This window comes from Lonchura striata, chromosome 21, assembly GCF_050655825.1.
Source record: "Lonchura striata isolate lonStrDom1 chromosome 21, ASM5065582v1, whole genome shotgun sequence".
Classification (NCBI taxonomy): domain Eukaryota; kingdom Metazoa; phylum Chordata; class Aves; order Passeriformes; family Estrildidae; genus Lonchura; species Lonchura striata.
In genome coordinates, this window is record NC_140723.1 from 9,102,607 (window position 1) to 9,173,429 (window position 70,823).

At 51.9% G+C, this 70,823-nt stretch overlaps 1 protein-coding gene across 1 annotated transcript; it reads right to left on the reverse strand.

Moving 5' to 3' along the window:
• Nucleotides 1-2,461: 2,461 nt before the first annotated feature.
• EPHA8 (EPH receptor A8) lies at nucleotides 2,462-56,260 on the reverse strand. Its single transcript, XM_031506637.3, has 17 exons — nucleotides 55,114-56,260; nucleotides 42,783-42,847; nucleotides 33,018-33,681; nucleotides 20,391-20,546; nucleotides 18,767-19,102; nucleotides 15,871-15,995; nucleotides 15,584-15,746; nucleotides 14,727-14,823; nucleotides 14,009-14,076; nucleotides 13,415-13,540; nucleotides 12,419-12,604; nucleotides 11,755-11,816; nucleotides 11,179-11,388; nucleotides 8,513-8,662; nucleotides 7,143-7,333; nucleotides 6,012-6,167; nucleotides 2,462-4,707 (listed from the first exon to the last, which is right to left on the reverse strand). Exons 1-17 carry the CDS (start codon nucleotides 55,196-55,198, stop codon nucleotides 4,593-4,595), a joined length of 2,955 nt encoding a protein of 984 aa, XP_031362497.3. The 5' UTR covers nucleotides 55,199-56,260; the 3' UTR covers nucleotides 2,462-4,592.
• Nucleotides 56,261-70,823: the final 14,563 nt, after the last annotated feature.

Here is a 70,823-nt window from a genome sequence, read left to right on the forward strand (position 1 = left end):
AAAGCAGCAGCTGGGGCTGATATTTCTATCTTACACCAAATTATCCTGAGTAATTTACTTGGACATGATGCTAAACGACTGCGCTAAAAGCAAGGAGAGAAGGTGGTTAGGGAATACAGCCTTCCTTGGCAGGCTAAGCTGCTGTGTGATCAGACGGGAATCGGATCAGGAAATCCGAAGCCGAGTTCACCATCTGTTCCCACCAGCCCCGGAACGATCTGACCCCTCAAAGCTGCGCAGGGCTGGCACCGCCGGAGCGTGGGGAAGCCGAGGCGGCGGCTCCGCAGGGCTCGGCAGGTCCAGACTGCCACCTCCAGGCACACGGAGCTCACGGAGCCTCCCTGCCCAGGGACACGGCCCCATCGGCGGGCCGCTGCGCAGGAAACGCTTCCGAGCGAGTTACTGCAAGCCCGAGCTAGCGCTGGTGTGAGAAGAAAAGAAAAGCTCTTTTACCAGGGAAAGACCAGCTCCCAGTGGTGCAAGATGGGATAAAATCCTCTTGGGGGACATTTAAATAAGTGTGAAAATCCTGAGGTCTCTTTTGGTACCAGAAGGGGTTTATTTGCTGGTGTTATATGAATGAGGGTGTCCATCACCCCTCCTTGGATGGAAGACTTTGCCTCTTGACCAGCCCCTTCCCCAGCATCCTCTTCCCAAGGGGTTTCCTGCTGAGCCACTCTCTCTCAGCCATCAGGATCCCTGGGTGCCAGCCCTGGCTCCAGCCTGGCCAGATGGGAGTGCAGGAGGTCTGAAAACATGGTTCTGTGTCCTGGAGAAGTGTCTCCAGTGATGAACCTTTGCCAGGACGGCAATATTGTGGCAATTTATTTAAAAATGACACAACTGTGCCTCATCTTCCTGAGGCTGTGAGCAGGGTGATGCCCTGGGCATGATGCTCACAAGTTTTGACAAAGTGATGCTGTAGTGGCCAGGCCCCTCCCCACACAAAGCCAAGCACAGCAGCCTGGCTGAGTGCCCCTGCCCCTGCCCAGGGAAGGAGCCAGGCACCAGCATCATCCACCCTTCCAAATGTTTGATCTAAGAAATGTAAGAAAACCTTGTACATTATGCACAATGTGGACACTGACTTTATTAATAACTGAAATAGAGTAGTGAAATATCTGTCCTCAGTGAACAGGAATAGGTCCCAGCATGCCCAGGCTGTCCCACTGTGCGCAGTGAGAGCACTGGTCCAGGAGCAAAGTATGATGTAGTTGCTGCCCCTGCCTGCATGATGTGATGAGGGTCTGAGCAGAACCTGCACAGGTGTGTGCACTGCGCAGGCACCTGGAGGGACCTTCAGAGATTCCATCTAAGCATATTTATCACAGAATGGTTTGGGTTGGAAGGGACCTTAAAGCCCACCTTTTTCCCCACCATGTGCCACAGGCAGGAACACCTTCCATGATCTCAGGTTGCTCCAAGCCCTGTCCAACCTGGAATGGGGCAGCTGGAGCTTCTCTGGGTAAAGGAGAAGGGTCAGGGTTATAGTGATGGGAAATGTAAATGCAGAAATGGGATAGGTGAAGGGGAATGCAGAGCACAGGACTTGCAAGCTCAACCCTCAGCACAGGGGACCCTGACCAGGAGCAGCTTGTCCAGCCTGAGGGCCTGTGCTTCTGTGAAGGGGCACCGGAGAGAGCAGCGTGAGGGGGACTGTGGGGAAGGAAGCTCTGGGTGGGCTGACAGGAGAACCTGACAGTGTGCAGGCAGGCTGGGGCAGGACAGAGCCCTGGGCAGCCAGGCTAGCCTTTCCTCATATCTGGGATGGGGAGCAGGGCTGGGGCCAGTGAACGCTCACCTCTGTCCTTGAAGTCAAGGCTGGGAGCATGTGAGCAGGCAGTGACAGGTTTAGACCCAACCCCACCCTGTGCTGTGGGGCCCTTTTGGTTTTATAGGGCATTTCCTGAAAATGGTGCTTTCTTTGTCCTGCAACTCATTTGCTGGTAAATCCTTCTCTGAAGGGCAGCTGGAACACAGCTCAACACCTTCAGGAAGAGTTTTGCAAGCAGACCTACAATATACTTCAGCTCAGACTTCAGGAGATGAGGCCTGAGGTTTTACTGGTTTGGTTCTTTGGTGTTATCTTCTTTCTAAAAAAAAAATTCTGCATCTCCAGAAGAAGGTAAGGCTGAGTCTAGGAAAACCTGCGAGATACCCCTGAGGTTCAGAAGAGCCTTTGCACAGAGATATCTTGTTCTTGCATCATGTCCTGCATGAGACGCTCTTACCTAGCAATGGCTTGGTGGTTTTGGGGAATCCTGTCCTCCACAGCACCCCTCCCCTGGGAGCCTACAAACATCCTCTAGGCTCCTCCCTGTCCCTGTGGGCCCATCCCATGGACACTCTTGCTTTGCAGGGAAGCATCCTTCACTTGTGGGATGCTTTCTGGAGCAAGGGAGGTGGTGACTAGCTGAGCATCTCAGTGCAGCTCAGTGACAATAACAGGCAAGGAGATGGATCATGGAAAGAGGGATTTTTATTGTCCAGGGGAAGTGCACACTCTGAACATAAAAGGCAAACCCTGCCCCACCATCCCCACAGCCAGGAGCAGCCCAGTGACCCCACACTGCAGGATCTGACTCATGAACCACCTGGAAAGGGGCCATCTGGCAGCTCCCAGCCTCAGATCCTGCAGCCCATCTGACTGGGGTTGCCCAGCAAACCTGAAGGACACAGGTGTGGCACGGGTCTGACCTCTGCTCTCAGCACTGCGTCCATGGTGGAGTCCCAAATGTTGGGAAGAGAGGACAGGGCCAGGACCAGCCCCCTGTGCTGCAGGGCTTGGATGAGCTTCATCACATCCTGGCTGTGGGGAGGGAGTGTGCCAGGGCTGAGTGCAGGATGCAGGGTGCAATACAAATGAAACAATACATTGCATCTGTCCCCCTTACAAAAAGCTTCCATAGGAAGAAGTAAAGTACCCGCCATAGTCAGAGAATCCATCAGCACACAAGTGCTCTGCATGGAAAGCCAAGCCAGCCCTGGACAGGCTGGTTTAGCTAGGATTATTGCAGCTGAGAAATGGCTTTAACCCACCCCCCACCCCCCTTGTGCCCAAACAGGCCTGGCAGGAACAACCCTCAGGCCACATCCCACCAGCACCTGCATTGAGTGATGCTGGGTTTGCTGTGCTGTGGGAAGGACAGGGTGCTGTGGGTCAGGCTGGGCCCTGCAGGGAGTGTGGCTCCTCTCCAGTCTGTCTCCCCTCCTGTAACCCCCCCCACCCCAGCCATCCTCCCAGCAAGTGTTTTTTTGCAGTGAGTTCAGCCCCTCAACTGAGGCTTCTGTGCTTTGAGACCATTTTGTGTACTTAACATCCTACTTCAGTAAAACAGTTCCCAAACCCATAGAAAATTTTATTTACACTAAAAGGAAACCCAGAGCCCACAGCCTGCCCCACTCTCCAGTTCATCTGCCCCTCTGCACCCAGCTCAACCTCTTGGGTCAGCTCCACACATCTTTGGAGTCCACTGCTCAGCACAAGGCAAGCTCACCCAGAGAGATGCTCCTGTGGAGGACAGACCACTCTCCTTAGACACTGGGGTCACCAGAGCCTCTGTCCCAGCCACAGGATGCTGTGATTGCAGCTGGAAATACTGTCAGGACCCCTTCTCTGCAGGTGATCCAGCAGCCCTGGGCACTGGCAGCCAGGCGATGGCCCAGCTCTTGGGTTTCTCTAGGACAATATAGGAACAAAGAGTTGTTTCTCTGTCCCTCCTTCATGTGACGTGGGAGCACACTCCCATTCCTCTCTGTTCTGGGGGAGGCTAGGATGATTCTGCTGGCAGAGAAACCTGAGCTTGTGGCCCTAGAAAATATGTCTGGGCTGCCTGGAGGGCTGTGCTGGATCTGTGGAGGAGTAGTGCTGGTGGGTTAAAGAGGTGGAGAGTATCCTGCAGCACTCCAGGGCTTCTTGAGTCTCCAGGCTGAAGGCCCTGGACAACTCTCCTCCCAGCTGGGAAGTATGGTCTGAAGGCAGAGCCAGCTGTTCCTAGCACTGCCATGGTGTATTCTATCTCCTGCCCTCCTGCTCTTGGTAGAGGTGGACCACAAAGTCACCTTCAGGCTGGTGCAGTTCAGGAGGTCCAGGCTGGAGTACACTGGGTGGTACAGGAAGCAGGGCTGTCTCTGCTGTGTGCAGTATGTGGAGCCCTGCTCAGTTCAGAGATTCAAGGAACTCCCCAGCTGCCTGATCCAAAGGAGCTGTGTGCCATGGCAAGCCCAGCCCACTGCTCCTGGTTATTGCTGATGTGTCTGATACCCCTCCACCTGCAGGAGCAGCTGGACCATCCCATTAGGTGAAGGGGTTATCTACTGTCCTGCATAGTTGTGGGGAGATCCCCAGTCCCACAGGGAAATAGCAGAGTCATGATGTGTCTGCTTGGAAGGCTGCTCCCCCCTTCACCTGGGGGAAGGAAGCAACAGGACCACCAAGGTATCTGGAACACCATGTTTCCACCAATGCTGAAATCACAGAGATGCTGGCAGGGCTCCAGCTCCTGGTGCCCTTGTTCCTGCTCACCACCCTGCAGCCCCTTTGCCAGGGTAAGTGTTAAGGAAGGCCTGATGCAGCTCTGCAGAGCTTTTGGTCAGAGATGCCTCCTGGGGCCATTTGTATTCAGCAGCTGGGATCTCATGGCCTGGATACTGCTCAAGATCTTCTTCTGGTGGCCCATCATGGTGATGCCCAGACTCCGAACATCCCTGGAGAACAAAGACACTGTCAAAGACACCTGTGCTGGGCCCCAGGGAGACAACTGCACCCATGGACCAGCCCAGGAGCCTGTGCCTGGCTCTTCTCCACTTGCACATCAGCACAAGGCTGGTCCTGCTGTGGGTCCGTGGACGTCCTCCCAGGGACAGAGAGGCTGCCATTCTCTTGGACATGTGCTCCTGACAAGGCCACTGTGACAGCCCTGTGGGGAGTAGGAGGAAGATCACTCCTGACAGGCTCGTAGGTGACAAGATCGATGCTGTGAAATTGGATTCAGTTTTAGTGAGATGCCCTCAGATAACCCAGTCAGAAGTATGGATGATGAGCCTTCCCCATTCAAGAGATTCTCTGATGTGCATGAGAAACACGGATCACTATCAGCTCAATCCCAGAGCAAAGGCCCCATGTACAGACCCAATCAATGCACATTTGTTTGTGTCTCTGCCTTCCCTTTCACTGCCACAGGAACCAGTGTCCAGCAGCTCCATGCCTTTGGACAGGGAACAAGGCTCCTTAGAGGCTGAACAGGCTGTCACTACTCGTAACAGTAAGGGATGAGTGATGTATAAGGGTATAAGGGCAGGAGCTGGCATCGTTGCCTTCGTTTCTGGTACTGCTTGGATGCTCCACCTTAGAAACTCCCTAGAAAGGTGAGAGATCAAGTTCCTTACAGCAGGAGGGTGGTGAGACAGATCTTTTCCAGCTCTCCTTACTTAACCCACCCTTGGTAATGTGTTAATGACCTTCCAGTGATGTCTCCCTCCTGGCTGCACTGAGCAGGGAGCCAGTCCTGTGCACAGGGGTCTGACAAAGCTCCAAGGTACTGCCCAGCTAGGATTGTTTCCCAGTGATCCTAGACAAGCTGTGCAGAATAGCACAGCCAGACTCTAGTCCAGAGGTGCCTTCTGCAGGAAAAACAAAGATGAGAAGCACAAGGAGACAGCAACCTCTTGCCTGACCCTGCTGTGACCTAGAGGTTGGGTTAGCTACTCAACCTGGAGCACCTTGCAACCTGAATTACCTCCTATGGGCCTATGGTGACATTGGAGAGCCACCACAGAGCACTGGAGGTGACTCGGAGTTCACAGGTTCTCAGTACAACTCCCACACCTTCCCTCAAAGTTCAGCGCAGCCTTGCACACTGCCCCAGGCCTCAACACCGTGTGCCTAGAGATACATCCTGAGCACCAAGGACCAACTAGAACAAGCCAGCAGAGGCATGGTGGTCACTGTTTGGGGCTAGCGGGTTGGTGCGGGGACACACAGACAGCGCTGTTTGTTCCCTGCTACTCACTCGATGTTCATGTGCATCACCATGCCCAGGGAGGAGTACCCGGCCATGGCAAAGTTGTCCCGGTAGTGCCCCAGTCGGATGGAGTCCAGCCAGTCCTCCACAGTCAAGCAGCTGGTCAGGTCGAGGAGACCCCTGTCCACGCGTGTCTGGGTGAACCTGGGAGCAGAACAGAAGGGTTAGACCAGAAAAGTTGATCCAAGGTGACCAGGCTGTGAGGACCACCTGAATGCACCTGTATAATCAGGAAAACATTAAGGCTGGAAAAGCCCTTTAACATCATCAACTTCAACTGTTGACTCAGCACTGAAAGGGCTACCACTAAACCATGTCCCCAGGTGCCACATCCACACCTCCAGGGATGGTGACTTCACCACTGCCCTGGACAGCCTGTGCCAGGGCCTGACCACCCTTTTTGTGAAAAAAATTTCCCTAATATCAAACCTAAACCTCCTGTGGCCATTTTCTCTTTTCCTCATTCCCTGGGACCAGAGGCCAACTGCTGCCTGGCTGCACCCTCCTGTTATAGAGTTGTGAAGAGCCAGAAGTTCCCCCTGAAACTCCTTTTCCCCAAGCTAGCCCCTCCTAGCTCCCTCAGTCTGAAACCAGGGTGCTCCAGACCCTTCCCCAGCTCTGGACACACTCTAGCCCCTCCATTTTTGTCTTGTCATGAGGAGTCCAGGACTGACCCCAGGATTCAAGGCGGGGCCTCACCAGTGCCCAGCACAGGGGGGAAATCACTGCCCCGGTTCTGCTGGCCTCATTATTCCTGATCCTGGCCAGATGCCATTGGTCTCCTGCCCACCTGGGCACACAGCTGTTACACAGCTAATCTCCAGATCCTGCAGAGCAGGACAGAGAGAGCCCTAGCATGCAGGTAAAGGCAGGGATGCTGCTGCACAGACACTGCTGCACTTCCTTGGCCTTGGCATGGGGATGCTATGGTGGGAGCAAGGCAGTGAAGTGCAGGAAGTTCCTCATTACCCACCACAACCTATGTCCACGGGCCCTGTGCATGTCCATGCTCCCAAGGGCAGGAATTGGTGCTACAGCCAGTCAGAACTGCAAACCACATGCTCTGAGCAGTATCACATTCATTTGCCCCTGCTGACACAGGCATTAGGGAGCCCTCACCTGTTCAAGGTGCCTGTGCACTTGAGATTGTCAGGGTTGCGGATCAGCTTGTCCAGGACGCCGACAATCTGGGCGAAGCGAGGCCTCTCGCTGCGCTCCTTCTGCCAGCAGTCCAGCATGAGCTGGTGCAGGGTGGTGGGGCAGCCCATGGGGGCAGGCAGGCGGTAGCCTTCCTCCACAGAGTTAATGACCTGGAAGGAAGCCACAAGCTGCAGTGGAGCTGCACCCCCATCCGAGGGGAAGCTCCGTGAGAGCTGCTGGGCCCATGGGATGGGAAGCAGAGGGATGTGCACAAACTCCGTGCTAAACAAGTGAATGGCTGCATGCAGGCTCTGTGCAGAGCTGGCAGCAGGCTGGACATCACACGCATACAGGAAATCAGTGCTATGACAACAGAGTTGTTCAGTGGTCCAGTGGCCTAAAATATTGCAGCTTCCCTCCAGCAGACAAGCCACACGGACTGCACTCACACTCAGTTTTTCTACAGCCAGGATGCGGCACTGGTCAGCAAAGCTTCAGATGAAACGCTGCTTGAAGAAATTTTGTGGAGGAGGTAGTGAAAACCACTGCATTCATGCCCTACTGTTACCAAAGCCACCACAAAATAAAAAAAAAAAAATAGGAAGAGAGTGGGCTCCCAGCACAGGGGGAAATTTATAGTACTCATAGGTAAAAAAAAAGAGTCCTATGGTTCTGCAGAGCCAAAATACTCATTTTACTGTCTCCTTTTCAAAATTTTTCCCTTAGGTTGTGGTCAGGATTATAACATACATTTTCCTTCAGATTTTATGCTACTCTTGAGGTGAGAATGGCTCCACACAACTCGGACAAGCCCAAAGCCTGCAGCTGGGTAGTGCTAGCCTTGAGGCTCTCAGCAGCCTCATTTGGACAGTGGAAGGGATGGACGCCCAGCACTGGAACTGGCAGGCTGGTGCAGTGAGACTGCAATAATCCTAGGGAAGCCCTGACCCCTTCCAGGGACTGGGAAATGTGGCACAACATGAGCTGACTCTCTCCAGCCAACAGAAAGGCAGGATTGTGGACAGCCACAGCCAGTGTGGCAGTGACCTCCCTGCCTGCATTTGTACCGGGAACAAAGCCAGTGTCCCCAGGAACGGGGCAGGATTGGGAAGGGCCAGCAGGCAGGTCAATATATGAGCTCTGGCCACTGCTGGGTGCCACAGGACTGCAAAGGCAAAGGCTGTGCAGTGCAGGGATGGACTGCTGTCGCCAGAGAGGGGCCATGCACCCCGTGCACAGCCCTGTGGGGATGTGAAGAGAGGCAGGAGCTGAGCGCTGGGCCCCTGTTCCCAGGCCCCTGCGGGATGGTCTGGGGAAGGGGCAGGAGGGGCAGGCTCGGCACCACTCACGTCCCGGTTGGTCATGTTCCAGTAGGGCCGCTCGCCGTAGGCCAGCACCTCCCACATGACTATTCCATAGCTCCACACGTCGCTGGCCGAGGAGAACTTGCGGTACGCGATGGCCTCGGGAGCTGTCCATCGGATCGGGATCTTCCCCCCCTGGAAAAGGGAGTGAGAGTGGAGGCTCAGAGCAGGCAGGGCTCAGCATCCCGAGCTCTGCAGCTGGGACAGCTGTTGGACAAGCAATAAGCTGGGGTGACATCTTCTAAAAAGGACTGAGGAGGTAATCTGCCCAAGATAAACCCAGAGGTGTATGTGAAGGATGACTTCAAGGTATTTCCAGCAGAGCAAGGACAACACTGTGCTCTTTTACAAGGTCTTCATGCACAGTTTGGTTCCCCAGTGCTCAAGAGACAAGAATTCAAAGTGATGAAGAGGAGCCTGGCCACCAGAGCACACAGGCACAGAGCTGACTCTCTGTGCAAGCAGAGTCTGACTTGAGCAGGCAGGAAGAGTGACGGGATGTGCTTCCTGTCCTTCCCTGCTTTGACAGACAAGGACTGAAAAGGCAGATGCATTCAATTAAAGGACCATGCTGACAAAAATCGACAATATATGGACTAAGAATGCTTTTAAGCTGGAAATGTGGTTGCCAGCCATCTGAAGAGGAAAGTTGCAGTGTAGGGAACATTGGCTGGGCTTCCCAGAGCATCTGGGGCAGGAATGGTGTGCCACCACCATTCAGGGATACCCGTGTAGGGAGTGTTGCCTCTACCCAGCTGAGTCCTGCCTGCTCTGGCATGTGCCTTGTTAAGGACTGAAGATGGACAATGTGTTTTCTGGGAGAGTTCCTTGGGTGAAGCAATCTCCTGAGCGTGTTGAAGACAACAAAGGAGGAACACAAGTTTCTGAGCACAAAAGAAACCTCATTTGTGGGGTGCCCTGACTGAGACCTCACCAGAGCTCCTGACTCTGCCACTGCATCCTTGTGGTTCAGCTCTGCCCACACTATGCACTATCCAATCTTCCTCCAGACAAGCCAGGTCTGGTGGGTTTCACTGCACCAAGGTACCTCAAAGCACCAGAAAACAAGCAGCAGAAACCTTCCCCAAAGTTAAATTATCTGGAATGACATGCTATTTCTTGAAATACCAGAAGGAGCAGATGAATGCATAAACACACACACACACAGTGAGCCACTTTGGCTCAGCTTCTTCACTTTGCTGAAGCCAAGCAAAGACCATGAAGGGCCACGTTCTTTAGGCTGGGCCTTGGTGTGCTTATCCCTCAGAGCTACAGCTGCTCTGCGACATGCTCAACATAAGCTACCCCAAAGAAGCCTGAAACTCTTTCTGCTTCTGTAGTTTTGGTCTTTCTGAGATACGATGTTTGGACTCCTCCACTACAGCTCCAAAATAGCCTCCATCAGGAACAGTCTGTCCACTAGATGTGTTCCAGGGGAGCACACTAATTCTTTTCATGGCTAGAGAAGAGCAAAGAGAGATAATTTTATTTAGCATATTCTATGTATTTAATGAAAATGTATTTAATTTGGCTCCTGATGACCTCCCATGGAGGAGGACATCAAGAAACAGAGCTGCCAGGTTGGCCAGAAAAGTCTCAATAATGGTTTCACAGACAAAAGTATCCTGCATGAAACAAAACCACAGGTTGCAAAATCAATACCCACTTTTTTTGCATCCATGAATGAGGCACAGTCACATGGAAAAAAGAGTGTGTGGCCACAATGCTGAAGGGTGGACCAGAACACCCTGCTATAGATTGATGTCTCTAGGACAACTGAGGAGTGGATGGAGTTACACAGCCTAGGGAAGGACTCCAGTGGGGACACAGAGGCCATGCACACCCATGGGAGCATTGGCTGGGGATGTCTGATAACTCCCTGTCCTGACATCCTGCTGCTCTTTGTTCACTGCACACTCAGTTCTGGGATGTCCCTGTGTGAAGGACAATGCATTAAGGCTCAGGAGCTCTTTGGGTTTGAACTGTTGGCCCAGATACCAGCAGGAAGGGATATCATAATTCCTGCCCCACCTATTTTGACTTGAGTGCTGTAGCAGTTAGAGGCCCTGCAAGGCCTCCCTGGTGGTCACTCGCCTAAGAAAAAAACACCTAGTCATGATGACTGGACCCAAGATGCCCCTCTTCCACATTCAGACCCTTGTTACCTCTCTGTAAGCCTATAGGTCATATTCTCCTCAAATCTGGCAACTGGACAATTTCCAATACCCCTGCACCCTATATAAACCCCCATTTCTGCCCTGTTCAGCGGAGAAGAGCTGTCCCTGCCACCTTCACTGAAACAAAGGGACACTGCTGTGGAACCGCATACAGCCTCCTCTCTCTTCTCTCTCTCTCTCCCTGTGTGTCTGCCAGAGGCACTTGCAAGCACAGAGCGAAATCACTGAGAGCTGAACTCATGGAGCTGAAATCACTCCAGAGGTGCTCGCTAAGTTTGCTCATGGCTGGGAGCTGAGCCGAGGGACCCAGACAGGCTGAGCCTGACAGCGCAGTGCTATCCGGACACCCACAGCAGCGGCAGCCCGGGGGCCAGGCAGACCCCTGGGACCCCAGGCTGCCTTAGAGAATCTCTGACTTTTCCATGAGTCAGAGGCCTGGGGCAGCAGCAGGGACCAGCTCTGTGAGCCACCCACCGTGGTGGTGTACGCAGCGTCGGGGTCGTCCTCCAGGATGCGGGAGAGGCCGAAGTCGGACACCTTGCACACCAGGTTGCTGTTGACCAGGATGTTGCGGGCAGCCAGGTCCCGGTGCACGTAGCCCAGATCAGACAGGTACCTCATGCCTGCCCCAATGCCCCGCAGCATCCCCACCAGCTGGATGATGGTGAATTGTCCATCGTGTTTCTGGAAAGGAAATAACCCAGAGTACACCTGTGGTGCTCACCACCATCCTGTTGGTGCTGCTGTCATTAAACCAGTCCCCCAGTGCCTCTCGTCTTTGGCTTTGTACCTCCTCTGACCCCAGTGCCTCCTGCTTGTACCCCTGCCCACTTCCTGCCCTCTCAGTGCCTCTGACACGTGCTCAGGCTGTTGTCCCTGCTTTTGCAGTGGCATTCCAGGGAGCCAGACACAATGCCTGGAGCCTGTGTCTGCTGGAAAGGTGAGAGCCCAGCATCCACAGCTCTCTCTAACACAGTGGCTGTGAGGCTGAGGAGCAGGAACCAACCCCAGGGGATGTGCAGTGAATGAAAATACAAACTTGCTCCTTACCCTGAGGAAGGTGTCTAGTGAGCCGTTCTCCATGTATTCAGTAACAATCATTACCAATTTGCCTGCAGAAGACAAGGGAGGTCAAGTTAGCAGAGAAGTCACCTTCCTCCAGGAAGCCCCATGCCAGGTTTTCACTGGGAGAGACATTAATTGAGGTCTGTGGGTCTTCTGCAGCCCCTCAGGCTGCTGTCAGCCCTGCAGGACTGGCCCAATGATGAGGATGTGGCAACAACCCAGACAGGTATCCCTCCCTCCAGGTGCTATTGATATGGCTGGGTCACTTTCATTACCCTGCTGAAATTTGCATGCCATTAGTGTGAGGCATTGCATCAGAATGTGCCTTTTTGGAGAAAGACTTCAAATTATGATTCAATACAGGCAGCCTTTAAAATAAATGCTTTTGAGTAGGACATCTCCCAAACCAACAACGATCTGGAGCACACTGCAGAGCATGGTGTGGAACTGCCATGGGGAAGTTTGTTCTGGAAGAGAAGGCAAGGAGGTGGCTGTCCCATGTAAGTGCACAAATCTGAAAAGCTACTGGGCCAGTGAAGGATGGAGTGTACCCGAAAGTGAGCCCTGACTGCCATCTCCCAAGCTGCCTGCAAGGAGATGGATCCCAGCTCTGCTCCACCATACACTCCCTCCCCTGCCAGCCACATACTCCTGGTGACCACCCCCTCCAGGTGGATGACGTTTGGGTGGTCGAACTGTGCCATGATGCTGGCCTCAGTCAGGAAGTCTCGCCTCTGCTTCTCTGTGTAGCCTGCCTTCAGTGCTTTGATGGCCACAGGAATCTCCCTCTTCCCTGGCAGCTTCAGGCGGCCGTAGCACACCTCTCCAGACTCCCCTGCAAGGCAAGCGAAAGTGGGGGCATGGAGAACTCCTCAGCTTCTTGCATTCACCCACTAACACCATGAATCATCCAGTCTGTCAACATACTCACAGCATGCCTCAGCCCCTCTGGGTTTCAGTCTGGATTTCAATCCCCTCCACCCCCTCCAGGATTCAGTCCTCTGAAAGGATTGATCAGCTCTTGCTTCTAGTTCAGAAAGGGTGGGAACATCAGAAACCACCTCTATGCAGTGCCTATCACTGAAGGCAATGGGCCAAGGGCAGTGATTACAGTGGCACTTGTTTTATTGCTTTTAATGAACAAATTTGAGTATCTCAGTGCAGCCAGGATGACCTTCACCATTCCTCTGGGTTAGGCCCTCAGAGTGCTGCTGGTGAAGTTCCAGCTCCAGCTCTGCGCTGTACTTTCCCAAAAGCCCCTGTTCCTATGCAAAACTCTCCTTTCTTCTGCAAATGTGCCATTTTGCTTGCAATTTCCATTTGCATATTGTCACTCCATTTTTTTTCACAGGTGCATGTTTGGAAAACCAAGGGGACAGGGTGAACCATCTGCTGTGTCAGCCTGAGCTGCCACTCCCACACCCGCTGACCAGCAACCCCCTGCACCAGGCTGCTCCAAAAGGTTTCTTTCACTCCCCCAAACCCCCACTCTATCCAAGGTTTTGATCTCACAAGGATAAGGAGCAGATGAAGCCCTGCTGAGCACAGCTCTGATCCCAGCGGGCCAGGGGCACGGCACAACCTCAGATCATGGATTTCCCTGAGCAGACACCATGCAAAGGGGCAACTGGGCACCAGAACTCACCAGACCCGATGACCTTCTCAATCTTGATCCGGGAGGCCTCTATTTCACGGGTGAGCTCATGCACAGCTTGGCAGGGGTCCTCGTATGTGTGGGGGTCCACATAGAACTTGGACTCAGGGAACTTCACTGGGGTTTCAAAGGGGAGAGAGGGGATCAGCACTCTCAGGCAGCCCTGCTGGGAGGAGGGACACCCAGCCACAGGGCAGAGGATGGGCAGGGGCAGGACAGGCTGAGGAGCCAGGGAGATGCAGCACAAAGAACCCTAAATCACACTTTGGCTCAGCAGTGTCCTCAGAGCAGTTCAGGACCTGGCTGCCCAGGTGTTCTCCATATGATTGTCCCACTCCATCATGCCCCACCCCCGCCCCTGGCCTGCTGCTCTCTGGGGTGATCCTGCTGCACTCTCAGTGCAGAGTGTAACCCCATCATCAGGATGCCTCTGGGATCAGCTTGCCCACTCAAGTCTCCTAAGATATGTTCCCAGAGGAGGCAAGATACAAAACCCTTCCTCCTGGAAACCACATAACTGTCAGGGGGTAACAATCCATCTCTGCCCATCCATAGGACTGGAGTTCTTCTCAGAGGGTGTCCTACCTTGCCCATTCTGATAATGCATCTTCTCCTCATCAGAGTCCTGGAAAGCCTTGCTGTACCCACAGTGCCTGCCACAGGAGGACAAGGGTCAGAATAGAAGCCCCCATGCCTCACTCCCACAAGCATTCCAAAGCCAGGGTAGAAGGCAGTGCATGCTGGGACTGTGGGCAGCCAGAGAAAACGCTTGGTCATCCACCAGCTGCATCCCTACATTGCACTGGACTGACACTTTGGTCTGGATCAAAATGCTCTCCAGGGGCTCTCCAAGGCTTGGTAGTGCTAAAAGCACGTGTTCCACATGCCTGGTTCAGCCATGCTCATACAGATCACATAGTCTCCCTTGGATCTGTCTGCTGTAGAAAAGATCTCTCCACCCTTGACCTACCCACCAGTCCATCTAGTCAGCTCCTGTACCGGTAGTAGTTCTGGTACTGGTATTGCTATTGCTCATGCTACTGATATTCCGTATATTATATATTATAGTATGCACACACATTTATTACTATTCATCCTGCTAGAGTGAAGGGAAGATCTGGAGACTGGCTCTGCCAGGGAAAGTGGTGACCCTTAAATGAAGTCTCCTGGCTGCTTATTAACCCTGGACCTACAAATGCTCTGGACAATCTGAAAGGAGAAAAGTTGTGCCCAAGTTATCCCATCCCTCCTGTCCCAGTTGGAGACCTCCAGAAAACACCACTAGCCTCCACAAAACCCTTACCTCTTCTTGCAGATCAGAACCACCAGCAAGATGACAAGGCCAGTGATGAGTGTCAGGCAGATCCAGACAATTGTCATCGTGTCGTACCGGAGAGACACTGGAAAAAGCAGGGTAGGAAGGGGATGAGCTGGAGTGGGGAATTCACTGCTGAGCTCAGGAATGTACCTACCCCACGATCTTCAAATACAAAGCCTTGGGCTGACAATGCAGTCATGGCCTTTCTTCAAAGATGAAGCACTGTCCCACATTTCCCAGTTGTGAGCCTCTCCCAGTGTACAGGGACCATTTATATGTGGGAAAACCAAGGAGAGATCGGAGAAAGCCATGGTGACACAGCAGACCAGTACAGAGAGGATACTGGAGCCTCAGGACCTCTCCAGGTCTTCCCTGCCCTAACTACTACATCTTTCCTCCCTCTTCTTTCTGATGTATAAGCATAGAATCAGAGAATCATTAAGTTTGGAAAAGACCTCTAAGATCACTGAGTCCAACCATTAACCCAGCATGGCCAAGGCTATCACTTAAAGATGTCTCCAGGTGCTGTATCAACAGATTCATGGAGCACTTCCAGGCATGGTGCCTCTACCACTGTCCTGGGCAGCCTGTTCCAATATCTTCTTTCAGTGGAGAAACATTTCCTATTATCCAGCCTGAACCCTGTTTCAACTTCAGTCTGTTTCCTCTTGTTCCAAACATGTCAGGAATGCAACCTCAAGCAATCCCTGCAGGCTGAAACACTGGGGAGATGTGCCTTCAGGCCCCCTCTCTGTGTGGGAGAGGAACAGTGGAGAAGGGCATCACCAGGCCCCATGTTCCCTGCCCCACACTTCCCACACCCTACACCTGCACACACTCACCCGGCTTCCCCGTTTCCACCTCCACAGTCTGACTGAACCTCCCGCAGCCAGCAGAGGTGCGAGCGCGCACCTGGAAGATGTAGCGGGTTGCAGGCTTGAGCCCAGAGATGGTGGCAGTGGTGCTCTTGGATTTCAGAGTTGAGTAGCTCTGCATTTCCTTGTCCTGGAGAAAATCAACAACAAAACCTTTTCTGCATTAGCACAGCAACCACAGAGTCTTCCAAAGAAGCCCCTTGTGCAAAGCCGGCTGATAGCAGGGGGCTCTCTGAGAAAATGCTCAGTGTTACCTTCTCATAGTACTTGATCTCATACTCCAGGATGATGCCGTTGGGCTGGTCCGGCTCTTGCCACAGCAGGGTGACACTGTTCTGGCCTGTGCTCTCCTGATGCACCACCACCACCTGTGACGGGGCTGAGGACCACACACAGGGGGTTAAGTGCCTGCTGAGTGGGGGCAGCAGGAGACAGCAACAGAGAAGGGTAGAACCAGAGCCCCAGGCAGGACCCCTGGCTTAAACTAGTTTTCTCGTTTAATTAAAGCCATGTGGAGATGAGTGCTGTGATGGGGATTGCAAACAGGCTTTTCCTTGTTTTGGATGCATCAGTTTCTTTCCCATGGAGTAAAGCAGCTCTGAGAAGATGAGAGGAGGGCACTGTCCCAGCACAGGCAGGAGGGGACATGAGTGATTTGCTGTGATCTGGAGCCAGAAAGGAGAAGGACCAGTGTGGTTGCAGGTCGTGGAGATTGTGGAGGCCAGTGGGCCTACACAAAAAGGGTCCATTATGGTTCTCTTTGGATGGACAGACCCTAAGTTGGAAAAATCTCCCCTGTTCAAAGCGACTGAGCAGAGCGTCTTCCAGGATGCTTTGCTGTGTATGCAAATGTACCCAGGTTCAGCCTCCCTGGTTGGTCTGTTGGCCTCTCCGCCCCTTTTTCCGTATATGCATATGCCCTAGAATGTTCTCCCTTCCCTGCTTCCCCATTGGCCCCATTCTGCTGCAGTGTCCCGCCCCCTTCACCCCATTGGCTGCCACCCTTGTCCAGCCTCTGTACCGCCCTGAGCCCGTCAGCCCTGCTGCTCTCCTCTGCCCCCCTTGTCCCCCGTATTTAAACTTGGACCCTCCACTGTTCCTTTGTCTTTGTCCCTGGATCCCCTTCGTGCGTGGCTGGAGTAAACCTCCTCCTTGGAACTCCACACAAAGACCCTTCCCACTTTGCTGTCGGTGGTTCTACAAAAGCTGCCAGAAGTGTGTGTTGAGTGATTGTGTGTGTTTTTGCCTGTGCCACTGAGCATCTTTGTTACTGGAGACACTTCTAGAAGGTCGCAGCACTGCTGCCTCTCGCTCACCGCCAATGGGCTGATGGCTCTGACAGGAGAGCCCTAACAGCACTCCGTCCCCTCTTGTTCTGCCTGGGGTAAAGGGAGAAGGGCATGGGAAGAGGGAAAGGGGAGATGGTAAGTGTGGTCAGGGTCTGAGCACCAGTCTAAATTTGTCCTGGGGGTGCTCTGCTGCCCTGGGATATTTGTCATCTTCCCTGTCCTGAGCTGGGAGGCTGTGAATCAGTTCTTGTACCTGTAGCCATGCCTGAACTGTAGCTGTCAGAGCTGGAGGAACCAACTCACCAGCCTCTTTTCCTACTGGGAAAATACCCACTGGAAGTTACCCAGAGTGTAGTGGGTGCTGTGATGGCCAGGTGCAGCCACAGGGTCTGACTCATGGGAAGGTTTCAGGCCCCACTTGTGCGCTTCATTGTCAGGTGAAATATGGGATGTGGCATCTCTGGGCAAGACAGAGCTGCAGTGGCTATGGCTGCAGTGCAGAGATGGCACCAGAGCACCCCAGAGACCAAAAGAGGCCACAGGGACTGCAGCAGCAATTTTAGCTCTTGGGGGCTGACTTTTCTGAGAGGCAGAAAACGCTGCTGGTACAGAGCACCCTGTACCAGCAGGAGAGATGGGACAGGGTGGGATGGTGGGAATCAGTTAAACTGCATGAGCATGGGCAATGCCTTTACTCCAGACAGCCCAGGAATCTGTGCTGCATCTGCCTCAGCCATTGGGGCTGGGGGGACAAGGGTACCAGCACCCAGGAGATCCCCTCATGCAGTGTCCCCTCAGCTCCCTGGAGGGCAGAGGGCTCTGTCACATGCAGCAGCTGGAGCACAGTAGCTGAACTACTGAATTCCCAACCCTGCTGCTTTCATGGCACCTACTCAGAATTCATTTTGCAGCTGAGTAGTCAAAATAGGAATACTCAGCACTTCCTGAGAGCATCTCCATCTGAGGCATCAGGCTGAGGCAGCTCATCTGCACTCGGAGGAATTGTGAGGGATCAAGCCAGCGGGACTGAGCCATTTCCACATGCTGCAGAAGTGCTACAGGCTGGCATTAGTGACAGAGGGACCTGTTCTCATGCCAGCCATGAGCTATCCAGAAGCTCCCAAGTTTCTCCCACTGGTATCCCTGCCATGAGACCAGAAGAGGCTCAGAATCATGGGAAGTTCTTGTGGGCTCATTTCAAATTAGGAGGACTGACAGGGAGGGTCAGTCCCTGCCTTGATCCCTCTGCTCACAGTGTACTCCATGCAAAAATGCCACGGAACAAAGTCCTATCCTACCTGGACTAGAGCACTGCTCAGAGGAATTTCCTGAGGAAAGATAATTTTGGAGTGAGGAATTTGCAAAGGTGAGACATGCATGAGAGAGACTTTTTCCAGCAAACATTCCTGTCACTTGCTGGGGCCTGGCACTGGTGTGAGGTAAGAGCAGAGTATGAACTGCTGCCTGGCCCTTTGGGAGGGACAAAAAATGAAACATTCATACTCCACTTAGTGTTCCTGTCAATAAACAAGTGTTCTCCGTGTCCCATGTCTCCTGCAGAAAAGGAGCCTCCAGCACTGTCTGCAAGCTGAAGTGAAGGGAAGGGAGAAGGAAAAAGGACACCATGAAGCAGAAGCAGAGAAGGGTAGGAGTTATCTTGGTCAACTTGTCCCCAGCCCATTCCAGTTCCCTGAACCCACCTCCAGCAGCATAGAGGACACTGGTACCATTTCTTGGCTGTCCCACGCCCATCACCAAACCAGCCCTTCGCTGCTATGGCAGGTTCTGGCTCCTGCAGACACTGCCTGGAGCAACATCAGCATCACCTCCACAGGTCAAGGGGTGGGTCTGCTCCTCCTACCTGCCTGGTTTGTCGTGATGTTGGCGACCGCGGCTCTCCTGGACTCCAGGCTGAGGTCGGAGACACCGTTGACGGCCTCCACCCAGAAGGAGTAGTTGGTGTGTGCCAGGAGGTTGGTGACGGTCAGCGCTCCCTGCACCAGGCTCATCTGCTGGGGCACGAAGCGGATGCCGCTGCCGCAGGCCTCGCACGGCCCCGCGTCCCCCGCGCAGCGCCGGCACTGCACGTTGTACACGATGTCCGCGCGGCCGCCCTTGTCCAGGGGCGGGCCCCACTCCAGGGTCACCGAGGTGCCGTTCACACTGGAGATCAGGTTCACGGGAGCAGAGGGGGGCCCTGGAAGCGAAGCGGGCATTCAGGCAGAGCGAGGGCTGCTGGAGTATTGGAAATGGTGGAGTGTGGGACCAATGGAGATGTGCCTTGGGCAGCAGGACCTGAGTTCACAAACACTGCTGCAAGGAACACAGAACTGCCCAGAGCAGCAACTGTGCCGGACATGAGAGAGCAATGACACGGGCAGGCCACAGGGTGAAGTGCCTTGGAGGTAAAGCAGTCAGGATCAGGATGCCAAATGCCAGACAGCAAGAGCTGATGTTAGTTCTGGAGGAAGCAGGGCAATGGTGAAGCATGAAGATTTTCAGAGAGAGCCACAGTTGATGAGCTGGATATGCTCACCTAAAGGGAAAGGTGAACTCACATTTCCTTGGCAGGTTAATAAACTTGGGTTGATACCCTTAGGGAAACACAAGTCAGGTGCTGCATATCCCTCCTTCAGCCCGGCCTCAGCTAGCAATGCCACACCTATCTGTCCTCCTGGACCATCTGCAGAAAGGAGGACTCCCCCTGGGATGTTCTTGTCCCCTTTTAATTGCCCTGGGCCCCTCAAACCAGTCTATTGCAAAGATGAGCTAATATATATAACAAACCCTGGTGTCACTGTCCACCCACAGAGGAGCAACAGTTGCACTGACCCCATGGCTGTCCCGGGCTGTCTGAGCATCCTGTGCACTGCTGGGAAAGGAAAGCTGGGGTGGGGCTCCATCACTTCTCCCAGGTAACAAGTGACAGGACGAGAGGAAATGGCCTCAAGGTGTGCCACAAGAGGGTTAGATTGGGTATTTGAGAAAATTGCCTCAAAGAAAGGACAGTCAGACATTGGAACAGGCTGCCCAGGGAAATAGTGGAGTTACCATCCCTGAAAGTATTCCAAACAATGTGTGGATGTGGCACTTGGGGACATGGTTTAGTGGTGAACGTGATGAAGGTACTGGGCTGATGGGTGGACTTGACAAACACAGAGGCTTTTCCAACCTTAAGGATTCTGTGACTCTCTGACTCTGGTCAGTGGTGTTTGGAGAGCAGCAGGATGGGGGTGACACAGAGGCAGTGAGGGAGTGCAGCTAAGGAGGGCTGCATGCCAGACAGACACCCAGGGTTGTAAGGCTGGTGGAGCATCTTGGGCAGCAGGTACAGGGCCAGGGGAGAGAGCTGGGCTCAGCCAGGAGTAGCAGCCGGGTCCAAGGATGCCACACGTGCCCCAGTGCAGCACAGCTGGGCACAGGCCAGCCAGGGGTATTCAGGAGGTACTCAGGGGATACTCAGGAGATACTCAGGGGGTACTCACGTGTGCAGGCAGCCGAGGGGGGGTCCTGCACGGCGCGGTAGAAGCTGCTGTCACAGTGGCACACACGAGCTGCCCGGCTCTCCGAGTGGCTGTGCAGGGGACATTTGGCACACAGCTGGTCCCCGGGGGCTGATTTGTAAAATCCCAGCTGGCAGGCTGCAGAGAGAAGGGCAGAGGTCAAAGGGATGTGCCTGGATGAGGACCATCCCACAGCTCAGAGGATCCCACCAGCACAAAGTTCAGCTCTGTTCTCATGAAGTGCACAGGAAACCAGCCTTTCTCCCCTGCACCTGGGTGAGCCCCCTCCAGCAGCTCATCTGGAAACTGGGTTCTGTGGAAACTTCTGTTCCCCCAGCTGCACTTACTGCCATCCTGACGTGTTCCCCACTGCTTCACAAGCAAACTTGAGTGCCTCTGCTGTTCAGGAGCTGCCTGCAAAGCTCCAGGTATTCTTGCCCCTATGCCTGCTGTCCAGCTACTCTCTGCCCTTGGGACAGAGAACACTGCAAGGTTCAAACCATGCAGCTCTAGAAATCTATTGGCAACTACTCCAAAATACCATTTACGGAGCAAATTTACAACACAGTCCTCACTTCATGCTGGTTGCCACAAACACTGGCTATGCCCAGGTTCCCAAAAGCATGTCTGTGGGAGGTTTCACAAACTAAATCTCCACATCTGAGACATGGTACATGTCCCTCTGCAGGACCCTGCGGTGCTGCCACACTGAGCAACAATTCCCTTGCACAAAACAATAGGGCAAAAGCCTCTCTTGTTGCATAGTGCAGCAAAAAGGCACTGCATGCCTGCTGCCCTCTCTCTGGAGGCAGAGGGACAGTCAGGCCAAATGACACAGCCTTGGAAAAAAGTTTTTTCTGATGATCCAACCCGCCTGCATTTCCTCTGCCTCCTCCTGATGCAGGAGGTCATCCCACACCCATCACTCTGCTTCATCCTACCCCCTTCTCCCAGCAGCCCCTCAGGTAGATCACTTGTCACACAAACAAACACCTTGTCTCTCATTAAAAAATCGATTTGTTCAAGAGTGACATGTGGCATGTCACGTATCTGTCTGGCGGTGGAAGGATCTGCCCTCTCCTGCAGACTTAGATTCCAAATAAGGGCAAGCAGGTTCTGTCTGGGTCCCTGTACTCATGAGGTACTTTCAGGACTAGTTCTAGTGATTCAAGGATTATTCCTGAGTCTGACTCATCTCTGTTTTTTCCCACTGAGGTAGTAATACCATCATTTTCTCATCTTTACCTCCAGTTGTCAGATCTGCATACAGCCTTAATCTTTGCTTTCAGGTATGTAAAAGATTTTTTTTGTGATCCAGCATCCTCAGTGGGCTGTGTCCCTCCATGCTGCTTGTTCTGTTTCAAGGTGTTGATTTGTTTTCTTATTAATAACACTCCTTTTCTTGCCACAGATCTCCCTTGACTGATTCTATCAGTATATTCCACCTATCACACACTGCACAGTGACACAAGGGCCTTTTTATAACTGAGCTACTCTAGCAATGGCAGAAGGCAGTGGGGAGCACTTGCTGGTCCCTCTTCAGGCTCTGTCACCAGTTTCTGTGGCACTTTTAAACCAAATTCTCTGTTAACAGCAGGGGAGTGATACCACTGGCAGGACAGACACGTGCTGCACATGCCAGAGGTGGTACCACAGGCTGGTGTCACAGGCTGGTGTCACATCTTGGTACAGCAAAGGCCAGCAGTTCCAGACTTTGTTCCTAAATTTCTGCTTCTCCACTCCCCAGAGGGCATCAGGGCAAGGAGCAGAAATGCCTAAACTTGGGGATGCAAGGGAAGGCAGATGTGAAATGGCAGCAGCTAGGGGCTAGTTTTGTTTCCCAGCTCTTCTGGCACCTTTCACCTCCTCAAGGGCATCAGGAGAGGAGAGAACACAGGGGCTGCAGATTTCAGGGGAAGCTTGTTGTCCATTTCCAGCTGAACAGCAAGCCTCCCAAGGACAGCCTCAGACACTTGGCAGGCTCTGGTTCTGACTGATCCTGATGATACCAAGAGATTCAGGCACTCTGCCCTTGCCAAGTGTCACCTGATGCAGCACCCTCCAGTCTGCAGCCCATTGGTTTGGGTGTAAGACTGAGATGGGCACAGATACACCCTGTTCTCATGCAGGGACAAATCTGGGAGGCAGCCAGCTGGTGGGAAAAAAACCCAAGCAAAATCCAAAATAAATCAGAAGTAAGAAAATTTCCGTTTTTCTGTGGGGTGAAGAATGAAGACTGCATGACCACGGATGGGAGCTGGGCAATGGGACAGCCCCAGTTGGTGCTGGGCAGGTGCAGGACAGGGACTGCTGCCTTTAACTTGTGTCAATGTCCCTTGGACCTGCAAACCATCATCTCTATCCAAGCAGCAACCAGCAACTTGTGACTTCAGAGGCACTGGAGTGGTTCCCTCCACCACTATTTAATTAGGGCAGAGAAATCAGTGCTACCTGAGGTACAGAGGAGACAGGCAGCAGGAAGGATGGGAACACGAAGCACAGCAGTTTTGCACAGAGCAATTGTAATCACTTAGCATTTAATGCTGTAAAAAAAACATTAATTACCAGTAGCAATGAGTCACAATTATTTTAGATGCACTCAAGGGGAAAATTATACTAAATGACAAATTACAGGTGAATTTGTGCACCAGGGCAGAGCCATCGGGAGCCAGCTCCCAGCACATGGACAGCATGAGCACACAGGGAGGGCTGGGGAGCACCTGGTGCTGCGACAGGCACTGCTTGGGGTTCATGCACCTCTGAGTGACTCAGTGCCCACTTTAGAGGGAAGCAAGACACATGTGCAAAGCTTTTCACAGGCACAGGAGAGGGCACCAGCTCAAGCCTGCACATAGTATGGGATACCTTCAGTACAGGATGCCAGGCTCTGGATTGAGCTCGCTCATGCCATGCCAGTGAGATGTGTAAGACCAGGAACCTCCCAGGTTAGCTCTGGGAAGAGCAAACAGCAGAGAAGTGACCAGTAGGAAAAATTCAATCAAGTGCAGCAGGTCTGAAACACACTGGGCTCCACAGCCATGGTTGTGGCACACAGAGAAGCCTCTCAAATCTGCAGCCACCCAGCGAGAGGTGCAGAGTGGCTGTTCTGCTGTCTTCACGGCAGCCAACTACAGCCACCTGCCAGAAGTGCCCTCCCTGGAGCCCTGGGGAAGGTGACAGTTTCTTTTATTCCCATGATTTGATGTAATTGACACCCTGGCTCTGAATCTGAGGATCTCAGGTGAGATCTCTTTGTGAGCCACCAGAAGTGCTGCAATGTCCTCAGTGCCAGCCCTGGCTGCCTGTCCCTGCAGTTTGCTCTCACATGCACAGTGTGGTTTTGCAGTGCTCGTGGGACAGGAGCAGCCTTCACCTGCCACTCAGCTCAAGACTTGCACACTTACATTTTCCCTGCAGCCCAGACACCTGGGTGATCCTAGTGTCACCAGCAGAGCCTACAAAACCCAGTGCTGAGCCTGTGCTTGGCAGAGCACATCTCTAGCCCTGTATCACACAAGGGAGTCCCCAGTGATCACTCCAGATCTGCCTGGGTCTATCCCATGGGGCTTCCACTGATTCCCCCCACCCTGCACTGCACACCTTGCCTTTTCCCAGCCCACCAGCCCCACTCTCATGCATCACCTGCCCAAAGGACCCCACAGCACAGGCTTGTCTCAGGAACAGTGAATGTGGAAGGGCCCTGCCAGCCATCTGGAGCTCAGTCCATTTGTTTCACTCCCTCTCCATCATCTGGGGACAGGACAACATCTGCTAATCAGCTGGCAGAGCTCAAGAGATGATGGATGGACCTGTCAAGGATAAACTAGCAGGGAATGAGCTGCTCCTCTCCCTGTCAAGTGGCTGCTGGAAGCAGTGCTCTGCAGGTGGCCCTGCTGGGACCACCAAGGGTGCCCCAGCGGGGCTGCAAATGAGAGCACTGCCCCCATGTCCCTCTCTCTTGGCTCTGTCCTCTGCCCAGGAGGTCTGGGCAGGGTGAGGGCATGGCTGAGGGTGACATGGGGCAGCTCTGTGACACTGGTGCCACCCTCCCTGACCCTTCAACAGATCTGGGCATCTGCAAGCAGCAGAAGAGCAGTCATGTATCTCCCTTTGGCCATGCTGGGAAGAGATAGAGATTGAAATAAAGGTGTCACAGCCACTGTGACAGCCAGAGACAGGCACCAGTCCCAGAGCCCCCAGGCTGCACAAGCCGGCACAGAAAATCCCAGCCTCCTTTCAATCCAGTTTCAGCATGATGCCTCAAATCTCAGCTCCCATATGACACAGACACTGAAACAGAAGCCAGTTATTCTCAGTCATGTCTTAAAATGACACATTTGCCTCATTGCCCAAAATCTTCTGTTTTAGTAGGGCTGTGCTCCCCTTTCCCTGCAATCCCAGGTCAGCCCAGGGTCTGGGCTGTTCAGTGGCCTGGAGGGAGTCTGGGGGCCTGCCTAGGCTGGTGATCTCAGTAATCTCCTGGTCCAGAGGTCATGCCTCATCCTGCAGCCCTGCTGGTGCTCAGGTACCCTCCTTGTGCTGCTTGTCTCCACACTGCCTCAGCCCTGGTCACCTCTGGCCCCTGAGCACCACATTAGCCCGTCCACAGCCCCACTCCCACCTTGCAGCTCCTTTGCACAGTTCACAGATCTTCCCACTCCCAGTACAACCCATCACACCACTACATACCCCTGAACTTGTCTCCTATCACTCCAGACTCCACCTCACATCACTTCCCCACTCCTTGGCCCTTCTTCTCACAATTAACCCACTTCACACCCCATTGTACCTGAGTCTGATTTCAGAGGGGGAAACAGGACGAGTTTTTTACCCATTAAGGCTTTGCAAGGCCAGCAAGACCCTGTGCCTGGGGCTCCCAGCAAATGGCACAGATAGCAAAGGACACCCTGCATCCTTCTTGGTAAAACCCAGATTTCACTGCCACCAGAACAAGTTGTATTTAGGAGGGTCCTGCCCTTCCAAGTGGAGTAATTCCACTGCAGTGCTGGAAAAACTGGAACCACAGTTGTACAGACTGGCTGCATCCCAAACTGGAAATCTGCACACTGCTGCCACAGAAAAATCAGCAGGTGTTAGAATCACAGAATCACTTGGAATCACACCTCTAGCATGGAATTCCATAAATCCCAGAACGGTTTTGTTTGGAAGGGATTTCAAAGGTCATCCAGCTCCCCTGCCCTGCCATGGACAGGGACAGCTTCCACTAGACCAGGTTGCTCACATCCCCATTCAGCTTGATTTCAGTACTGTTGGACACACCCCCACCTCTCCCACATCTTAAAAAAATAAAAAATAAAAAATAAAAGCAGAAAACACCCACGTCCCTGTTTGCTGTGAGTGCTGCCCTGCTGCCTGGTGCAGACATCCTTCTGTGGGAGTGGAGGTGAGGATGTGCAGACCTGTGTAGGTGAGACAGCCTGACATGCTCAGAGCAAAGGCTTTTTTATAAAGCCTATCCAGAGAAAGGCTACAGCTTGTTGGAGAAGAATGGAAACAGGCAGCCTAGTGCCAGAATTAGAAAAAAGCTGTTTCCCAAACTCAGTCTTGTCAAAGAGTTTTAGACAGAAGTGTCCAAAGCTTCTGAAAAAACCCCACAGATTTCACCAAACCAAAACCAAACCCTGAAAACACAGTCTAGAGGAAGGGGTGTCATGCCTGAAGGTGACAGTGCGGGAGGTAAATCTGTGTCCCTGTTGTGAGGCATGAAAGAGGAAAGGAGACACAGAACACCAAGAGCTTCATCCCATCCCTGGCAGGAGCTGGAATGCAGTCTGGGGGCCATGTGAGCCCTCTCAGCACATCCATATGGCTGTGGATGTTAGAGGGGCTGAGCTGCAAAAGGAGGGTGCCCAGCCCAGCCCTTGCCCCTGCGCAGCTGAGCTCCACCAGCCTTGGATCTTTCTCCTTGGAGGAGTGGCAGCAGCAGCACCTTGTTTTCAGAGGGGAAGAAGCCCTGACACAAACAGTGCCGTGAGTGGCATCTGGAGCTCCTGTCAAGGGCAGAACAAGTTTCTAGCAGGGCCCTACTGCTCTGTGGAATGAGGAGAGTCTTCTCCATGCAAGGCAATCTCACCTAGCCTCTGAATGTGCTGGTGAGGAATTTGAGATCTCCACCCCCCACTTTGTTACACTATCCCCGGTGTAAGGACTAGTGCAAAATTCCAGGTCTTTCTTGTGCTCTGTGTCCAAACTCCCCAACAACAGCTTCCCAGGTACCTACTGGAAGTAGGAAAACACTGGAAATCCAGAGGAACAGCCTGTGTTCACTACCCAAAGGCAGCCAAGTTTTATGGAAGAGTTAAAAAAAAAAATCCCCTGAAAAAAACCACATTCCCAAACTGGTGAATGTCCTCATCCATCACAGCCTAGCTGCTTTTTACCACTTCTCAGAGGGCCACAGAGACCTCCTAAACACAAATAAAATTTGATTAATCCCCATAACTACCCTGAACTCCAGCTCACTATCATTCTCACCCTTCATTTCTGTCAGCGCCAAAACACAGAAAACTCAGAGGAAAAGAGGCACACAAAATATTCAGCTGAGGACAAACCCTGTATTGGTGTGCTGGTGAGATACAGTGGTGCTCTTCAGGCACCTCCATCCTTTTTGTTTGTTCCTTAGCAGAGAAATAAATAAATGGGTTTAGGTGCTGGGGTTATGCTTTGTTTTGTTTTCCAAGCAAATGCAATTGGCCACTGCATTTTAGAGGTGGGAGTGATGCTGGAGATCCTGGTATCACCCTGTCCTGCCTCCTGCCTTCTCCAGCGAACTCACTGGGCTGAACTAGCTACTCACACACAGCCCAGCACCCCTGGGCTTCAAGTCTAGAAGCCAGGTCTGTGACAGTGAGTTGGAGGTCCTGATATGAGGCAAGTGTGAATCCAAGGATCCCACCCCAGGGCTGGATAAACCTCTGGAGAAAGAAGTCTTTCCTAATGCAAAAAGAAAGAGAGCAGGTTTAGACGGGATACTGGGAGAAATTCTTCCCTGTGAGGGTGCTGAGGCCCTGGAAGAGGCTGCCCAGAGAAGCTGTGGTTGCTCCATCCCTGGAAGTGTTCCAGGCCAGGTTGGTCAGGGCTTGGAGCTGTCTGGGGTACTGGAAGGTGTCCCTGCCCGTGGCAGGGGGTTGGAAGGAGATGAGCTTTAAAGGTCCCTTCTAACCCAAACCTTTCTATGATTCTGTGTTCCTAGATAGTCACAGCTTAAGCATCTTGGAAGACAAATTTTTTTTTTTTTTTTTGAGGATGCAGAGCTTTGGGATAACCAAGCGGTGACATGATCTCACCAACCAGTATTCCCTGTATTTTACAGAGCAGCTGATGGCCTTGCAAACTACAATGAAAATCTTGTGAGTCACCAACATTTTGATTCCCCTGTCTGGCATCACAGAAAGGACTTTTGCACCACTTTGGAACTGTTTCTGCTCCTGGCCTTGGAAGCTTTGTCTTAGTGCACCCATGGCAAAAGCCCTCAGTGTGGGACACCTGGGGCATTGGTGCCACCAGCTCTGGGTACCACATACAGCCAGGTACCCAGACAGCAGGCAGAGGATGCTGCAGGAAGGTAAGGCTGTGGCTTGGGCCTGCCATGTGTGTGCTGGGACTTGCACAGAAATTCCTCTTGAAATCCACACCAAGAAAACGGAAACATCTTCCAAGATGTGTGCTTGGAGCTGCAATAACAGGGTATTCTCATAGAATCATGGAATCACCAGATGGTTTGGATTGGAAGGGACCTTAAAGCCCATCTCATTCTACCTATGGCAGGGACACCTTCCAGCAGACCAGGCTGCTCCAAGCCCCATCCAGTGTCTTCACCTGGCATGTGTCTGTTTAGGTGTTTCCAGGGCTTTCCCTGCCCCTGTGCCAGGCTTTGCCCCCAGCACAGTACATGGGATGCAGCTGGTTTCCCCTCCTTTCACACAGCTCTGCTCCCCCCTTGCCCCACCAGCTGTGGGACTTCCTTCGTAATGTCCATGGATACAAAACTGTATTCACAAGCACATAATTACCAAGCTGGGTATTTTCTCCTCTTAATTAGCAATGCTGTAGTGCTTTAATTGCTCGATTAAAGTTGCCCACAAGGAAGTTTTAAGGTACATTAAATCTGCTGATTGGTTCATCAGCATGAATCTCACCAACTGGAAAAAATTAACTGGCTTCCAGATTGCTAACCAGACTCTCCAGACCCATTTCAACCAGCTGTGTACCACAGGAGGCACGAGAGAGCTCAGCAGTCCTTCGTCTGTTCCCACCTCTCCTTCAGTTTGAAGGCTGGAGGGGAAAGGGTCCCAAGCAGTGGCAGTGTCCCTCTCTCGTCCAGAGGAAAAAGGCCATTTTCTTGCTGAAGCAGAGCTGGGTAAAATCTAACCCAGGGCTGATCCTCGTTCAGCCACACACAGCAGACCTGTGTTTGGTGGCTGTTCTCACTCAGACTACAAACACCCATCCTCATGTACAAATGGGCTGCTGGAGCAAGAATTAGGAATTGCTCAGTTCCTGCTCTCTCATCCCCATTTTCCATCTAAAGGGAACAGCCAAACTGAAGGTCCCAAGAATGGAGGGAAAGCAGCCAGTGCAACCAGAAGACCCAGAGGAGAAGAGGCCTGTTTCCAAACTTCAGACAGAAATGTCTGAACAGCTCCTGAAAGCCATGGATATTCAACAAAAAGAAGCTCTTTGGGAGTGGCATTTCTGCTAAAGGCTCATCCACCCACTCTGACAACAGGAAAGATGGTCTGCCCTCTTTTCCACCTGATTATTAACAAAAACCCTTCCTGGGGGATTCTGTGCTTCTGGGGGTCTCCCATGTCTGGATGCTGGATGCTGGATGCTGGTTTGTGTCAACTCCCAGAGAGCAGCACCATGATCTATAGCCATGGCACTGCTGCCGATGCTGCAAACAAACTCTGCACAACCTGTGAGCAGCTGAACTGATTTTAGCCCAACTTGAAGTTTTGCTCACTGATAGCTGGTGAGAGATGCAGCCCAAGAAATAATTCAGACTTTACTCAAAAGGCGGACCCTGATGCAAGGACCATGGATTTACTTGGTGTAAGGACCAAGGTCTATCCACCAAGGACCACCACCAAAACCCAAGGTCTTGGTGGCTCAGGAGCCTGACAGCCCTCCCCAAAGAGGGACTGACCATGGCTGGTAGGAGGGTTGTGGTTGAAGAGCCACTGCCCCCACCTGCCTGACACTCCATGTCCACCTCTCCATCCATCCACACACAGGACAGGGTACTCACGCCCCAGTTCTCAGTCTTTGGGGTGGTGGATTATGTGCCCTTCCCTGCCCAAAGAAGCACAACCAGTCTCCCCTTTCCCATCCCTCTAATTGCACTGACCTTATTGAAATGGGTATCCATTTGTCCTGCACAGCAGCTGCATATAAATAAGCCAAATTATGCTGATTGTCTCCTTATCTAATAAATTGCTGGGACAGATCCCTTTCCCTCCCGCTCTTGCTTATTCTGCTGTTTAGACAGAGCAGTTGCTATTTGCTGTGTGTAAGAGTTGTTAATGTGTCGTATGTGGACTGTTGCATTTCAAGGAGGAAAGAGCAGTCTGAAGTTGTGGGTTAGAGGGTAAGGGAAGAAAAGTCCTTCAGAACCTTGAAAACAGAGGGAAAAACAAGTGGGCTGTGCTGTGCCAGGAGTTTTATCCTTTGGGTGGCTGTGGCACAAGATGCTGTGGGACTAAATGCTGGGAATATTAGGAGCTGGCAGACCCCAGGATGGCATCAATAGATGTAGGAATTCCAGCTCAAATCCCATTTCTGTCCAGTAACGTACTGTAGCACATGTGCCCAGGCCCAGCTGGAGAAGGGGAGAAGGGGGATCTCTGGAGAGGAATCTGGCAGAGGCATTAGGCACAGATACAGGGACAAATGTCTGGTGCGTGGGGGCTGTGACACATTCAGTGCCAAGCCAGCTGGCACCCTCAGATGATCCTCATCCCAGTGCCCCCTCAATCCCATGGAAATTGCCCCTCACATCCTTATGGTAAACAGCAGGACATCAAAGCAAGGCGAAATGTGGATCCTGCTGGGATGACTGCAGGAGTCAGAGACCCCAGACACATCCCCCGCCCCTGCCCCAAAAAAGGGCAGCGAAGGATCCAACATGATGGATGACAGCAAAGCCCCATCCCTGCAAGGCCAGGCTGGACAGGGCTTGGAGCTACCTGGTCAAGTGGAAGGTGCCCCTGCCCATGGCAGACAGTGGTATAGGATAAGCTTTAATATCCCTTTCAACCCAAACCAGTCTGGGATTCTACAACTCTGTAATGGGGATGAGAGGCAAAGAAGTTCCTGATGTTCCACATCTTTCACCACATCCCACCTCACCTCTTCCTTCCCAGGTCTGTGATACTGCCTTACTTCTCTGAAGGACTGGGAACAGACCTGGCTATGGTGTGGTTTCCTGAGCTGTCTTCCATCACTCTGGCAGGCCCTTAGAAAAATGAATGTTAAAGAGGAGGGGAAGTAGCCTCCACTCTTCAAATATCTTTAGCTTTGACAAATAAGGCGTCCGGATGTGAAAGGCAGAAGGAAATTAATTTGGAATCATATTTTAAACACTGCCATAGAGGCAAAGAATCTTCTCTAATTTCTTCCCCTTCACACCTCCTTTCCCTAAGCAAAAAATGAATTTCCCTGATATTTATAGAAAGATTATTAGGACCACAAGGAGTGATTTATACCATCTCATCCCTGTGACCGAGAATGAAAAATTGCTGGGGCGACAGCCACTGGAATCCTGCTTTTGTCTGCCTGACAATTAAAACGGCTAATTCCCAACTCCAGCAGATCCACTGGGCTTATAAATCATCCCCGAAAGGCACTTTTCAGCCTGAAAAATTAACTCTGCCCCTATCAGGCACAAGATCAGAGATTTGCATCTGTTTGCCTTCATATGTAAATATATGTCCTGCTGCCCCACCAAAGGAGATGCAGGAAAGGAGGTGCTGCCCCTCTTCACTCAATGTCGGGTCATCGAACTGTGCTGGAACCAGAAAAATGGAACAGGAAGGGCAGGAGGGTGAGACACCACTGAGGTCAGAGAAAGTCCAGTGACATTTCTGTCCTGTTTCTGATGGCACAAGGCTTGGAGAATTTTACCAGAGAGCATTGCTGGGTCTGAGTCCGTCTGTGGGACCACCTGGGGACACATGCTGGACCACACTTTCTCCTGTGCCATGCCTTTGGTAGGAGCAATCCCACTAGAAATGGGCAGGAGGGCAGAGAAGGGGCTCTGCCACAGCTTCATTGCCAGGAAAGAGCAAACCTACCCAGGGAATTGTATGAAAATGAGGCAGGCAGAGCCCAGCACCAATGCCACAGCGTTGCTCAGCCTCCTGCCTTTGGGGTGGGGATGTCCTGAGGCAGAGTGTGCAGTACAGGACTGCTGGAGGGGAATATTAAGAAGGGCTGTTTTGTCTGTCTGAGCCAACTTGTAGCTCCTTGTAGTGGTGAGGCTGGCACAACCAGTCAGGAGGCTCATGCCAGTGCCCCCTCCTGCAGTAACACATGCCTGGCCCCACATACATCTTGCACCCACTTTTCAACATTATGGAAGACCTTTTCTGAGTTATTAAATCTATCTCAGGACAACTTTCAAATCGACTGTCATAGGCAGGAGAAGTTTCAGATAAAAGCATTCATTCTGCTCATCCTTCCCACTTTGTAACTGGAGACCTGCAGGAGCCAGTGTGGGTCCCAGCAGCCCCTGGATCCATTCCAGTCTGGTGTCGGACATCCTAACCTTGAGTCAAGCCTCCCCAAGACAAATGCTCCACTTGACGTTACCACAAAACTCAAACAAAGGCCCCACATTCATATTTGTGCTGCTCCCCCCCAACACATCCCATGAAGAAACAGAGAGCAAACAAATCTGTGTGGAGGGCTCTCCCGGGGAGCCCGTGCTCTGTATACACACATCCCTGTGCCTGCTGCTGGTCACCCCACTTCCTTATCACAGTTTGTACAGTCGGCAGCTTGAAGCTGCCCAGCGGCACTGAGGGCCCCTGGGAAGGCTCCCCACACCCCCGGATGAGGGGATCTGCAGCAGCCCCGGAGGTGAGGGATGGAGGCAATGACCTTGTTCCATGAAAGCTCAGTGTTTTCCTTTTGGCCTTTCTCCCTTTTAAACCCATTCCAGAGGCAAGTCTTATGGAGAGGCCAAGTAGTGCCTTGTTGGAGCACACCAGAGATCTCAGCACCAGTCAGAGCTTCTGGTTGCACTGAGCTGGGATCTCTGGGCCAGTGATCCATGGTACAGAAAGATGGAAGTAGAGCAGCCCCTGTCCTGATGCCAGCCAATCCCCATCCAAAAGCCCTGCCCTGGGCACCAGGACCTGTCAGAGCCACAGGAACTCCCAGAGGGTTTGTCAGTCTTACCAGCCACACATTTTGGAAGCATGAAGCCAGCCAGCAAATGCATGGACAGCCCTAGGTCTCCACAGAGACTGTCTGTCCCAGTTTCTGTGAGCAGGCGTCTGTCTTCAGCCCTTCCCCAAAGAGGCAAGAGCCCCTTGCAGCCACCCCTTCCCTTGCAGGCACTGCAGGCAAGAAGTAGAGACTCACCCATGCAGGAATCCCTCTGCTCTTCATAGCCAGCACTGCACACACACTTCCCGATGGGCACCAACCACTCTCCCTCAGCACTGCAGTACATTTTGGGGGTGTCTCTCTCCTCCGAGTGGCCCACGCACTCTCCTCGCACTTCCACCAAGGAGGACGAGTCTGCCCCAGTCACAGCCTCGGAGAAGGATGCCAAGTTTCTCACTGTAGCTGGGCACTTCTTGTAGTACACCCGCACCGAGACGATGGCAATGCAGGCACCTATGTCCTGGAAGGCCAGGTAGAAGCCCCTCTTGCTCAGCGGCCCCACACCCCGCACCTCTGTGTTCAGCTTCAGGCGCCGCACGCCCAGGTCCACATTGGTGAAGCTCTCATCTGCTGCTATTGTATCGATCTTCAGGAACTGGCTCTCCCGGGTGCTGGTGCCCAGGTCCCGGTCAGACTCCATGTAGTAGAGGTTGAAGGTCTCCTTGCAGGTGCCCAGCACACCTGGCATGCTGTTACAGTCCCTCAGCGTGAATTTGATTTCTGCATAGACCCGCCGCGCTCCGTCCCGCTGCACCCAGTTGGTCCGGAGCCAGTTGTTCTGATTGGGGGTCATGACGTTACAGACCTGGTAGGTGTGGATGGGGCTGAAAAACTCATCCATTTCATTGATCGAATCCCACTGTGGGACAGAGAAAACAGGTAATTCCAGATGTTCCCAACCCCTGGGGGAGCAGGGAGCATGCAGGAGTGTGTGCCATCTCCCACCGCCCTGCTCCTGTGTCTGGACAGGTCACTGCTTCCACGGGGCAAAGGGATATGAGGAGCACCCATTATCTGCAATAATTTGGGCAGTGACACCCAGTAGTAGCACTGTGGGAGGTGCAGCCCTGCTTGCAGAAAGGAACACTAGCTGAGGTCCTGGCAGAAGCTGATGGCAATGTGTGTTTGGGAGGGCTCCAAACCCTCCAGCTCATGTCTGCAAGTTCTTTTTCTTGGTGCTGTCTGTCATTTCCAGCAGCAGCAGGAACCACCTGAGTTGTGCTCACCTGGATCTCCACTGGCTCCTGCACAAGAAAACTGGGTGCTTTTCATATGGAGAAGGAGTTTCAGGGTGGATACCAGAGTGCTCATGTACTGAGCACAGGACTGTCAGCAAGAAATGTGGACTCATGGGGGCTCAGAGGTCTCTTCTTCCCTGCAAGGTGGTGGCAGTGTGGCTCCTCAGTGTGAACCCACAGTGCCCAACACAACTGAGAGGCAGAATCAGGGCTGGCTCTGGGAACCGGGACATTCATGGCTTGACAGCTGAGGGGTGAAAATTCCATATACCTGTGGCTGCAGGGCAAACCTGGGGAGGAGATACTGGCAAAAGCAGGTTGCAGCAAGCAGGATTGCAATGGAGGGGGGTCTGGATGAGTTTAGAGGAGTGAGTTTATGGGTGTCACATAAGGGAGGGATGCTAAGTGGGTTTAAGTGATAGGAAGTGAGAAGAAGTGGTGGTATTTTGGAGATGAGTTCCATAGGTGAGGAACGAGTAGAACTTAGCTGTTGCAAGCTACATGACACTTCTGGGGGCTCAGTCTCGGCTCGCATCTCCCCCTTCACTCTCACCAAATGCCTCACCAGGACACACAGACTTTTGCTGCACTTGGGGCTTCTCACCACCTCTTTAGCTCACATTTCTGCTCATACCAAATATTCCAATCACACCCCATGGATGGGTCTGGGACCACTGAATTCTTAGGAGAGAAGAGGAGGAGAAAGAGAAGCAGAGGAGAACTTCAAACCATCTAGCTTTTCCCCAAACTTAGAAACAGGCTTTGAAGTCCCACCCCCATGCCCAAGTCCAGCTGTAAGGGACAGCCTTAGATGCAATGCTGCAGAAACTGGGGAAGGCACTGGCACTCCTGCTCCTCTGCCTTCCAAATAATCACCACCTTTCTCCCCCCAGCCTCAGCATCCCCCTCCAGCCCCTTCCTGGGGTCCTGGCTCTGCCTGGGAGCTGGCAGGGAGCAGGTCCCCACCTCGGCATCACTATGTACCAAGCTGTCTGTGGGCATTGGGGAGCCAAATAAATCCCCAGCCATGCTGCACAGAGCAAGAAAACAAATCTTTCAGGCAGCATTATAATTACATTAAATTAAACCCTCTGACAGGACAAAAATGGTGTTTTCTTATGCGAGTGGTGACTTGTGTTTCATTAGCCACAGAACAGCAGTCCTGAGAGAAGGATGCTCAGCTCAAAGGTGAGCCTGCAGCCTTCACCCCAGTGATGTGGGAGCTGACAAGATCACTGGGACAGCAGCACAGGGACAGGGCACAGCTAGGAGAGGGCAGCACACCTCCAGAGCATAAGAGATACAGGAAAGAGGTATCAGTGATACCTTCAAAACAGTCCACTCCCTCCTCCCCTCTCAGATGGGAATGTCCGTCCTTGTTTGACCTCCCTGACCTGCTAATTCTGGGGAGGTGTTGTCATGCCTTCTGCTCCTGTGAGGGTGATGAGAGCAATTACTGCAGTCTTATACATCTCCAGTTTTTGCCTGCATTTAGGAAAAAACTGCTTCTCTGTCCTAAAGAGTTTAAAACAACCTGGAAAAGGCAGCAGCTCCATTTACAGGAATATGCTGCAAAGGGGGTCAAAATGAAACCATTCCCAGATAAGAAAAATGTTTTGTGATGCATTTAAAAAAATTGTCTTCTGAATTTCCAGGAATGCCCAGGCTTGTCCTGGGATCACTAGGAACATGCGCTGCACTCCAGTCTCAGGGCCAGGCTACAGGTCTACTTGGAGGAGGGATGAGGGCAGCAGCCCTCAGCTTCCCAAGCCCAGGGACGAGCCTGTCAAAGGTGCTGTGACATCCAGGACACTGCCGTGCTGCTTGGTCGGGGGCACAGGGGAGTGCATGCAGCACCAGGCAGGCCCAGCAGAGCAGAGCAGCTCCTGCTCCCACACCTCAGGCTGCTGCGGTGCTTCCGAGGGGGTGGAAGTCGCTGTCGAAAGTAATTGAGCACAAATTAACACAACATCTGTTTCCCGTCTTTTCCCTGCTGAGTTTCCCGGGGGAAGTGAAGCAGAGCTGTGCATGGGAGGAGTGTGAGGGCAGAGCTGTGGGGGTGAGCAGGGATGTCCCCACAATGCGCAGCCATCTCCCCTTGGCATTGTGTGTGGGGTCAGGGCTCTCTACGAGGGTCTGGCAAGGGAAAGATGAGGTTATTGTATGCACCAAAATGCTTTGGCTCCAGCTTGTCTGGTTGGTTTTGGTCTCCAGACATTCACTTCTCTCCTAAATCTGGCAGAGGAGATGATGCTCACTGCTGCCATGTCCCCACATGCCTGTGGCAGTCCCTGAGCTGGCAGCATCCTCCCTGTTGACAGAGCAGGAGATAAATGCCCACCTTCAAGCACCAGCAGCAGTTGGTATCAGCCACACCTCATGAATTTGGAGAGTTTGCATATGCATTATCACTCTTTCAAACTTAGTTCCATTTTGCACAGCAGCTGCACTGTCAGTTCTGTCCCACAGTCCCTTGAGATCCCCATCTGAGACCAGCCCAAAATGCCACACTTGGCCAGCAGGGAAAGTGCTCTAAGAATGGGGCAGGCTGGCTACCAGGCCTCGTGGCTCCCATGCCACAGATTCATCTTCCCAGCGTGTCACAGGGCAACCAAGGTCCCAGAGGCCCTGCCAGGTCCCAGGAGTTACAGGGCCTTTGGGATCACGGAATCCAAGAAACTATTTGGATTGGAAGTGACCATCTTGTTCCAATCCCCTGCCATGGGCAGGGACACCTCCCACTGTCCCAGGCTGCTTCCAGTCCTCTCCAACCTGGCCTTGGACACTGCCAGGGATCCAGGGGCAGCCACAGCTGCTCTGGGCAACCTGTGCCAGGGCCTGACCACCCTCACAGGGAAAAGTTTTTTCCCAATATCCAATCCAAATATACCCTCCCTCAGTTTAAAGCCATAATCCCTTATTCTATCACTGCTTAACTTTGCAAAAAGTCCCTCTCCAACGTTCCTGTAGGCCCTTTAGGTACCTGAAGGGAGATGGAAGTGCCTGCTTCAGGAATCCCCATGACTGGAGGGGTTTTTCTGTTTCACCTTAGTTCCAGGCTCTGTGGGCAGGAGGGGGCCTCTGTGACACTGGGTACCACTGGTTTAAGAATGCAGGCACCATGCACTGCTGGCTCTCAGTTCATGGGCTGAAGTGATTTTATGAACCAAAGCTCAGCTTGGCCCCACCAGTGTGATAAGATCCCCCAGCGAGATGGAAATGAGGACATCATAATTAACGTGGTGAGCGCACACACTGGGGGATGGTGTGATTGCATCTGCATTCAGAAGTTTGTCTAATAGTTTAAATTAAAGTCAACACCAGTTATAAAATATTTGCCAGATTATGAAAGGCAAGAGATGAAAACAGCAGATATCTGGGCAGCTGAGTAAGGTCTTATAAGTCTCCCAGGGCCTGTGTGGCACAGCAGAGGAGAAGGAGGAGGAGCAGAGGAGAGACTGTGTCCCCCTGGCGCAGCAGCTCTGCCTCCCACCATCCTTACAGTGCAAAGGAATGAGTGTTCCCAGCCCTGGGGCAGCTTCCAGGAGGGATGCCAGGTCTGCCTGGCATAGCAAAGCTTTTGTGGCCACTGAAACATCCAGCATTTTCCTTCCCAGCTTGCCATGTCACCTCTTCACACCATTGTCACTGGGAGAGGAAAAAAAGAGAAGGCTGTTATTGAAGCTATAAATCATTAGATGGGAGGCCTTAATGGAGATAATCCCCATGAAATCAGTCACTGCTGTGGCTAAGAAGGGATTTTTCAGGCAGTTAACTACCCTGAGCTTCACTGCAGGTGATTAACTACTGGTAGTGACCAGCATCTGGGGAATTAGCAATAACCCAGGATTTACTGAACAAGCACTAGGAGATGAGCTTTTATCTCAATTATCAGTCTAAATCTTTATTTTCCAATGTTCAATTCCTACACTTTTTTTTTTCTCCAAAGAAAATTAATTTCACCACAGCTTGAGCTGTAACTTGCTGGATCCAGCTAGAGGCTCCAGCTTGGAATAGAAAACCAAGAAAGACAACAGGGACATCAAAGTGAGAGACAGCAGAGACATGGCCTAGGCACATGGGAAAGCCCCCCTAGATCTTGGTGCTCTGAGAAGAAGAGATGAACTTGAAGGGGGGTGGAATAGAAAGAACATAACACAGCTCAGACTGGGGATGGGATTTTAAGGAGTGGGCTTGGGGCAGAGGGAGACCCTGATCCATTACAAATGAGGCTCATCCCAGCCATGGACTGGCTGTTGGCTGCAGGATCAGACCCAGGCAAAAAAAGTCCCCTGGTATGCAGGCATGGCTATGAAAATAGCTAAGTCCCAGGGCTGAAATCCCCATTCTTAATGCCCAAATACTGCTGGGAGACCATCCTGTGGCCGTGTCTGTGCTTTCAGCTGGGGGTTCCAGCAGATCTGGTGCCTTTCTGACAGTGCTGGGTACTGTAGGATGAAGGAGGAGCACCCTTGGCTAACTGTGCCCAGGGATTTCAGGATACATCCCTTTCTGAGGAGCAAAGGGGCAGGGATGGGGAGCTCCAAACTCCTCTAAGTTCTTTCCTAATTCCCACCAATAAAGCCAACATGGAGCATGCCAGGTGGGATTGCTGGGATTGTACAGGGCCAGGAGCTGGACTTGACGATCCTTGCGGCTCCTTCCAGCTCAGGACAGTCCATGACTGTGACAGATGCTGGGGCAGCTGCCTGGGTGGCAATGCCCAGTAGCTCTCTGGGCTGACCCCATGCCCTGCAGCAAGAGGGAAACTGTGGGGCCAGCACAGAAGATGCTGGTGGGTGTGGATGGGGAGGTCATGGGCAGCATGGGGGGCCTTTCTCCAGCACTCAAGGTGCTCCTATTCTAATTAGCTTTTGCAAGGCATCATTCAAGCTCCTTAGATACCCTGTGTCTGTACAAAATCATTTCCTGTTTGACTTTGTAAATCAAAGTAGACGATACAATAATTATTAATAATATGTTGACTTATCTCATCAGTGTTTTAATTAGTCAGTAGAAAGGCAATTTGCAAAGGGGCCGATCAGACTCCCTCTGATCCAGCAGGTCACATGCCAAGCAAGGAGAAGGGAGAGAAGGGCACTGGGGCACTGGGGCATTTTGCTGGGGAGAATACAGGAGGCATGGTGAGGGAAGGAGTTGACCACACTATAAGAGTTGAATTTTCAATGCAAAGGGAATTGTTCTGGGAAAGGAGTGAGCTGCAAAGCTCCTGGGAGCCCTTTGAAGTTATAATTGAGAGGAACCGCAGCCTGCGGGACAGGGATGCTCCCAGTGACCCTTCTGCTTCCTGCACGTGTCTCTGGGGTGGAGGTGAGGGGGGGGGATGCAATTAAACCCCTGAGCAGCAATTACAGCCAATTACCCCTCAGTTAATTGTCTGTCAAGAGAAAATGTCAAAACAGGGCAGGCATGGCTCCCTGATGGCCTGACATTCCCCAGGGCCCACGGCACTGCTGACCCTCACTGTGCCCATTGCTCCCAGCTCCTGCTCCTCTGCTCCCGCTGGCCATGCAAAACCCATGAGAGAGGGAAATAAACTTCCCAGAGAGAGGGAAGTGGCCTTCCAGTGAGGCCAGTTCACCTTGCCCACAAGTGTGATGAAAACATCAGAACTTTGCAAGTGGTACCCGTCCGGTTTTGCCCTGGCTGTGCAGGCAGCTCTGGGCTCTCCCAGTCAGAGGAAGAAACCTCTGAAGCTGCTGCCTTTCCTCCAGGAGTGACAGGACCTGCACGTACCCCAAGGGCAGGGCATAGGGCACTAGGCAGTGAGCTAGCAGACACAACTCCCCTTCTGAAGATTCTCAGGATGAGGACCAAGGCTCTGTGCTGCTTAGTGCCATGAAAAGACCCAGGCTGAGCTACCCATCTCCTGCTGTCTGTCACCCATGTGGTGGCCCTGGGGAGAATGGAGATGTGGGTAAAGCAAAATGAACATGACTTCAGCCAGCAATGCTGTCCCTTGGCAGGAGGATGGTGTCCCACAGATGGAGCAGACACGCTGTGGGGAAATCCTGCACTGTGGTCCAGGCAGGACAGCTGGCAGGTAGCAGGGATGGGTGGGGGTGGGCAAACTGCCACCAATCTTTCAGCTAGAGTACCTAAATTAAGGAAATGGCAGCAAAAATAACTACCTCAATGAAAATCTGGCTTCACAGTACAGTGCCTCTATACAAGCCCAGCCCAGGCCTTCCAAAGCTACAGCACGAGGCAGTGGGCAGGAACAGCCCCAGGGACACCCAAAGCACTGGGCACAGATAGTGACCAGCAAAGGGAGTTCCTTTCTTAGTGCAGTTCCTTGCTCCTTTCTTAGTGCAGGGGTCACACCAGATTTCCCCCACCTAAGCCTGAACTGCACTGTAGGGGCTGCCTGGGAGGCATCTGCTCAGAGCCAAGGCATTGGCACTGACAGCAAGTATTCTACCCCAGCTTTCTGGAGACACCAGCACCCTAATGCATCTCCTGGTTGACAGCAAACAGATCTGAGGGCAAAGCCCCTACTCAGAAAGAACCTGGAGGTGAAGGACCAGCAGGGAGGTAAAGGAATGAGATGCGTTTTCCAGAGTAGTGGCCCATGAAGAGCCATGGTCCAGACAAGTGTTTAGAGGAGCCATTTAAACATCCAGCTGGAAAAAGATATGCAAAGTTGAGGGTATTCAAGACAGTTTCTACACAGGTATGTGGTTATCCTGCTGGTAACAGGGCCACAATTTGGGCAAAAGCACAGGGTATGTGCACCGTGGAGTTACCCCACGACTGACTAAGGTCCTGTAGGACTCAGCAGCATGGCCAAGAGGTGGCTCTGGTGTTGGGTGTTACACAGCACTTAATGTTGTGAGCCTTTTTGGTTTTCTTTTATGTTTTTGGCATCCAGTATTATAATTTTGTTTTATTCTTTGTTATATTTATTATTTACTTTTTAAAAATTTTACTTACTCTTTTATTGAACTTATTATATATATTATTCATAGTATTATTATTTATTTTTAATAAACATCACCAATAAGATGGAGAATTCAGATGTACTTGTGTTCAAGAGCTGCTGGTGAAGGACTGCTGGGCATCTGCTGTAGAGAGCCCTGAGACTCAGCCCCAGCCCCTGACCTGACAGTCACAGCTGACAATCCAAATGGGTTGGGGTTCTGGATTCATCCCTGGATTCGTCAATGTCCAGCACAGGATGCTGCACCTTAGCTGGCCATGGAAGTCCCTGATGTGGTGAGAATGAGGCTCCTGTAGTCTCAATCCTTTTGTCTGCTTTGGGAGTGCAAAATCCCAGAAACATTCTCCCTTGCAGGGGAGCAGAGGAAGCCCCAAATGTGTGAGAAGGCTCCTCCAGGATGCCAGGATCTGGCAGGAGGGCTGGGATGAGATGACAGCTGATTAGTGACAGCCAAAGGCAACCATGAGGAGGACAGCATCTGCCTCATCCAGGCAGAGGCAGAAGAAGGTCCCCTGGCTGGAGACCAGAGGCAGGCAAACCCTCGTAGCGATCAGTTTTTAACAGGGGCACGTTAACAGCATCACCACAGGACCTGGAGGATTTACCAGCACCAGCAATTTTGCAGCCAAGGATGTTTTTTCCTCAAAGCTGGGCTGCTCTGAGAGCTGAATTAACAGGTCTGAAGGCCTGTGTTTATGCAGGAGATCACATCACATTAGTTCCACAGTCCCCTCTGACCTTGTTCCTCTCAATCTCTTATATTCCCAGGATACTCATCATTGCAACAACTAACTGCTAAAATTAGAATTAACAATTTAATATATTTACATATATGATAAAGTCTGATAGAAATTTGATCATTGGTATTATTATGAATTCACAGTTCTGATCACTCCTGCTCAAGCAGTGCGGGGACTGAAAGTCTCAAGCAACAGATCAATGAAAATTATTAGAGGCCTGGGAAGATTTCTGTGGGAGGTGGAATTGAAAAGATTAGGACCGTTTAGTGCAGAGAGAGGATAAAAAGAATGGACATGAAAAATCAACACAGCAGCAACAGCCAGGTAGGCACCCCAATTTTGCACATTTTGTGCTTGCAGAAAGCCCCACTGTGCCTTGCAGTTGGTCCTGTGGGTATTTATGGGATTGTTTCTGTTCACTAAATGAATGAGCAAAATCCTTCCAGCCAGGTCACCCTGACATCTGAAACTCACTATTTCCAGAAAGCTACTGTGTCAGGAAACCCTGGGCATGGAAATGCAACTGAAGGGAGCATGTGGCAAGGATCCAGCCAGTGGAGATGGCAGGCTCATGTGGGGGTCATCCCTCCTGGACATTCCTGTAAGATGCAATCCAAAGGGGAGGTTCCCCTGCCCCTCTTGCCCAGTTCTCACAGAAATTCCTTGGATTCCAGGTGGTTGGGAGCTTCCTGGTCATTTGGGGCTGTTCCCCCTGGTGCTCACCTAGTGCAGTGAGGAATGAGACATTTCTTAGCATGTCCCAGCTCTTGAGTCCCTTCAATGTTCAGGACCTGGTGACAGCCTGGTCCCTACCAGGGGACGTGGATGGTTAAATGGCATTTCCAAAACAGCTGTATCCCTCTTCCAGTCTATCAGGCTGGCATTTTCCCAACAGACTGGTCTGTTTGCCTCATCAGCACTGACCTGGGGCTGAGATGTCCATTCCCTCCTCATCCCTACAATGACCCATGGTGACCCATCCCACTGGGGTCCCCTTCTGCCACTGTCACTTCATACTTACCCCATGTGAGGGATAAGTCATCCAGCCCCAGTCTCCCAGGATTGTTGACGTGTCTAGCAAGTTCACTGGAAAACACAGGAGCAAAAGCTGTATTAGAAAGCTTTGTCCCCATCCCCAAGGAGTGAGGAACAGACCCACCATAAAGAATCCCTCTTCACTTGCCACTTCCTTGAAAATGCCTCCCACCCATCAATCTTTCTTCAGGGACTGTCTGGATATGAGGCAGGTATGGAGTTTGGGGATGGCAACAAGTGATGCTCTCCAGAGCTGGTGGTTCAGGATAGAGTTTGAGTCCTGGCCCCAGCACTGAGAGCAGCGTGACCTTTTGGAGGAGAGGAAGCTGCAAACAGCAGGTTGGAGGGAACGCAAAGCAAGGAAGGGTTGTAGAAACAAACTCTCAGCATCAGGTTGTCCACCAGTCCCACTGTGGGCCAAGACTGATGCAACTGGAGCATCATTACTCGGCTGGACACTTCTCCTCTGGAAGCCCTTTAGGCTCAGCTCCCTCTCAGCATCACTGGTTTGAAGTCTGCACTCCAGCAGCTGCTGTAATTGCGCACTGCAGTGCCCAGCTCCAGCACAGAGAGACTCCCCATGGTCCTGGCTGACACCCCACTGGAAAAGTCCATCAAAGCCAACCCCTCCAAATCCCTGCCACCACCAGGAGTCCAGCTTAAAGAGGAGACAGAGGCAGACTGCAGGAAAAGGGGAGCAGATTTAGTGGGGGGAGAGGTGAGGATGTCTTCCAATGTGCTCAGAAGCTTCCTGTGGAAACCTGTGCAGTGGCAGCAGTGGAGGAAAGCAGGATGCCATGGCACTGCTGCCTCTGAGCCATCTGAGCCTCACACCCACATCCCACAGCATCAGATAACCCTGAGTTTCTCAGCACCTGGGGAAGGAGCCCAAGCCCCAGCTCCATGGTGCAGATCCAGAGGGATGGAGGCTTGGAGGAGGCTGCCAGCAAGGTGCTTTGACTCTTGGGAATGAGTGCAGTGGGCACCAGGACCCCGATGCCTCAACATCCCCCAAGACCACCAGGCTCCCACAGAGACCCCCAGTGCCTCCAGCTTTCCCCATTCCCTTTATCCTCCAAGATCAATGCCTCAGGAGGCTTCATCTTTGCTGGCTGTGTTTCCTCACCCTTGAGGAACACCAAACTGGACCTGGAGGCACCTTGTCACAGCATCCCTCTGCAGCACCAGGGCTGGGCTGGTCCCTGGGCTCAGGAGGGATGGTGGTCTTGTTGCCAGGACCAGCTTGTCACAGCAGGGACAGGGCATATCAGGACAGTGGCTCCAGTCCTGGCAGAGCCTGGGCTCAGCATGAGGCTGGTCCCTATAGCCTGGGGAACAGGTGCCACTTTCATTTACTATTACCAGGCAGGGAAGGAGAGGGGAGGAGAGAGGAGCAGAGACGTGAGCTGGCTGTGAAACACCCGGATGTCATGCTCCTGCCAGAGCAGATTAGGAGCTTTTGAGGCATTTATTAATGTTAGCAGAACAATTTGAAAGAATTTCCAGGGTTTCTTGTGTGGTTCCATTGGCCCAACAGCATGCCAAGCCCCTCCACTCCCTGCATGACACTGCTCCCACTGCTAAAGAGGCCCCTTGCCCTCAGCACAGAGTAATTACCTTGGAGATCTCAAATCCATTTTTATTTGTTATTGTTAATCTGAAGATTTTCTGCCTATTTTCCCTGGGTAATTCACCCAGCAGGAGCCCAGGCTTGGGAGTTTCCCTGTTCACAGTGCAGGACCACAGTCCCGGTGACCCTCAGCAGGCAGGTTGCAGGGAGGGGAGAGCTTTTGCAGACCCTCTGTCCCCCCCACCGTGGTCTCTGCACCCTCTTTCCCACGCTGGGATTCTCAGAATGGATGGGGCTGCCTCCCACTGCTCTGTGGGCAGCAGGAGGAGCCTGCATGAACTGGGGTCACTGGGAGCATCCCGTTACGAGGAATGATGCTGAGAGCACATAATGGGCTGTACCCCCGACTTGTCTGCCAACAGTGTGTGGGACCTGGAGACAGCTTGCTACACCCCATCCCACCAACCTCACCGTGTAGTCATCACCCAGTCTCACAGAGATGTTGTCATGACCTGAAGGAGTCTTCTCTCAGTTGCTTTGGTTCCCAGACAACCTATGCCAGCTTGCAACCTACCCATGGTCAGATTCCTCTTTGCAGGAAGAGGGATAAGTTTCTTTTATTCCCTCACTTCAGCCAAGTGCATAGAGCATTGCATTCTAAGCCCACACAGCAGGCACTGCACAAACACAAAGGCATTGTGTGTCCGAGAGTGCCTGTTAACTCATGGGGTAGCACACACGCCTGGGGATCCCGGTGTCCATCCAGCAGCACTGCTGCATGCTCCGATATGGGGACACCAACCCTCTCCCAAAACCCAGCTGGGCACAGCCCAGGTTACAGCCCAGCTCCGAAGGGAACCTGCCACGCCTCATGTGACAGGTGCCTGTTCAGCCCCGTGCAGGGAGCTCTCGGCTGCGCTGCTTCTCCGGGGGTGATGCTCAGAGCCCGCCTTCGAAGCCACAGGGTGAGCAAGACCACCACAAAGGACCCCTTTCAGCTCAAACATTTTTTCAGAAAATGTGCCGGTTTGGGAGACCTCTCTCCTACAGCTGGGCAATTCTCTTTGATGCTATGGACTGTCTGCACATATCAGTCTCAAACCGTGAGCTCCATTTTGTTTTCCTTAGCACCATTTTGTCGTTTCCCTATTCTGTGCCTTGGCCTTGCCTCAGCGTATTGAGCCAAAACACCAGGAGGTGTCAGGGGAAATTCTCGCCCTGGTGGAAAAGCTGTCAAGCCTGATTGCCTGTTCAAATGTAAGCACCTAGGTGCAAACAGGTCCTTTCCCAGCACAACTGGGGTGTGCAGACAGAGCCTCACGTAAGGCAGACCCTCACGCTGCATAAAGTTGCACTGTGCAATGGTGCATGAGTAGTGGACATTGCAGCCTCATAGATACAGACTAGGCAGGAGACAAAGTGTGTGATTCAGTATATGATGTATGTATATATATATTGTATGTATACCTATATCTCTATTTTTGGATCTATATCTGTATCCATTTCCAAACCCATATCTACCAAATTCTATATCCTACTTGAGATGAGTGAGGGAGCTGAGACAGGGACTAGCATCCAGAGGATGTGCATTTTACTTGGGACCATATATCTCTTGTCAAATATCGATATAGATATCTCTATATCTCTATAATATATATATTTATATTAATATCTTTATTTATATCTGTATAATAGATCTATATCTATATCATCTGTAAAGAGTGAGTGCTTAGATACCCTTCCCAACAGTTTTGCTGGTGGCCACAGCTCCTGCAGGGATGTATTGCATCCCTACAAACAGATGTAGGAGCACACTGGGGGTTCACATCCAAGCATCCTGGGCTCAGGAATGGGCTCATGGTATCTAGGGGAGATTGTGCATCCTCAGCCCACCCGGGTTCATGGTGGGGTGGTGGAACAAGCCTGGGAGTGACACACTGGTGGATGCGCTGAGTCCCAGCCTCTGGAAGAACAGTGGGGGACCAAAGAGGGCTCTGAGCACCCTCACTAATTGTTAACCCACTGTGGTCCTCCCTCTAATTACTCCACCATCTCCCTCTTAGGCAGGGGCTTTGTAGCGCAGGTGTGGGGAGGAAGGGTCAGTGGGAGCAGCCCTGTTCCCTTGGGCTTCAGTTCCTCTCCATCACAACTTCAAAGGCCTCCCAAGATTCACAGCAAGGCTCCCCCCCACCCCCATGCAACAATGCCTTTTGCATTGATAATTAAATTCTTACCAGCGCAGCTTGGCTGCTCCCCACTACTCAAAGAGCAGCACGCTCAGCTCCACAACTCCAAGCAGGTCTGTACAGCCCACACCAGCCCCACAGCCCGGCCCCTCTGCATGGGGGAATGACACAGGGAGGGTTATCCGCAGTGGGGAGACAGTCTGGGAAAGGGGCAGCAGGAGGCTTCCTCACAGGAGGGGAACAAGAGGCAGGGGCATTCATTTCCTGTAATCTGGGCCAGAACTTTGAAGGGGCAGGTGGGGCCAGGGTGGGTCAGCTATTTGTGTCCCACCGTTTAATGCAAGGGCCGTCTGAATAGGCAGCCGTGACCTTTCCGAAACTGAGACGTGAAGTCAAGTTTTACTGGCCTTGGAACATGGCAAGAGGACAGGATGGGAAGCTTCACTTTCAGCCTCCTGATCCCTGGGACAGTATTTATCTTTAAGGAATGAAAAATAGCCATTTATTCCCCAACACATGAGGCCAACGTGTAGGACTCAGAGGGAGGAGCAGCATGCCTAGAGGGCAGGTCAGCTCTCCCCTTTTAGGAGCTGTGTGCAGGGATGTTCCCCACAGATCCAGGTCAGCAGTGGGTTGCTGCTCTGCCAGATCCAGGCAGGATTTGTCCAGCAGCTGCTCATCCACAGGGCTGCACATACTAAGGACACAGTGGGGATGGGCTACCCTCAGCACCCACCAGCCTCAGCTGCCCAGAGAAGGAGTTTAGAAAAGCAGTGCAGGTAGATCCAGGAAATACCATCAAATCTGGCAGGAATTTTGGATTTCTACACTTCTGGAAATGCCAGAAGCAGGCTAGAAAACAAAATAACACAAAATAAAACAAAAAAAAAGAGGCAAAAAATCAAAGAAGAAAAATACCAAACAAAACAAAGGGAAAAAAAAAAAAAACCAAAACAAAAAAAAACACCAAAAATCCAAAAAGAAAAACCAAGCTAAAAAGAAACATTTTCAAATGAAAGCAGTGCTGCTTTTTGGCTGTGCCCTAATTCCCATTTAAGGATTTCTTCTCAGACCTCCAGATTGTTGCTGTGAACTTTCTGCATTTAATTTTATATCATTTTGTAATGCATCAGGAGCGGCAATGCCCATAAGGACTGCCCGGAGGGTCACCCCTTTTCACTATACCCAGAGCAGGAGATACTTTGATGTAGGAAGAAAGCTTGTTTGTTCAATCAGTGCTAACAAAAAGCCTCAGTTCAGGTTTTAAAAATAAAATTATCAACCTGATCCTTCCAGCCCCTGCATGATATCATGTAAGATAATGTGCAGTGCAGGAGCATATTACCTACCTGTGGTAGGACTGAGGTGTTGTGAAATGATGCAAAAAATGAAACAAAACAAAACAAAACACCCTGAATAAAGTATTTCTAAGGCTAAAAACCTTGAAATTATAGGGCAGGGTTTTTCTTCCCAGAAAAAAAAAAAAAAAAGCACATCAAAAGCCAAACAACAAAAAGATGTTCCCTCTCAAAACTACAGGTGAGAAAATAGAGATGTAAAATGGTCATGTATCCTGCTTGCTTTGAGACTCCCAATGCTTGTGTGCAGGGGGACAGAGAGGGAGAACTGGGCATGCTGGTGTAGGAGACCCAAATGAAACACACTACCCAGCACTGGGCAGGGTGTTGCAGCACTGGTGTACATCGCCAGTACAGGTGTGCAGTCCTGGTACTGGTGTATGCCCCCGGAACTGGTGTGCACCAATGCCCAGTACAGGTGTGCAGCACTCATTGGTTCCAGTGCAAGCTGAAACTGGAAATGTCAGAACCCCCTGGGTCGTTCCCAGGGCTCGAGGATGAGTGTGTGGGGCTGGACAGCGCTCCCAGTAAAGGTGAGCCCACACTTCCATGTCCCTGGTCCCGGAGCCAGTGCGAAAGGAACTATTTCAGGCTTTAGGGGTGACTGGGCTTGATGTAATTCAGGGCAGAAGCCAGAGGAGGAGGTGGGAAGGCCCTTGGGATGGGGGTGAGAAAGGTCAGGGATTCAAGAAATTCCATGGAAACATCCAATGTGAGCATGGGAAGAAGCAAGACTGTGGTGGGGCTGGGGAAGGTGCACTGGGGTGTCTGTGGCCCTGGAGGAGGCACAATTGGTGCCCCCAGGTCTGGATTTGGCCATCTGGGAGTTGCACATGTCTTTTCTTCTACAACGTCCCCAGCCCGAGGGACGGCACAACGACACGGCCGTGCCCATCAGCAGAGAGGAGCCCATGGCTGGCACAGCCCCCCCTTGATATCTCATCTGCCTAAAGCCCTGTGAGAGCAGATCTATTCAACTCCCACACCACCAAAGGGTGGTTCCTGGCATTCCTGACCACTGTCCTCAAAGAAGCCTGAGGTAATGAACCTGCAGCCAAATGGGGCTTTCCCTCTTAGCTGCAGTTCAGGTACAGGGACAGCCTAAACACCTCATGGTACCACTAATGCAATATCGTGACAGCTTTAAAAAATCACACAGGAGTTTTCTAACACAAAATAAATGTCTTCTGCTTGCATCAATAACACCTCTGTGGTACAGATTCTGAGAAAGTGGAGCTGTGTCCAGAGGGGTTTGTCCCAGTGTCCTCACACTAGTCCTGACTCCATGTTCTCTTTTCTTACATCCGTTGGGTATCATAAAATAGACACAAATGCATTTTCAGCTTTAGTCATTGAGGTTTCCAACCTCTGCTGCATTTTTTTTGGACACTGAAGCTCATGCCAGGTAAGCTGCTAATGCTGTCCCAAAGTACTTTTCCCAGACTATCTCACTCACACGTAAGCTGCATGCCTGCTCAGTTATGTCCTGCCTGTTTGGGATTTGTAAGATTTCTTATCCCATACTGCCACTTCCCTTGCCACCCACCATGACTCAGGCAAACTTGGCACTGGAGATCTGTGTCGGGGCAAACCTTGCAGCACCCTGAAGATGCCATTCTGCTCTTCCCTCCAATCCCTGCATCCCTGCAGTCCTGGTAAAGCTTTGAGTGTTATCCTCTCTGGAGTCCTCACTGGGGAAACGTGGGTTTTACAAATGTGCTCGTTTACCTGGATTATCTGGAGGGTCTTTGCATGGCAGTTTTTCAGGCAGTCATATGCTTTTTCCCTAATTCCTCTGAAGACATCTTTGCTCTCACACCAGTTGGCCACCCTAAACTGTGCTGAGCTGTTTGTACCCCAGTGACATTTTTAAAGAAGGATAATTTCTTTTAAAGGTTTTTGCCTTTGCTCTCTTAAAAATAGCTTTCTAAAATGGAACATTTTCACAGACAAAAATACCAATACTAACTGCCTTTGAGGGGACAGGCTGAATATCTCATACCACTGGTAATTAAATATCACAGAAGTCCTTAATAATTGCATGGAAGGTGCATAACACAGAAGGTATTTCATTCAAGGAAAAACCCTGGAACTTGTGGCATCATTGATGCTGGGAGGGAGCTGGGATGGATTTATCTATCCAGCTGCAGCCAGCACTGTTGCCCCTCACTAATGTGGTTAAATAAGCATTTTAAATATGAGAAACTGGACATAGAGCAGAAGATACCACAGGTGCAACCATGATAATCAGGGCTGGAGGTAAAGCAAAATCACAGAAGGGAACCTGCGGAGCCCAATCTGCTTGTGCCCACAAGGGCTGCGAGGTGCACAGGTTGAGTTTACCATTTTCACAGCTGAAAAATATGGGCTCTTTAATCCTGCAGGAAAAGTCTAACAAGAACAAATGGCTGGAAGGTGAAACCAGGGAAATTTGTATTAGGGAAAGAAGGCCCTGATTTTTAAAGGCTGGGGCTGATGAGCCCTTGGAAGGGATTATTAAAGGCAGCACTGCCTTTGCCGATGTTTTCAGATAAATGGTGAATATTTTTCTGGCCACTGTCCCTGGGCCAAACACACTTCATTAGGCTTTATTGGCATACCTGGATCTGATCCATTAAGGAGTTACATCCTTTACACAGTTGTTTATGATACCCAGTCCCGCTCGTCGACATGGGCAGGACGGGGGGGTTTTGCTTCATTTTGAAGGTAATTCCAGTGCCACCAGTGCCACATTATACCTTTGAGATTGGTAAGGCTGAAGGGGTTAATCGCCTCTGTGACAGAGGAATCATTTTGAGTGTTGGCCAGGCAAACAGGCTGGGTTAGAAGAATGAACTATCAAAAACTGTCAGGGTATGAATAGAGTTATCATATGAATGGATGTGCCCCTGGAGATAAAGGCAGCACCAAAGACTGCCAGTGAGGCCAGCAGGGACAGGCAAAACACAGGACCCGAGCAGAACAAAGAGCGGAGGTGGCGGGATGTCTCGGTAAAACCAGCGCTCCCAGGTCTGCCGCCGGGACCAGCACTGACGCCCGCGTATGTGGGATGAGCTTCCACCCTTCCTGAGCATCTCTGGGGGGCTGGGGTTCACTGCTGGTTTGTTGAGGTTTTTTTTGAGTAAAATATTTTGCTAAACACCTTTCAGCAATTGAAAAAATAGAAATTCTTTCCTCCCCGAAGCAATTCATCAGGTTTTCAGTTGTACTTCAATTTGGCTTCATCAGATCCATTTCCACCATCACCAAAATGGGTGCTCATTTATTGTCACTCGAAACAACCCCTTGCAATTTCAGGAAACGAGAATTCAAGGAGAATGAAAAAACCTGCCAAAGTAGGTGTGTTTTGTGCACAAGTGTGTTATTTTTCTGCAAATTTTGGAGGTTGATTTTCCAGAAGTTTTATAAGCTATTAATATAAGAGGGATGGAAATGAAGATGGCACCAGAAACATATCCCTGTAAGCCTACCTAAAATTATGCAAATATTTGCTTTATATCAGCATTTTGGGAGCAATCAAAAAATTAAACACCCCCAGATTTTTTTTCACTAATGTAGCCTGAACCAGCTCCCTATTTTAAACCAATGTTTCTCCACTCCCCATCAACCAAAAGTCCATAAGCTTAAACACTCTTGTTTCCTATCCTCAGAGAGGAACACACACCCCCACAGCCTTTTTAAAACGGAAAAGGCGATTTCCTCTCCCTTTCAATGTCTTGCTTTTCCTGCAGCCCCAACTTCAGCATTGCTGCAGAGAAGTAGGAAAGAAGCATTGAATAAACATGCAGATTAGTTTTTACCTTTTTTCTGTTTGAGCAGAGGGGCAATTAATGAGATTACAATGACAGATTAGCAGGGGAGACCCCCATGAACCCTTCCTGTGGCCCCCGTTTCAGCAGCGCAGCAAGCGGCTGGGTTTTCCCAAGGATTCTGGTGCTTTCCCGCACCCCATCCCTGTTGAGTGGAGGAACAAAACCCCATCACTGTGGTACAAGGAAAAGATGAGCATCCCCTCCTCGGTTCAGCATCCTCCCCTGTACATCACCCCATCCCCATCACCTGCTGTTTGCCTCAGCCCCAAAATGCCGGGGGAAATATCCCCAAATTGCCCTCCCCTGCTTCACCAGGTCCCCACATGGACCCCTCCAAGCTCACCCGTGGGCCCTGGGGTCCATGTTGTGATGGGGAGGAAGGTCGTCTCATGGGCGGAGGGCAGAGCTGAGCTGGGGGCATCACCTGGGAGGGAGCAGACCCCCAGGAGCAGCATTTGAACTGCTATTTTTTGACAGAAAATACAATTTTGTTACCCCCCCCCCCCCCATTCAAGCTCCAAATGTGATAATTTCTGCTCATCTGATTTTCTTTCAATTTAACAAAGATATTTCATATTTTACTATTTAACTTCAATTTGTGCTATAATATAAAATACCTGCTTTAATATTTTCACCTACGCAACTCAGTCTGCAATAGTGTAAATATTTTTAGTGTCTCATACTTCATATTATTGAAATATCTTATGTTAAAATATCATATATATTGAAAATAATTTTCTACCTTTTCTACCTCCATGCTCTAAAGCAATTTAATAATTTCAGACAATTCTTTTTTCAGTTCTCCAAATAAAAATCTTCCACATCCCACAAATTTTTACACCTCTTTAAAAAAAAAAAATTGAGTTTTGGCTTTCAATGCATTTCGCAATGGCTGCCGTGCTGAAATGGGGGATTTCCCATGGAATGGCAATTCCCTTTTCCACCTATTTCTCGGGCACGCCTGCACACAAGACTGAAAGGAATAAAAAATATAAGCTTAAAACTTCTTGGAACAAATATTTCAGGAAAGAGAAAGGCTCTGGTAGCTCTTGGAAAGAAAAAAAAACTTAGGGTTGAAGCTTTTTTTTTGGTTAATACATGTTTTTATATACCAACTGCCTCCCAATACAGGCATGCAGAGTGTAGCACGCCGTGGCCTGAAATTTGCTTTGTGGTTGTAATTTTCTACCTTGCAGTTCCCAAACCAGCACTGGGTTTGCTTGGGAGCATGGCCAGAAATGCAGGGCGCGGAGAGGCTGTGGGAGCAGGCAGAGGTGATGGGCTGCTAGGCTACACCCTGACACAGTGCCTGTAGTCACCACACGCCCTGGGCATGGGGCAGCCAAGCCTGGCACAGCTGGAGAGTGGCAGGCACCAAGGCTGGGCTCCGCTCTGCCGCATCTCCCACATTTCCAGTCCCGTCCCATTCCAGAGTGAGCATCTCACGCTCAACCACCGGCGCCACAGCCGATCTCAGCGTGGACACTGCTCCCAGCCCATCGAGCACCTGGGACACTGGGAAGGGGCAGAGCTCACAGTTACATCCCAGTTCCACTGCTTATGCTGGGGACCCGGCTGGCACTGAGTGCCCCATGGCAGAGCACAGCAGAACCCCAGGATCCGCGGGGCCATGAGCGTCACCGCGGCGGCGGATGGAGCACCACGAGCTTTCTGCAGGCTCCCACACCTTTTCTTGATGCTGTTCAGTACCTCCTGTCTGGTCTAATTGAGACCCAGCCTGCTTGGCCTGCCCCAGAGCCCAGCGCATCCCCAGTCCTATGCAACCTCCTGACCTGTGATTAAAGATAGCTTTATTTTCCAACAAGTCTTGTGGAAAAGCCAGGTCTCTCCCAGCTGGCAACGGGCAGACTGGGAGAGAGTCCAGGGTCTGGCTGTCCATGCAGACACCATAAAGCCCAAATTAGCATCCAGCAATCTCCTCCGTAGAGTACAGCAAGGAGGCCCTTGCCTCACTTGTCAGTGCCCAGGGTGCACCAAGTCCAGGCAGGGCTTTCTGGGGCTGCAGCACTGAGAGCCTGGCGCTGCACAGGCAGCATCCTGCACCACTCCCTGCCCAGGACATGGGGCGAAGTGCAGCTTTTGCATCTCAGAGCACAGACCAAGCAAGGGCTGGGAGTGTCAGGGTGCTGGGGCCCCATCCTGCACCCTCACAGCCCATCCCCAGCAGTGAGACCCCGATGCATTCCCCTGCATGGGCAGCAAAGCAGATGGGAAAAGGAGCAGGAAGAGGGCCAGGAGGTAGGTATAGGGCAGAAAACAGGGTTAGGACGAGAAAATAGATGGAAATTGGGAATAAAGTGAGGAAAATGCTGGTGGGCGTTGGACGATGGCAGGTAAGCACAAGGACCCAACCCAGCAGGGTGCTGCAAAGTGTACGAGGCACAGGGGTGGCAGCCCTTGGGCCTCAGCATACTGGAAGGATGGCAGAGATGCAGGGGCAGGAGAAGGGAGAGACTCCATCACCTCCATGGGGCAGGGACACCGGCCCCAGGGCTCGCTACAGAGGCTGTGCCGTGCTGGCCGAGGCTCTCAAGCACAGCAGAAGGGAGGAAGGATGCTGCTGCCAGTGCCAAGGACATGCTCGGGAGCGGCAACAGCAGATCTCTGGTGATGAAGATCAGCAGACCCGGGAAGCAGCCGTGCCGCTGCTGCCAGCAGAGAGGAAGACAGCGAGCGGGTGGGTGGCAGAAGCAGGAGCAGCACTGCTGAAACCAAAGGGGGCCTGAGGTACTGGAGTAGGGACACGGACAAGGGCTGGGGATGAGGGCAGCCGGCAGCTGGGTAGGGTGGCTGGCTGGAGAGAGCAGGCCTGACGTGGCTGACACCAAGATGTCGGGAAGAATCCTCAGCTGCATTCCTGCTTTCTACTTCGGAAGTTTCCAGCCCTTTCTCTCACGAGAAGTTTCCCACCCGAATGCCCTTTCCAGCTCCCCTCATCCTCTGCACACCTTCCTGTGCACACCCACTCTCTCCATCACAGCCCACAGTGCTCGGCCAACGTGCATGGCCCTGCGCTGCTGCCGGCTCCGGTGATGGGGATCGCCATGGCTGAGCTGGTGCCGGTGTCCCTGTCCTCTCTGCAGCCACCCCTGCATGCTGCAGCAGAGCCCGGACACGGGAGGAAGGCAAAGCTGTAGGCATTGCTGCAGAGTCAGGTTCTCCTGACCAGCTCCGAAGTTTTGCCTCTGGTGCAAAAGCTCCAGGATTATCAAACTCAGGCAGGCAGGATCCTGGAGCTGCACTCCCCTGGGAGCACAGAGAAGCAAAGCCCGGCAGGGCTGAGCCCATGTGGACACATCCAAACAGCCGCAGCGATCCCGCGGGTGCCCCTAACACTGCCCCGTCATTCCAGGGCCACCCCGATTCCTACCTTCGCTGGTGGTGGCCGAGAGGCAAGCAGCCAAGGCTATGACGATGGAGAGCGAGGATGTCAGATCCCCCGGTGCCCATGCCATGGTCCGGCGGGGGCCACCAGGCGCAGGACACGGCCACCTCGGTTGTCCCAGCACCTCTGCGAGCGAGCCACCTCTGCCCAGAGCTACGGCACTCGCCGGCTAAAGCAGAGGCACTTTGCGCACATTGCTCTCAGCCACACGGGCGGGCGAGCAGGGAGGGAGCAGCCTGCCCGTCACCGCTCGCAAGCCAATGGGCTGGGTGGGCTCTGCAGCGGACCCCCCTTTCCGCACCACACGCGCTCGCTGTACCCAGACCCAGCATCTGCACTCGGGCTCCCACTGCCCGCTGTCCCCCACGCCCCCGCCCTCGGGGAGCTCCAGCAGTCCCCACTGCGTCCTGTGCCCCCCCATCCCGCTCCGCTGCTCTCGCTGGCCGCGGCGAGAGACAAACTTGCAGCGCTGCGGGGAGCTCTGCACTCGGTCGGGGTCAGGTGTGAAGGGGATGGGGCTACCCCTCCCTACCCGTGTGCAAGGAGAGGAAAACCCCTTGCAACTGCTCCGTTTGCAAGTCTGAAGGAGACAGGTGGGACACCCCCATCCCGATGCTTTCCATGCCACATCGTTCTGGGAGACACTCCGCTCACAATTGACCTGTGGCAGTGGGAGCAGGGGACAGCACAGCCAGGGCTTACAGTGCCCTGTTCACTGCCACGCTGCTCACCTGACAGAGGGTCAACCCTTTCCAAAGCAGTTTGGGAAACCGTAGCAATTGTGCCAAGGCAGAAAGGCTGGGCACTGGGCAAGGATGTCCTGTGACAGGGGACTGGGGCTACCTAGGAAATGCAAAGCATCCTTCCCACAGCCTCTGCTTCCCTCTTGCTTGGAGCCACCAGAATCGCCAAACCAGGTGAACACCTTGCTCAGCATTAAACGCTCGACATCTGTCAACAGACCCCCTACAGCCACTACTCCTTCCCCATCTAAATGCTGAACAATCATTAATACCTGCCCGTGGTAACCACAGATGCTGACTCCCATCTACACCATGTGCAGTGACTTATTTGCTCCTTCATGCACTCGTGGTCAGTGGATTGTGACTGCAGCTTTACCCTGCCCAGGAGCTACCCCTGGGCAAGGCACACAGGGTAGGATGGGCATCTCTTCTGTTGTCAGTCAGGCCATCCCTTAGAAAAAGCTCGTCCCAGACTTGCTCAGTGGGGACAGGGAAGGAAAGAGGGTGTTGCACACCCTCCATTCCACTCTGTGTACCCTGTATGCTCTCTGGAGATGCTAGACCCCATGCTGGGGAATCCCACGGTGCTACCAGCAGCTTTCTGCATGGAGGACTGAGAGCTGCTTCCTGCCCAACTCCCAGCACAGAGTGGTAACAATTCCTCATTCAGAATGGATGAGGACTGTACCTGCAGGGACGTGTCTGCACCACTCATCACCAGGACCTGGGAACAGCACAGAGCTTCGGGTCCCTCCAGGTTTTTTACCCTGCCTGCCTGGGAAGCAGTCAGTCCAGAGACAGTGCTGGAGAGATCCTGTCATCAGCAGTATCACGGGATGGGCTTGCAGAGCGGCTTAGGCAGGGACACAGCTGGGGCTCAGAAGATGCCAGACATTCCCAAGGCAGCTGGCAGAGGCCGAGCGGTGCTGTTAGGTAGTGGGTACAGCTACACAGTGGACTTTGCAGTGGACCTTGGAGCAAAGGGGTCAGGGCTGATGGTCTCCAAAATCACAGCAAGTTACCAGGAAGTCCCAGATGATGCCACAGTAGTTGCACCCCTGCAGCTGGTGGGAAAGCAAATTTTCTGCCAGCTATCACATTGCTATTCTGACCCAGACATTTCCATTTGCTGAAAGGGCTTGTCACAGCTCAGTGCTGGATCCTTCAGCTCTCTGTCCCACAGTGGCAAGCAGAGCCAGGCATTCCAGAGGGACAACATTCACACTGCCACCATCATCTGCTTGGCTCTTGTGAAACCCTCCTGCAGAGCTGCCTCCAGCTCTGGTGTTCATCTGGAGAAGAGAAGGCTCTCAGGAGTCCTTAGAGCCCCTTCCAGGGCCTTAAGGGGCTCTAGGAAAGAAAGGAACTTTGGACAATGGATGGAATGACAAGATAAGGGGAAATGGCTTCACACTCATACAGGGCAGGGATTGATGGGATACTGGGAGTATTCAAGGCTGGGCTGGGAGCAACATAGTCTGTTGGATATGGGGTGGAACGAGGTGGTCTTTAAAGGTCCCTTCCAACACAAACAATTCTATGATTCTGTGATCTCAGTCCCAAACTCTAGAAAAAGCTCTGGGGAGGCAGAAGCCAGCTTTGGCCTTCCAGCACTGAGTGGTTCCACTCCCAGTGCCATGCCCCTAACCCTGCAGATCTTCAACACATCTCAGCTACCTACATGGACTCTCCAGTCCCCTGGTGCCATCCCAGCCCCATGTGTGACAGGACTGTGGGTCCTCTGGGTCTGGCAGAGGTGCCAACAGCCACCAGCTATTGCACGCCTCCCACAGGTTTTGGATTTGCTGTGCTCCAGGACTGCAGAGAAGCTGTGCTGGCTGACCACTGTTACATGCTGTAAAGCAGCTTTGCAGGAGCCAAGACACAGCCACTCCATAAATGCCCCAAAATCCCTTCCAGGGAATGGGAGGCCTCTCAGATACTGTCAGCTCTGGGGAGAGGGGATGGTGTGTAATGGGGTGCCCGCAAGCAGTGGTGGGTGCAGCAGGAAGCGGGGTCAGTGTGAACTCTGTACCACAGCACAGTGCACACATACTGGCACAGAAGGGCTGTGGAGGCAAGCACTCTGGTTTCCCTGGACACTTGGTTTTGTGCTCAGGATGTGCCTTGAGTGCATAATCAAGCATGTGCACCAAGGCTGGGCACTGTCAGGGGTGTTAAAGATGGTACAGGGTCAAACACTTTTGGGATGCTCCTGGCTGGGAATGCAGACCCCTTCCATACTAGGATCCATGTGGAGCCACAAGGGGTGGTCTCAAGGCATCCCAGGAACCCTAAACAGACCAGAAAACAGAAGCACGGAGAGCATGACACCAGGATCCTTGTCCCTCTCCCCAGGCTCCCATTCAGCTATCTCTGGCCTGAGCCCAGCTGCCTCCCCCTTCTTGCTGAGTGCTGCTGCTGCCTCCACTCCTTGATGAGTCTCTTGCCATGTCCCTCAGCCATGGTCCTGCACCTGGCTGTCACTGAGATGGGGAGGATATTTATAGATGCAGCAGAGAGAGGAGAGCACAGCTCAGACAGACAGATCAAAGGAGGGAAGCAAGTCTGGGTTTACCCCCTTTTAGCAGCACCCAGGTCACTGTGCATTTAGCAGGGAGCCTCCTCATTAACTCGGTAGCTCAAACCTGAGTGGTTGTTGCCCTGTGCATCCAGCTTTGCACCCAGGGATTGCCCACTGCAGCCCTGAAAGAGCAAACCTCTGCCTGGATTGAGGAGGGCAGCCCTGTCTCTGGTGTTCCAGCACGTCTCCAGTATGTCAAGAACTTCTGCTCTCCTGTAGCATCTGCAGAGCCACGTGCCTTAGGGTCCAGGCTGGTGGAGGGACCACTGGTGGCAGTCATCAAGGGAATGGCAGCATCTCCACACCCACGTCACTCTATGTTGGGTCACAGGCAGAGCCAGGACTCCCTGCTCCAACCCCTACGGAGAAGGAGAGGCTCATGGCAGGGACAGAGCCATAGTGCAGGCTGCCATGACCCTGACGCCTGTTCCTCCCTCTGTCCCCCGCTGTACATGCTTTCCGAGGAGGAGGAGACATGGGTGCCCTCTCCCAAGCCCAGTGTTCTTCCTGTTCATCAGGTGTCTGCAGAAGAAGGACAAGGACAAGCTGTGTAAGTTCCTGAGTTGTAGCAACACTGCACAGAGGTCCAGGATCCTCCCAGAAAAGCACTGATCATTGTCAGTAGGGGGACAGGACTCCTGGGGGACTTTCTCCACCCAAATAGCCTTAAACTATGCTCCATCCTTGTCTTGACCAGGCCTGAATCCAAGGAGCTTTAAAACCTGAAGTTTAACAAGTCAGATTCCTACTGCCTTCCCCCCCTACCCTGAGCCCTCCATTCTGGCTCTGGCAGAGCCCCAGAGGTCACAGAACAGGAGGAGGGTGCTGGACACATGCAGGTGGAACCTCCCCCTCTACACTTCTGGTGGCTGTGGCATCCCCCAGTAAAATTTGCATTTGGTGCCCCAGCCTGAGCTGTCAGCAGGAATTCTCAGGGAGCTCCAGTGTGCCCCATGTAAGGATGCCTGTGGACAGCCCTTTAAACTGGCATCTGCTACATAAACAGGCTGACAAGTTATCTACATCCATACAACTACACACCTGGAGCAATCTGGGTTTTAAACCACTGTAATTCCTTGTGCTGTGTCAGGGCTGGGACAGATTGCTGAGCTGCAGGGCTGAGGATCACAGGGACCACATCTCACCTCCTTCCTGCCCCCTGGGCAGGCTGACAGGCTTTTTTCCCTTTCCTTTTCCCTTTGCCTTAGGGTTTTATTTTTCCTAGTGTACCAAAATCCGTTTTCAACCAGGTGCCTTCCCTGCTTGCCCAGTCCTCCCTGGGGCTCGTGAGTATTCCCATCATTGCCTGGCCTCTCACCCAGGAGAGCAGTCATCCAGCCAGGACCTTTCATGAGATGCCACGGCTGAAGATCTCCAGTCCTTTGGCACAGCCAGGCGGAGGGTGCTGCTCCCCCCTCATTATCACAAGCAGGTGCCCAGGTTGTTCCATTAATGCCAGCAGAGAGGGCCAGCCCTTGGCACCACTCGTGATGAGGTAGGACTGTCGGAACCGCTGGCCAGCTGAGCAATCAGCACACAATTAATTCAGGTCAAGGCTGGGGAGGCTGGGCATGTCTTTCCTTGTCATTATCAGAAGCGCTGTGTATTAATATCCTTTATAGTAAAAAAAATAATCTCATAATAATTTTTCCTCATTGAAAGAGACAGTTTGGAACTGGAATTGAGACAAACACAAGCCAGGATAACCGGCTGCAGAAGGCGAGAGTTTAAGAAAGGTCTTTTGGTAATATCCATCGTTCCCTTATCAGTGAGGATATTAAATGTATTGAAATGCTAAGCAGCTCTTTAAGGGCTGTCTCTGATTTTCATTAAACAAGCAGGGGATGAGCAGGAGGAAGGTGATGCAGCCCTGTTCTCTCTCTAAGAAATTCTGATTGCTGGATATTAACAGCATTAGTCCTTTTATCCAAGAGCGCCAGGGTTGCACTTGCCTTCTTTCCTATTCTGTGTCTTGCTGAAGGGGAACTAAGTCTCCGCTGTCTAACATGGGCACACAGTGGCTTTGGAGCTGTTAGGGACTAGGGCTGTATAGAGATGTACAGCAAGAGTCTCCCAGGGACCATGAGTTGGATCCCTTTATCTCTCAGTCCCACCATGTTCCTGCTGCCCAAAAGGAGATGTTAGCTCATGCCTTGGCAGGGCAGTCTGGTCCTGAGAGGAGATGGGGATGAGCAGTCAGAAGTTTAAACCAAGTGAAATCACCCCAACAGGCCCAAAGTGGAAGCATCATCTGAGGGATGGTGAGGGAATAGGCTACACCCTTGAAACATATCAGGCATTGAGTTCTGGTGATCGCCAGACATCTCCAAGCATGGAGAAAAATGCTTCTGTGCCCTGCCTGAAGGGAGGCCTGGGGTACACCTCTGCCCCACTCTGGGGAACACAGAGTGCTGTAATGACTTCAGAGACATCCCTCAGCTTCCCAAATGGGGACATTGCTATGGCAGTGTTGGAGGGACCCACCACAGCATGCAGTGCTACACCATGGGTCGACAGCAGGGCTGGGGCCACACAGGGCCACAGCAGAGGGTTTGGGGTACTCTGCAGAGGGTCTCAAGCCTGTCTGCAATGCTGGCATGGCCAGCTGAGCCCTTGCAGGAGCTGCAGCCAACACTCCAGCTCTGACACCCAGGCAGAATTGCGACAGCCTCTGGATTTCTCTGCCAACAGCCCAATGATGCTTTGCTGGCTGACGAAGCAGAGGTGCAACACAGTCAAGTCCAACCACTTCAAAGACACTTCACAAAACAAAGACCATGAATTAGGTGCTAAAATGGCACAAGTGCCACAAGTACACCTCAGCACTCTTAATATCTTTTCTTTGCCTTCCAGTTTCTAACCTTGGCATACCCTTGGCTCTGCTCTAAATGGTCATAGAGGCTGAAGGTTCTGCTGCTATAACCACAGGTCTCCAGGAGCTGGGGCTTGAAAGCAGCTGAAAATAACAAGGCTGCCCACAGCATTTGTGAGAGACAGCAGCTCTGGAGGAAGAGAGGCAACCCCCATCCAGTGTGCATGCATTTGGAAAAGAAAGGGACACAGGGTCAGCCCCAGAGCTCTCTAGAGAAGGGTTGGTACAAACAAACAGAAATTAGCTGGAGCTAATAAAACAGGGGCTGCCACAAGCCTAGGCAGCATGGCATGTGTTTAACCTCGGTCTCCAGAGCCCAGCAGCTCCAATATTGCCAAAGGGAATGGCTTTGTGGGCTAAGCAGGTAGTTTGAAATGCTTAGGCTTTGGGAAAGCACAGGGTCCCTGCAGGACAGCTGGAACATGCAACCCAGCTCACTACCCCTCCCACACAGGACCCTGGCATCACCCTGCTCTGGGCTATGCCTCTCGTGTCTTTGGACCCAGCTTGTGTGTCTTTCCTCCCAGTTTATTCCATGCTTATCTTCGCTCCCTTCTGTCCTTGCTCTTTCCTTTCTTGTGCATGGTTTGTTCTGTCCTGTCTCTGAGGCTTTATCCCACATGGACAGATGAACAGATTTGTGCCTGCCAGATGGCTGTAGCACCTCCATCCCCATCCTCTGCCACCCATCACCACCTCCTCTGTTCACAGAGCTGGTCACTGCTTCCAAAGAATCCCAGAACAGTTTGGGTTGGGAGGGACCCTAAAGCTCATCTTGTTCCAATCCCCTGCCATGGGCAGGAATACCTTCCCTAGATGGAGTTGCTCAGAGGTTGCTTTGCTCCCAGCTCAAGCTCACCCTGCCTGCATTGTCAGGCTTCTCCAGCAGCAATGAGACAAATGCTCTCCAAGGCACCCAAAATCCCTGATATGTGTGCCATGGGATACAAATCCTCCACAGGATCAAATGGGGCACTTCTGTGGTTGTTTCTTCTTCTGGTTTCTTGACCAAAATAATCAAGCCTTTCTTCAGACACTGTCATGAGATGGAAAGGAAAGCAGGACAACCACACCAGCAACCTCCAGAGTCCTACAGCCCTGCCTTGGAAGCACCTTACAGCAAGAGTCACCACCCTTTGGCATTCCCAGTCTCTGCCATTCCAACCTAAAGACCTCTGGCCCCAAATCACTGGTGCTAAGGGGCAAAGGCACCAGAGAGGAAGAAAATACCTCCCGCCCCATCTCAGGCAACCCTTGCACAGCCAAGAGAATGCTCTGATGCTGTTGAAACTGTCAGCTTCACTTCAAGCACATTGTTTCTGCTGGAAGTGGAAATTTCAAAGAGACTTAATTACAGAGCTGGGCAGACCCAGACATAATCCTTTTGAAAGCTGACAATGAGATGCTGTCCAAAAATAATTTTGATGCTATAAAAATAACCAAACAAAGTTGCATTTAAAATGGGATGAGTAATGGGGGAACAATAGCTAAACATATAGGAACAGCCACAGCCACTTCAGAGCCCAGGGAGGGTTTCCCTGTGCAGAGGGAGGTACTGGTCAAGCAGGAGCTTCTCCCACAGAGTGGTACCCAGGTCCTACTTACCTGGGCTATGGCTATGCTTTCCCAGAGCTGTGTCTGTGCTGTCTGCAATTCAGGGAATTTGGGAAGAGGCCATCAGCATGCAAAGGTGGGGCTGGCAATGGTAAAGGACAACCCAAAGCCACAGTTTTCCCCTCTGGTTTTGGTTACACATCCTGGGATCCCCAGCTGCAGCTTCAGGTTTAATATTTGCTCTGTCCGATGATAAAGTTCAGCTGTAGCTGGGCCTATTTATTACCCAGCATGTGTGCATGCAGTGTGAAGCCAGCCTCCTGCCCAGTAGCATTTCTTCGTGTGGGATGTTGGATTCAGGAATATTTAGGAAGAACTGGAGCTATGCACCCAGTCCTGGCTATTGCAGAAAGTTATAAATAACCAGGTTACCTCGGGTAACCTTTCAGAATTGCAGCCTAATTTTTTCAAACTTCCACCTCTCCACCACATGTTACTGAGATTTAACTCCCTGTGGGGTGTGAGGGGTCAGTGAAAAGCCCTTCATCAGTTCAAGAAGAAGATGAAAAAACTAATTGAAATTTCATAAAGAAAGTGTATTCAATTAATACTGTCTCAGGAAATAATTAACATATTCACTTGGAAATTGTCCAGAATACAACCTATGTTTTAACAGAGGGTGGAAAAGGGTAAGGGAGGACACACGTATTTCACACTGTTAGGACTCAGGTCTGGGACTCGGATACAGAAGAAGCCCAGCCTTCAGCCTGGAGCTGAGCCTTGCTGCCTCACGGGAGCACCATGTGTGGCCACAGAGGAGAAGCCACACGTGTCCTCTGGTACCCTGCCTGATACCTCTGATACCTCTGGTATCCTGCTCAGGCCAGCAGGAGGCTGCTTGCTGCTCCCAAAGGTCAGTGCAAGCAGTCCCAGCTGCACAGAGGAGCCAGGAGCTATTGAACAGTCACGGAGAAGCCAAGGCTGGCAGCATCGGGCATCACCAGCTGCCACCCCACAGCTCCTCACTACTAAACCTGCCACCATACTCCTGGGCCATATCACAGCTCCAGGATTAGATACCAGCTTTGCCCCTGGAGAGACTTCAAGGGCTCGACCAAACTGCATTGTCCTGCTGCCTGCTCAGCTGAAGACAGCGGGATCAGCAGCCAAGTCAGAAGCAAGGGATCACATTGCCAGATTCTGGCAGCACTTTTCCCCATGCCATGTCTTCAAGCATTGTGAGATTTTCCTAGCCTGCAGCATGGAGGAAGTTTATTTCTCCCCTGGTTTGGGGAATTTGGGGTAAATTGAAATCAAATTACTTCAGATGAGAATGTCATCAAACTCCAGATATTGCAAGGCCTGAGATGAATGCCCACGAATAGGTAGGACACACACTCCCCAGTCATCTTCCTCTGACTGACAGCAAGCTGTCTCTAATTTTTAAATGTATAAATTTTTTCCCATTCTATCTTTGGAAACAGTCTCTCCATAAGACAAAGTAAACAGAGCTCCAAGCAGAGTTGATTTAGTCACTCCAGCTGCCCCATGGCTATTTTCCTCTCCAGTACCCCATCCCAAGGACACTGCAGCAAAGTTCCTCACTCACTGCCAGCAACCCTGGCACAGGCCCTCTTGTGCTGTGTGAGGTCCCATGGAGCACCAGGCACTGGCAAGAGCCACGCAAGGCTTTGGTCTGCCTACAAGGCAAGATTGTCTCCTGCTTAGGCACCTCAGTCCACCAAGGCAGCACCCCTAGCTCCATACCTACTTTCTCAACTCTCATTGAAAATATTTCTCAAGAGCATAGTAATTCTCCTTCCCAATAGTGTGTCCTGGGTCTTGAGGTGCCTAATTTAGGCAATAGGCTCCCTTTGAAGGCAGCTTTGCTGTCAGTTGCACTTCTGACTGTGTCATACCCTGAGGGTCTCTCATCCCAATCTAGCCACTGAAAGCTTTGCAGTAGACTCTGTGCCCTGTGTTTCTATCATCTGGCTACAGAGGACATTCCCTAACAGATTTCATTCCTTTGGTCCTCCAGTTACAGCACTCAGGTGCTGATGCAAGCAGAAATAGGCTCTTATCTGGTCAGTGGCACACTCAGGTGATGTTCACACATAGCAGAGACAAGTCTCTTCACCATTCTGAGTAGCTCCTTTTGTAGAGATTCTTTCTGTTTTGCTCTCAAATAGCTGTATTCAAAGTAAAGCTAGTTGCCTTGACCTGGATATTTAGAGTCTGTTTGCCTTCTGCAGCAGCTCTTTCCTTCACTGCTTTGAAGAACTCATCTGAGCTAATAGCATGGGCAATTTCATCTTTATCCTCCCCATGCACCTGCTGGTGCTTACAGACCCTTGCATTTGCTGCCTCTCCCAACTGCGGGTGCTTTGCTTTTGGTGCTTATCAGAGCCTGTGCAGCACTCAGGTGCTGTGCTGCCTTCATCCCTGCTCTCAGATGTGCTCTCATCTCTGCCACGGGTCACTCTGGTGGTATCAAGTGTTTTCAGAGGTTTATGAAGGTTCCACACTGCTCACCCTTCAAAGGTGTCACTCTGGACAGGGTGACCTCTGCCTGATAAATTCTAATTGCTGTGCCCCTGCATTAGCTCTGCAACCACACCTTGCTCACTGCCTCTGCTTCCCTCTCAGTTGCCTGTTCTCCAGCCACACATCAGTCACCATCTCTTCTGCAATTTCCCTTTCTTTCAGTCCTCTTTGATTAAAGCATGTCTTTTATATGTTTCATTTTTTCCCATGGTGTTCCCACATGCCTCGGGTTTCTGTGCCGCACTCCTGTAATTAGCTTCCTCAGCCTCAGTCAGCTGAACGCTACCAGAGAAATCAAATGCATCAGAACCAGCCAGTATCAAAAATAAGGCCTTGACACCTTTGTTTTTACCACAACTTACTACTTCCAGTAGCTGTGAGAAAGCTGCTTGGAGCTCTCTTCCCATGCCAGGCAACTCCAACATCCTTCCATGGACCCCAGGACACAGAGAAGCAGGTCAGGAGAATAAACACTGCAGGCATACAGCAGCACAAGTGACCAGCAAACTCATCTGTGCTGTGGGGCAGAAGTGTCACACCTCCCTCTGCCCAAGAGGATTCAACCCCCATCTTTTGCCTCTCCAGACTGTGCTCCAGCCTTTTGCAGATGGTGCATGGCTGGACTCCTTGGGCAGATGTGAGCCTTGAACACAAATCCTTGTGCAGCACCTCATCCTTCTGCAGGGATGACAGAGACAGATTTTGTCCCACTGAGGTCCCTGGAGGGTCAGATGTAGAAACCAAACTTAGAAAACCACTCTGGAGTTAGGATCACACCTTAGAAAGGATAGTATTTTTGGCTTCTCTGCTTTTCCCAAGCTCCAGAAGACACAAGCCTGTCTTGGCATTATTGCAGGTGCCTTGGACTGGCAATCAGGCTGGTTTTGTGGGGCCAGAATGCCTTTAAAGATTTTGTCTCCAGAGCTGAGGCACACAAAAGTGGTTTTTAACAGGCTCTAACCAGCCAAGTAAAAATCTTATCTCCCTGCTTGACTGGGAAGCTCCGTCTTGCACAGCAGACCATCCATAACATGATCAAGGTTGAACATTTCCATACCATATTTTTCCTCTACCCACAAGAAAAGGCTGCTGCTCCACAAGTTATTAAATAAAATGACTGAAGAGGAGAGAAGGGTACAGAGAGGACAGAGCTGCCTTTGCAGAGCAGATAGAGAGCTGTGTCTTTTTCTCTCCTTTGCTTGCATGTTTACTCCCCAGATCTTGCCTTGCCTTAAAGCCCAGGCAGCAGATGTCCTGGCCAGGCTACTACCCCTCAAGTTCTTCCATATGCACATTACATGGAATGCCCTTGTCCTGCCCCATAGGGTTGGAAAATTATTTTATACACTCCCAAGACACTGTGAGTACTTCCCATGCAGCAGAAGAAAGGAGATGAGGACAACCTACAACCAGGAGTGGCAGATGTCCTAAAGAATGAGCTCCAGCCTGGCACCAGGGTCTCCCACAGAGGGGACATTTTCTTCAGTGGACATGTCTGAGAAGATAAACCTAAACTTAAGCCAGAACACTTCTCCTATCTAAATAATTTGGTGAATGTGGATAAGACATATGCATCAGCAGGGAAAAGTTTCCAAAGTCAATGGATAAAGTTAAGGACTGGGCAGGTACTGGCTCTGCTGGATCCACTAACCACATCTCCTTCCCTGCAGGAGAGCTGTTCTCCCAGTTATCATCCCAGGGCAGTGTGAGGGCACTGCAGGTACTACTGCACATGGGAACAGCAACACAGGGCAAACAGCTTTAAACTGGAGTCCGAATTGTGATTTGAAATAAGAATTAATATCCCTGTAGCTTTTTTATCTTCAACCTGTCCCACTCTGGTGCAAAGCCATTGAACTTCCCACAAAGGCATTGCCTGCTCCAACACGTGGTGGGGAGGAAGGACAGGGGCTGCTGGGGCTCTTTGGAGACACCTCCCAGATTTTCTGAGCCCCTGGGAAAGCAGAGCAGCACCCCCAGAGCTCAGAGCAAAGTGTTTCCAGAGAGCAGCGGTTCCTGGTGAGTGGAGAGGAGATGCTGCGAGGAGGAAGCTGCTGGGAGGTCGCTGTGGGCTGGGTTTGCTCGAGCTCTGTGCTGGAGCTCTCAGCAGCCGCACAGGCTCAGCCAGGTGGGGCGTCCGACAGGAGTTCAAGCACCGCCATGAGACACCACAGCCCCACACGGCCCCTTCCCCTGGCATAGCTGTCAGACCTTCCCTGACAGACTTGTCAAAGGCAGACCCCGGGGATGGCTGACAGTGGGGGACAGACCCCGGGGTGAGTGCCAGCGCCGTGCCGGGGCCACCAGCCTGCCTTTGCCGGGCCCAGGGCTGTCGGCAGCACTTCAGACTGCAGCACGGGCTGGGGCTGATGCTGGCAGGCATGTCCAGGTATTCCTGCACTCAGTGAAAAACAAGTTCCAGCTGGTCCTGCTGAGGGATGAGGTACTTGCACAAGGGTGCGCAGTCCAAACCTACCCGTGGTGTGATGCCACCTATGCCCACCTGCCCTCCCCCTGTCCTTTGCCTCCTCGCACACAGATGCTGAACTCCTGCTCAGCACTCACCCACTGACAGGTTTGCTCCAGGAAACTGCGGTCTGCCCACCCTTGGGGCAGCCTGGGAGCTGGGACGCCTTGGTGGAATGCTTCCTGGAAGATGACAGGTCTCCAGCTTGGGTTAGGGGATATCCCTTGTGCTCTTTGCTGCTCCACCCAGCAATGAAGAAGTTTAACTGGGTTTAAACTGAGAGAAGGAAGGGTTAGATTAGATAATGTGAAGAAATCCTTCTGTGTGAGGGTAGTGAGGCCCTGGCCCAGGTTGCCCTGAGCAGCTGTGGCTGCCCCAGCCCTGGAAGTGTCCAAGGCCATGTTGGATGGGGTTTGGAGCAACCTGGGATAGTGAAAGGTGTCCCTGAACATCACAGGATATGGAACTGGGTAGGCTTTTAGGTCCCTTCCATTCCCAACCCAAACCATTCTGGAGTTCTATGATAATTACAAGTGATAATTTATTCATTACTGCTTGACCTGTTTACTCTGTCTAAGCCTGTTCCCCCTGAGCCAGAAGACAGGGCCAGAGAGCAGAATGACACCCACCATAATGAAAGGGTTAATGATCAGCAAACCACACCAGAGAGACACACACATGGAGTCTGTGGAGTCAGATGCAATCTGAGGGATCGGGTGGAAGTGCTCAGTGAGCCATTTTCCATCATTTATCAGCAGTCCTGGCACACTTGGGAGGTCACAGCTGTCCCAAAGTGGTGTTCCCCAGGGTTCAGTAGTGGGTCCAGTCCTGTCTAACATCTTTACCAATGATTTGGATGAGGAGATTGAGTGTACCCTCAATAAGTTTACAGCCAACACCACAAGCAGAGTGGGAGTGTGGATCTGCTGAAGGACAGGAAGGCTCTGCAAAGGTATCAGGACAGGCTGGATTGATGAGCTGAGGTCAACAGCACAAGGCCAAGTGTCAGGTTCTGAACTCGGGTCACACCAAACCCAGGCAGTGCTCCAGGCATGCGGAAAAGTCTGGAAAGCTGCTGGGCAGAAAAGGACCTTGGGGTGCTGAACGCGAGCCAGTTTGTGCTCAGGTGGGCAAGAGGTCAATGGCAAAGCAGGACCAAGGTAGTGATTGTTCCTCTGTGCTGGGCACTGGTGAGGGCCCGCCTCAGATCCTGGGGTCAGTCTGGGCTCCTCATGATAGGAAAAACATTGAGAGGCTGGAGCATTTCCAGAGAAGGCAATGGAGCTGGGAAAGGGTGTGGGACACCAGGAGCAGCCGGGGGAGCTCCTGGAAAAAAGAAGGCTCAGGAAGAACCTTCTGGCTCCACACAACTCCCTGAGAGGAGGGGACAGCCAGGAGAGGGTCAGGCTCTGCTCCCAGAGAACAAGGGACAGAACAAGATCAAATGGCTTCAAGGTGTGCAAGAGGAGATTTAGACTGGATGTTAGGAAAAATTTCTTCACTGAGAGGGTGTTCAGATATTGGAACAGGCTGCCATGGCAAGGGTGGAATCACCATCCCTGGAATTGTTACATAATGTGTTAATGGGGCATTTGAGGACATGGTTTAATGGTAAACATGGTGGTGCTAGGTTGATGGTTGGACTCAATGATCTTAAAGGCCTTTTCCAACCTAAATGATTTTATGATTCTAATTAGAAAACAGGGAGCCAGCTGCCTGTCCTGGGTGGTCTCTCTTTCCCATCAGCAATGACCTCTACTAAGCAGAAATAGAGCTGCAGGGGCACTGCCATCCCAGTCCAGGGGTGCAGGAATGAGGGCCTGGGAAGGAGAGAGGGACTCTGGATGAGTCAGGGCAGCCCTCAGCAGCACTGAGCATCACAGAGGGGAATGGAGACACCTAATTCATTGTGGAGGGAACAGAGAATCACAGAATGGTTTGGGTTGGAAAGGACCTTAAAGCTCATCTCATTCTACCCCCTGCCATGGGCAGGGACACCTTCCACTATCCCAGGCCTGTCCAGCCTAGCCTTGGATACTTCTAGGATTGTGTTTACAGCTTCTTTGGGCAACCTGTGTCAGAGCTTGCCCACCCTCACAGGGAAGAATTTCCTCCTAACACCCAATCAAAAACAATCCTCAACTAGTTTAAAAGTAATAATTACCCCCATCCCCGCTCCCCCTCCCCATGTTCTGTCACTGTCTGCCTGTGCAAAAAGTCTCATTTCCTCCTTTTAATACACTCAGTTTATCAAAGCTGCAGCTGCTTTGGAATTAGCAAACAGGAGAGGCTGAGACAGACCCTCCCCATCAGCAACATGGTCAGTGGCTGGCACAAGGGATGCCCTGAGCCCCTGCACCAGAGCAGGAAAGCCAGTATTGATATAGCTTGTTGTAGCAACCACAGCCCATCTGGAATGGAATGGAATGGAATGGAATGGAATGGAATGGAATGGAATAGAATAGAATAGAATAGAATAGAATAGAATAGAATAGAATAGAATGGAATGGAATGGAATGGAATGGAATGGAATAGAATGGAATAGAATGGAATAGAATAGAATAGAATAGAATAGAATAGAATAGAATAGAATAGAATAGAATAGATTTAGAATAGAATATCCTGAGGTGGGAGGAGTCCACAAGGATCATGGAAGTCTCCTGGCCCTGCACAGACTACCCTACCTTCCTCTCTATGAACAAGGAGCTGTTCCAAAGCAGTGGGTAAATGCCAAGATTCCCTCCTCTTCCTCCTCCTCCTCCTCCTCCTCCTCCTCCTCCTCATCTCTTGTCTGCTTACCTGCAGGACGGACCTGCAGGGAGAGGAAGAGGATGGGTGTCTGGTTGCAGCAGAGCATCAGAAGGATTCAGCAGAGCTGCCCGTGCCTGCAGCTTCCTGCTAGGCCACTGCAGTGGAGCCTGGCCTGCA

Excerpts from the sequence above, each read along its gene's own strand:
- EPHA8 (XM_031506637.3), bottom strand. The coding sequence starts at position 55,198 with ATGGCATGGGCACCGGGGGATCTGACATCCTCGCTCTCCATCGTCATA. Across the intron at positions 14,077-14,726 it reads GTTCTGATCTGCAAGAAGAG|GCACTGTGGGTACAGCAAGG; the intron begins GTAAGGGTTTTG and ends CTCCTGTGGCAG. Across the intron at positions 4,708-6,011 it reads GTGATGCACATGAACATCGA|GGATGTTCGGAGTCTGGGCA; the intron begins GTGAGTAGCAGG and ends TTTGTTCTCCAG.